Genomic DNA, 71,806 nt, shown 5'->3' on the forward strand with positions numbered 1-71,806 from the left:
AAAATATTCAGCTTATATTACGTTCTTTAATACATATATAGGATTTGATCCAAAAGCGAAATAGAAAAAAATAAAGTTGCATGTAACGTTTTTCTAACAGAACCTCGTGTGATTTCTCAGAAGGCAAACATGGAACATTTTGTCAGCGCTTTTCATGGAATAAAAAAAAAGTCTCTAAGTTCAATTAAGTTCAAATAACCACGAAAAGCAGCGGCCAGTCAGTACTTTCCACTTCTCTCAAGCAAGGCCCGTTCTGCCAATTAAATAACCCCAAAATATACAGACCTGTGCTATATATATATCATTTTCATAATAAAATACATACATCGAGATACTGCCAAAATGCTTTAAACAGGCAATAAGACGCATGTTTTAAAAAGACATCTAGATCTCAGTACACAAACATCAATAAAACACACATGGAAGCCATGTTTGCGCAGCGCTCAGTTAGCAGGAACAGCAACTTGTCTTTCCTTCCGCCTTCCGTGTTTGCCATTGCGCCTGCGCGATGAATCTCCACCCCTTTACCGTGCTGCTGCTGCTGCTGCTGCTGCTGCTGTGGGTGTTGCATTAGAAAGTTGAATGGCTGCAGACATTTGACAGGTATTGTTTTATTTGTGTACTGTATGTTGTTACTACTAGGAAATGGAGACATAATGCAAATGCCAGTTCCTGTGTGAACAGCGGTTTACTTTACTCGAAGTTGCACGTGTGATCTCAGGGCGGCTGGTTATTTCTTCGCCTGCACGCAACGCAGTGGCATTGCTTTCACTAAAGCCTGAATAGTTGATCCATCATTCATTTTATTTTATTTTTGAGTATGTCTTTGTTTTAATTTTCAGCTGCAATGCCAAACATGTGCTAATAAATGAAAGTGTTGTTGAGGTTTTTGCACAAATAGTGGCGTTTTTGCAAGTGATACTTATCGAAAGTACAATCAACAGCCTTGTTTACATCATGTTATAAAATTACAGTTATATAAGATGAATCATTATTTGCCCTTCTGATAATCTCCGTGTAATGTTAGCCAAGCGTTAATAATTGAACAATCTTTTTAGTTATTCTGTTTTTGTATAAGTATATTGTATAAGTGCCTAAAGTTTGATGCTAATTTAAATAAAGGAAACTTAGTGCACCAATACGTAATTGTTATATGGCTTATGAGCAACCTTTTTTCTAGGAGGATCACTGCAGAGGTTAGCATGTTATTATGTTACAGTGTGCTAGTGAGCTGAAAATATTTGACTGTGTAAAAGAGTATGTGTAATAAAGTCTCTCCATTTCTGAATGTTTTACAGTAGCAGACCACCAAATTATGTCATAACTGGTAACAGTAAAGCAGCTCTTTCAATAACCAGAGGCCTCTTATTTGCCTAGAGCTCAAAAGTTCACTCGCCTGTCTTTTCTGCAAACACTGTGCTCAGCTCTTGCTTAGTGTTAGTAGACTTGTAGGCCTAAAACATTAACTGTACTGCAATTCAAGAAAAGGCTGTGTACACAAACTAAAACATATGTTTTTTGTGAGCTGAATATTTATTCTGCACTTAAGTGGTGTAATTCAAATAAGCTTTTAGTCTATTTCAGCATACCGCTTCTTAAATCTTTATTTTGCATTGAAATGTATCTTTTGTAAATCTCCCATCCTAAGTGGCTTCCTTTGAAAACCTATTGTATAGAAATGTATATGGTTTCTAAATAACACAGTTCTAAGTGCTTTAATTGTGTACCTTGGGATGCACATTTGAGATATGTTGTACAAGGCAGTATTTAAACTGGGGACAGAGTCCTTCACAATGTTACCTAATGTGTATCTGCTAACTGTGTGTCATGTGGCCAAATCATGACTCCTGTGTCTGCTGTGACATTTATAGTTGGCAGAAGTCTTCTGAAGCAATACAACATCCAGAAGCTTGATTTCTGATCTATAAACTACATTTTTTTGTTTTGTTTAAGTTGGTGAGGGTCACTTGAGGGTATAGGGGTATATAGGCTATTCAGTTGATTTTGGAAAGTATTCTTATGTTGTATTTGAAACGATAATTATATGTGATTTAATATATGCCTCATAAATAGTGTTAGTTAAAATGTACTTGTAAGTTATGTATTGTCAGAGTTAACTGATCACTGATTCAGACTGAAGAAACATTATATTAACACTATAACCTTTTCAGTGTCCTGACCTCCAGAGTCAATAGAACATGTCTGAGATAAGCTGGAGATGCTAATCAGGAAGGCATTGCTGAGACCAGCTTCTCTAGAGCGCTAGAAAGTGCAAGGCGGGACATGTGGCAAAGCGTTCTATCAAAAGCCTTGCACCAGTCCTTCAGGTCATATGTGTGCCTACAGTTCATTAAATGTGAACATCTGACTTTTGTATTTGAGCTGTGTTATCCAATTAAACCTTGTAATGTAGTGTATAACGCATAAAATTGAATTATAAAGACCTTCATCATCCTAAGAGATTGGGTGAAAGGGGCAGAACTTTAAACTTCCACACTGCCACCTTGAGTATAGGGAGGAGCAGCTGCCCATGCATGGTAAACCAAATTAACATTTAGAGATATCGCCAAATTATTTCAAGATATCTTAAATTCAATTAATTTGAAATTTAAATGTTTTGAAGAGGTCTTCAAATGCACTTTAAAATAAGATCTCCCATTCATTTTAAGATCTTTTTTTTTAATCTCAAAATAACTTCCAGTGTGTTGTCTGAGATTATCTTTTCTTGTTCACTCATTCATTTCTTTCTGAATAACAACCTGTAAACAGGAAGTAATAACCTCTGCAAATATACAGGAAGTTTTTCAGATATCTTAAAATAGGCAGGGAGTTATTTTGAGATCTCTTGAAATTATTTCAAATGAAATATGTCAAATTAATGATTGAGATTTCTAAATTAGAGAGGAGCCAGACAGAATATGGGAGAGTTTAAGGGTTTATTTACAAGGGGCACATACAGGGTCACGAACTAAGGTGATTTCCTCATGGGAAGTCTTTGAACTGCTAAAGCTCCCATTACTAGTTCATTAACAAAACAAGTACAACAAACTAAAGAAGCGCACTATTGGGAAAGCAAAGACACAGTATGGTTCGGAGTGACAGGGTTGTGTGTCGGCAGGTTCATGTGGGGAGAACGAAAGACCGGGGGCAGTGGGATCGGCAGGGTTACTGGAAGGAGAGAGGTTAAATAAGGGTGCTGTGGGTGGTGCTCACGGTCAGGCTCATTGCTGGCAGCTGTGTCATCAGCTGAATAGACCAATCACAATCGCACATCCCTCAGGCACCTGTGCTGGGATAGAGTGAGCAGCCTATCAGTGTGCAACTTCTTAAACAAACAATGGTAGGGGAAACTAGAACGAGAAAAATCCAAATCATTCAGTCCCAGCCTTCATAGCTATAACATTTACCACTTGTAATCTGATTATTTTTTTGTGCGTTTCCATTAGTCTTCACAGGGACAAACAACACACCTCCCTCCGAGTTTGTCTTTCCTCAGATCTGCTGGGAAGTTTAAGTAACGTCAACATGGTACTGAACCCGGTGATCTCAAAATTAGGAGGAAAGCTGGTGGTCCTCGCAAGTGCCTCCCCAAGACGCCGGGAGATTCTGACCAATGTGGTGAGGAGTTCGTCGATACTTCCCCGCGTCTAATTGTTATCCTGTCCGTGTTTTCCTTTATACTTGAGAACCAGCGTTGTTTTTGAATTTTTGTTTCATTGCAGGGCTTGAGATTTGAGGTTGTTCCTTCCTGGTTCAAAGAGACCCTGGAGAAGTCATTATTCAAAGCTCCCTATGAATATGCAGTGGAAACGGCAAAGCAGAAAGCCCTGGAAGTGGCCAGGCGGATGCCATTTGTAAGTGAAACCACTTTTTTGGGGGTGGGGAATGCTTGGCCTGACACCCAATTTTCCACATGACCTGTTATATTGAGATATTAAACTGTGGATAATTTGTTTCTGTCCATCAATCTGTGGTCCAGTACAAATATGTTTTAAGTGTCATAGAGGCCGACAATTCTTTTCCATTTGTTTTCACACATATTACCTTAAGATTATGTGTTATTTCTGAGCATAAATTACACTTAAAACCTAATTTTAAAAAAAGTTCCAGATGCATTTCATTCCTTTCTTTATTTGCATCATTTAACAGAGACTCACACATGATTATTTATAAACACATCATTTTGGTCCGTATGGTAGTTTCCGTTTAAGGTCAGCTAAGATAATAGTGGACTTTAGTGATTAATTTATGACTCACTTTTTCCTTGATGTGTAATTACATTTTTCATGATTTGATTCAGAAACACCTTAAAACACCTGATATTGTGATTGGTGCAGATACTGTTGTGGTAAGTTTTTTCTTCTTCTTCTGAAAACTTGCTAATTGTGAGGTGTAACAGGATATCACTAGTGTCTGCTCTCTGCTTACTGATGATATCTTTCCATTCCCTTTCTATCTTTAAAGATTGTTTTCTGCTCTCTTTGGTGTTCATTTTACACTTTCTCAGTATGCACTGACTTTTCCATCTAAGCCTCTGTTTTGCTGTTACAGACAGTTGATGGTTACATCCTGGAGAAGCCAGTTGACAAGGAAGATGCATACAGGATGCTTTCCAGGTTGGAATAGCTTGAGCATCTCATGTAACTATGAAAATGATGCTGTAATTTCATCCAACTTAGGGTGATACAACAATTTAATTTGTTTTTTTACTATAAGTATATGTAGATATAGAGTGCTGATAGAAAGACTACACCCCCTTGACCTTTCTTTCACATTTTGCTATGTCATGTGCCTCAGAGTTTCATGCATTTTAAATATTTAATTATTTTTTTCCACACATCCACACACCATAATCCATACTGATAGGGGATAAAGGTGTTATTGTGAAACAATTATAGAATTATATATATAAAAAACAAACAAACAAAAAACAAACAAATATCATAATTAGATAAGTCTACAGCCCCATTAGTTAATACTTGGTGGAAGCACCTTTGGCAGCTATTACAGCTGTGAGTCTGTTGAGAAAGGTCTCTACTAACTTTGCACAACTAGATTTGGCAATATGTGACCATTCTATACAAAAATGTTAAAGCTTTGTCTATTTCCTTAGGCAGTGTTGATGGATAGCAATCTTCAAGTCATGCCACAAATTTTCCAGTGGATTTAGGTCTGGGCTCTGACTGGGCCGCTCAAGGACATTTACCACTCGTGTAGCTTTGGCTGTGTGTTTTGGGTCATTTTCACCATTCAGCATGACCTGACATCTCTGTTTCAGCTTTCTTGCAGAGGGCAGCAGGTTTTTCTCAAAGACTTTTCTGTTCTTTATTCATTTTCCCTTCTATCCTGGCAAGTGTCCCAGTCCCTGATGTGTACATAAATGGGGATACAAAACCACAACCTATTTTAATGCATTTCAAATCCAGTCTATAAGGCTGTGAAAATTGTGAAGGAGGTGTACTCTCTATTGGCACTCTGTATAAAATACAATATATAAAAATATATGTATGTTTATACACACCATTACCTTGTTGTTACATATCAGATGTCTTAGTTTAATTTACATCTTATTTATACACAAAGGTGTACTGTATTACAATTGTAGCCTCTACTTTTCCCACTATAAAGCCTATTTAATTGAAAATCAGGAACTTAACATAGTGACCGTGTTTAACAGATTAACTTGAAAACCAATAAGACAGGAAATAATTGAGTTTTTTGATATTTTGTTAATCATCTGATTAATTTCTTTACCATATCTAGGCTGAGTGGCAAGGAGCATAGCGTATTCACAGGGGTAGCAATCGTTCATTGCAATAGTGAATTGGGTAAGTGCAGAATAGCTTTGCAGTTCATATGCAAAATAATATTTTGTTGTTACAAGATGTATAAGGGTTAGCCATCAAGTACATCAGCCTTGTGTTAATTCGTTTCCTGTGAGAGTGCTGAGCTTAGGTCTCTGTAAACTAACAAAGCTATTTTATAGATGTACTTTATCCATGAGGTATAAAAACACCATTTTAAAGACCAGCAACACCTTAAACTGCCCACACACACCTCTTCCATGGCAGTAAGGAAGTGAGCCACATCAAATATATAGTGAAAAACACAAAAAGCACAAACTGTATTGCTCTCCTTGTTTAGTTTAGAAACCTGGTCTCAGTATGTTTGAGAGCAGCTCAATGTGATAGTCCCTGTGTACTGTTTCTTCAGGTAAAGAAGTGGAGTATGATGTTGTTGATTTTTATGAGGAAACTAAGGTGAAGTTTGCAGACCTCTCAGAAGACATGCTTTGGGAATACATCCACAGTGGTGAGCCAATGTAAGTACAGTAATCCGTTTGCTTTGTCCCCCTTGCTGTTTAAAAATGTTTAGCAATGCATGCCATCCTTCGAAGAAAAATGTTTTGTAGAAGCTTGTCCATTTGTGTTTCTTTTTATCCAAATAATAACTATTACAAATGAAACAGCCCAGGTTAGTGGAACCAAATCACAATACAATTTTAAAAGCAATAGGAACCCAGATGACAAAAACAGATTTGGAATGCACTCAATACACGCCAAACTTGTTGAACCTAGGATTTGGAGCACATTTTAGACTTTGTACAAGTCAGCTGCATTTTTTTGTTTACCTTGACAAATTGCCTAATAGATCAAGGAATTATCATTCAAATTGTTAAAAAGAAATAAAAATGGCAAGAATTGTTTGCTTTCTAAAACAAACAAAAACAAAAATCAAGGAATGTATTTTACACCATTTTATTTTATCTATACCAAATAATCTTTTATCAGTCATTACAATATTTCCTTTCGTGTGTGCTTTTGGTTCTGTGCAGAGATTTGTTTAATTACCCGTTCTTCATTTTCAACTTAATACTCTTTGCAGCTAGCACAGAATGTTTTTATTTCACTTCTACTACTATAAATAACTACTTTGATACATGACTTAAAAAATAAAATAAAATGACAGGATCACATTATGTGCAGTTGTGCTGGCTTTAGTATCTAAGAAATGTGGCTTCATTATTTTTCCCCTCCATATTCTTCATTGTGAAACGTGAATAAATACAGTACATGTACAAAAACATATTTCAATATTTAGTTTTCTTTTTACTCCCTGTCTTTAAGGGATAAAGCAGGAGGCTATGGAATCCAGGCTCTGGGAGGAATGCTGGTGGAGTATGTTCACGGAGACTTTTTGAATGTGGTGGGCTTTCCACTGAATCATTTCTGCAAGAAGCTAGGAGAAATGTACAACCCCCCTTCCAAAAACGAAGTGAAACATATTCGATATGATTCCATCCCATATGTGGAGACATTTGACAGCCCCATTTACATGGAGAATGGATGGCCAAGGTGGGCGGAAAATAGAGCAGAGGCCAAGGACAGTAGAGATGGTGAAGGTCACTCGCACCATTGGGTATCACCTGGGGCAGGGGCAGCAGAACTTCAACCCCGGGCCTCTGTGATCTCCAAGTTCCCTAAAAGGATTGCAGATCTAATGGATGGATTTAAAGCTTCTAAGGTATTCATTCTTTCTACATGCAGAGAGCCCTGCTTATTAAAGAAAGAAGCGACCTTGACATAGGGATAATACAGATATGTGGACCATCTCTACTGATTAGGTCTTAGGTCTATTTATTCCTAAAGAACAGATGCCTTTTTTTAGATCACCAACACAGTACCTACAAATCTGTCTGATTTATTTTATCTGGTCAAGACTTGTATTGTCTTCCAAGTCAGATGGGCTATAAACAGCTCTGGGGGTGTTGTTAGACTAGACTCATACTAGTTATACTGTTGAGTTGAAAAAGGATGCAACAATATCCGTTGTGAAAATGCTCACCTTCCACGCAACTTGTAATCAGCCATTCCTTTTCAGCAGTGTTTGTGACCTGTGTTTGTTTTACAGACTTTATTCACAGCCTCCAAACTCAAAGTTTTTGACTTGCTAGTGTCTCCGGGAGGTCTGACGGTGGCCGAAATGGCTGTCCAAATCCCAGCCTCCGTGATTGGAACGGAGCGCCTGCTGGACAGTGTTGTCTCGCTCGGCTTGCTGGAGAAGTCTCACCTGGGTGAATCCATAGGTGTGGCTCTTAATGCTTCTTTTTCTGGCACTGGGATGGGGTTGTAAAACACAGTTCCTGGGCATGATTTGGAATGGTTAATGGCTATACTTGTGTGTCTGTCTGGAGAATACAGTAGAGTAGAGTCTTAAATGCTCTAGGGTTCATTGTATTTTTGAGGTTGACAATCATATGTACCATTTATCGGAACTGGGCTGCAAGACCTTTGATGCACAGGTAGGGATATCCTTGCTCTTGTCAATAATCTATATTGCGTGTTTTGTCTTTTCAGTCTATAAGAATACAGAAGAGGCAAACCAGTACCTTGTGTCCTCCAGTAATTGCTCCCTCCATGGTTACATCATTTACTGCAATGACCGAATCTGGCCGCTGTTTACGCACCTGGAAGATGCCGTTCAGGAAGGAACTAACCAATTTGAGAGGGCCTTCGGGAAGAAGTCCAGTGAACTGTCTCGGGTAACTGTCCACCTCATCACAAGTATGGGGAAGTTGTTCTTCTTGGATCCAGTTAACACAACAGTTTGAAACTTTAAAATTATTCTGATATCAGTCAATGCATATAAAATTGGATTATGTTTTATGTTTTATTTGGGGTCTTGCATTTTCTTAATATCTCTCTGTTTTTGTTTTGTATTATCACATTATTATTTATGCGTTTTATTTAGATCCCAGTTTGTAACCCTCTTAAGCTTCATAAAATGATTAGTACATCAGTGACTTTCAAAGGAGAGTCACTGCTGACACGAGATCCGTGTTCTGCCTATTTTCCATCATTTTGCTGTGGCTCTTTTCCAGGACTCCTGCCTCAGCGATAAGGAGATGAAGCTGCAGTTCATGAATGCCATGCACAGCATCGCCACAGTGACGGGAGCAGACATCGCGGCTGCCTTTGATCTCTCTCCGTTCAAAACGGCCTGTGATCTGGGAGGTAGAGAGGAGCCCTTTTTACTTTACATCCAGTGTAGGAAACGTATGACAGTCTACATGGTTACAAATCCACCTAAATCCCTGTTCACTGACTATTAATATTAATATTCTCGTTAATATTGTATTTTTAACATCTGTTCAGAAATGTAAATGTAGTGCAGGTTATTCCTTGTTCTCTCCAGATTGACAATGCACTACAAACCTTGACACAATTATCAAAATGGTAGGATAAAGAGGAAAAAACAAAAAATAAACTAATAGTAAATTCCTTTTGTCTTTTCTTACAGGCTGCACAGGAGCCATGGCGTGCCAGTTTACAAAATTATATCCTAGCTTATCTGTCACCATCTTTGACTTGCCTGCCGTCGTAGAAATGAGAAGCCACTTCTGTACCCAGAGTGAAGACTTGAGTCGAGTTACATTTGCAGCTGGTGTGTACCCTCGTAGCGAAATGCTGAACAATCTCAAACTCAGTTATATTTCCTTCTGTCTTTAGCTGGTTTTGCTAGATGCTTAAATGAGGTTCTGATACAGGTGCTATGGTAGAAGAATAATCTGGCCTACTTGCCATTTGTTCTTCTCCTTTTACTTCACCGTTGTTTTAAATTCTTTGGTGTCCAAACAGGTGACTTTTTTAAAGATGATCTCCCCAAAGCAGACCTGTACATCCTTGCAAGAATTCTTCATGACTTGACAGATGATAAAATAAACATCCTGTTAAGCAGGCTGTCACAGATGTGCTCTCCAGGTAAGGAAAGCAAAGTGAATATTTGAATTGGTTTCAGGAGAGTAACTTATTAATGTATTCCTTGTATTTTGACTTCTAATATCGTATTGGTTGATTGGACTCTGAACAAAGCAAATATTTGTAAATCGTGACCTTTGTGCAACTTGTTTGAAATCCTGAGTGTGAAACACATCCATATTCATAGTCTTGTAGTGATTTTCTGCTAACCAAAGATCATTTCAAAATGTAAAGAAGAAAAAACATCAAAGCTACACATTAGATATATTGAAAATGTTATATTTCTTTTCATCTTCCCATCATTTATGTTGTCATCTTCTAGGTCTTTTTTCATATCTTGGTATGATAACTCCCTTTGTCCATCTTCGATCTGTTCTGTTCTTCTTGCCATTGTCCGACCCAATTTAACATTTTAGCTCTTTCAATGATGTCAGATATTGTTGTTTGTGCTCCAATTAATTAATTTTTCTATATGATCTTGTTATTTCAAACTTACATCTTTCCATGCTTCTTTGTGTTGTCTGTAGTTTCTGTAGCATTTTTGCACATGTGCCCAGGTTTCACATCTATAAATGAGCACTGGTAGCGTGCATTGATCAAATACTTTTCTCTTCAGGCATATATAAAATGCATGCGCTTGATGTTTTCTCCATCTATATATGCGGTCACATGTATTGATTTCAAACCTCTAGGATGTGGGCTGCTGGTAGCTGAAATTTTCCTGGATGAAGAGCAGAGAACCCCAAGCAGAGCTCTGCTACAGGCGCTCAGCATGTCTGATGGAAGACAGAGGAGCGCCTCACAATACAGCCAGATACTGAAGAAATATGGCTTCAATGAGATCTGTGTTAAACACACAGGAAACTTCCTAGATGCAATCCTTTGTGTGAAGCAGTGAAAGGTTATGAACACTTTTAAAATGGAAGCTGAACCAGTAGTAATGTCTGGTTACAAGTGCTCTGCTTATGTGAGGATATTTTATTTACCAAATCTAGTATGATGATTTTGTTTTTACAATTTGTGTATTTATGATCCTCCCTGCTCTAACACTAAGCTGAATAAAATGTATGAATGTTTACACACTCCTGGAAATTGATATACAACATGTTTATCAAGCTTGTAAGATCTGGGGATTTAAAAATATCAATCTATATCAGTACATGGCCTGGTGGCCTAGTTTTTTTCTAAATGCTTCCACCATGTTCAGTTTTTAAAGGTACAATGCATGAACACACAAACCCTACATTAACAAAATGAATGGGAGAAGCTTCCTGCTGGTGTGAGTGGATTCTGCTGGAGGTCATGGGCTTTGTAGAGATTATTCTTATTTCATAGTTAAGTTAAAATTTCCAAAGTAAAGAGTAAATATTTTATATAAAGTAGTGTTCAAAAGTTTTGGGCAGGTGTAAAAAAAAAAAAAAAATGCTGTAAAGCACAAATGCTTTCAAAAATAGATGTTAATATATTTTATCAATTAACTAAATGCAAAGTGAGTGAACAGAAGAAAAATCTAAATCTACATCAAATCCATATTTGGTGTGACCACCCTTTGCCTTCAAAACAGCATCAATTCTAGGTTTTTGAAGGAACTTGGCAGGTAGGGTGGCCCAAACATCTTCGAGAACTAACCACGGTTCTTCTGTGGATTTAGGCAGCCTCAGTTGCTTCTCTCTCTTCATGGAATCCCAGACAGACTATGTTGAGATCAGGGCTCTGTGGGGGCCATACCATCACTTCCAGTACTCCTTGTTCTTCTTTACACTGAAGATAGTTCTTAATGACGTTCGCTGTATGTTTGGGGTCGTTGTCATGCTGCAGAATAAATTTGGGGCCAATCAGATGCCTCCCTGATGGTATTGCATGATGGATATGTATCTGCCTTTACTTCTCAGCATTGAGGAGCTCATTAATGCTGACCAAATCCCCAACTCCATTTGCAGAAATGCAGCCCCAAACTTGCAAGGAACCTCCACCATGCTTCACTGTCGCCTGCAGACACTCATTCGTGTACTGCTTTTTTGACTCATCAGTCCAGAGCACCTGCTTCCATTTTTCTGCACCCCAGTTCCTGTGTTTTCATGCATAGTTGAGTCGCTTGGCTTGTTGCCACATCAGAGGTATGGCTTTTTGGCCACAAGTCTTCCATGAAGGCCACTTCTGACCAGACTTCTCTGGACAGTAGATGGGTGTACCAGGGTCCCACTGTTTTCTGCCAATTCTGAGCTGATGGCACTGCTGGACATCTTCCAATTGTGAAGGGAAGTCAGCATGATGTGTCTTTCATCTGCTGCAGTAAGTTTCCTTGGCCGACCACTGCGTCTACGGTCCTCAACATTGCCAGTTTCTTTGTGCTTCTTTAAAAGAGCTTGGACAGCACATCTGGAAACCCCTGTCTGTGTTGAAATTTCTGCATGGGAGAGACATTGCTGATGCAGTATAACTACCTTGTGTCTTGTTGCTGTGCTCAGTCTTGCCATGGTGTCTGACTTTTGACAGTAAACTGTCTTCAGCAACCTCACCTTGTTAGCTGAGTTTGGCTGTTCCTCACCCAGTTTTATTCCTCCTACACAGCTGTTTCTGTTTCAGTTAATGATTGTGTTTCAACCTACATATTGAATTGATGATCATTAGCACCTGTCTGGTATAATTGTTTAATCAAACACCTGACTGTATGCCTACAAAATCCCTGACTTTGTGCAAGTGTACCTAGAAGAATTGATGCTGTTTTGAAGGCAAAGGGTGGTCACACCAAATATTGATTTGATTTAGATTTAGATTTTTCTTCTGTTCACTCACTTTGCAAATTAGTTAATACATAATATAATCTATTAACATGTCTATTTTTGAAAGCCTTCTTACTTTACAGCACTTTTTCACACCTGCCTAAAACTTTTGTACAGTAGGCTAGGCCTACTGTATATGTATTTTATATTTTAAAATGTTCAATCTGCAAAGCAGATGCAGATATCCATTCACAAAAAAATGTAAGTTGTTTTGTTTGTCCTGTCCACTAATGTGCTAATTTGCAAAAACACCTACACAAATTCCTGGACTTGCCAAAACCTGACAGTTTTGATAGCGGACATAGTTTTGAATGAGGGAAAAGCATGACTAACTTTTAAGTAGGACCCCTATATATTAATGTAAAGCCTTGCATATAGATTGTGATGACTTCACCTTAGGACAATATACTGTTGATTAGCATTTGCTACTTGAAAGAGAACAATGCAGTGACATGTTTTAATGTACATAAGAAGTTGAATCGAGGCCTTGATTAAATACCAGAGAGGTTTTGTAAAGAAATATTCTGTAGCAAGAAGCTGACGAGTGAAATTAATAGGACCTTAGAAAAACGCACTACAAATTGTGGGTTTTGTCATGTAATGGCGACCTTATTTAGGAAAATGTGGTGGAGAGAAGATCAAATAGATAAAACATGAATAATTACACTCCTAAAATGAACAGGGGTGGCGAAGCATGTGGTATTAGCGCCCTCATGAGAAACATGACTGTACAGCAGCTGCTCCTAGTGGTCCAGACAAGTGCATCTCCTGCCGCGTTTTTCAAGAGTATAGGAGTGATTTCGAGATGCCTCGAAGCTTCTCACTGTGGCAGATATTCGCTTTATTGCTTGGAAATTGAACATCATTATGTTATTTATACACATGTCCTCTTCAATCTGAGAATTCAAATCCCTAAGAATTGTAATTAATTAAATTTCCGTCGACGCATTCGCACGGCACTTAAATAATGTGGTCCGTTTAAATGAGTCGGGCGATTCAAGCTTAACCTCTACGTATAAATCAGGGGTCGCGTTCTTGTTGCGCGCATTTCAGCAGTTCTGCGCAGATCTGCAGAATTCCAGCGACCCCATTGGTGGAGCCGCGCAGACCCGCGGAAATCTGCGCCACTCGAGCCAGACCACAAATCTGCGCTCTGTCCGTTATCTCCCTCGCAACCCTCGCGAGGATTCGGACGTGAGACGCAAGGTCGGCCATTTTGTCCCGGGCTCCCGCAACAGCGACTCCAATAACACCGGAGGTAAAATCCCAGCGCTTCCCTACAGCCTCTCATTCCCCCCACACACCTGCTCGTCCTCACTTATCACTCGCCTCAAATCACTGCTGCTGCTATGGCGGACCAAGCCATCTCTTTCGCTAAGGACTTCCTGGCCGGTGGAGTTGCTGCTGCCATATCTAAAACCGCAGTGGCACCCATAGAGAGAGTGAAACTGCTGCTGCAGGTAAAAATCATTGTGGGAATCAATGAGGAGTGGCGGGGACCGGGAGACAGCGCATTTCTGCATTGCTCTGCTTATGTATTACAGTATTAGACTGATATATCAGTACCGTTATTATGTTTCAGAAGGGCTTAAACGTAATATATAGGGTTTTCTATCACCCTTCAGGGTTCTCCTTGGGCAGCCATATTGGAGTCCGCTGTACCGGCTACTGCAGCATTTTTAAAATAGTTGAATGACGTTTTATTCATTGAATGACGTTAGAAAATGCTTCACACGGCATCAGTAGATGTCATTGCACTGGTTATAATAGTCTTGTTTGTTTGTGTCTTTTAATGACCGTGTTGCTGGAATCAGTTCCTATCACAGCATCCCCTCACCTGCTGTAACGGTCTTGTCAGTGGTGATGGAGACTGCCTCAGCCTTTCATGTGAGGCGTAACGTTTTTAAATGGTTTTTAAATGGTTTCTACAGTTTCGGGAAGGTCAGAGCCCAGGACTCTCATTTCAGACGTCATGTGCATTCATAGTAGTATGTTGGCGTTCATTTTTCCAATGGGATCGCTGGGATTTTGCAGATCTTTGCAGAACTGCGCATATGACCTATGCACTGCACGGTTGTCTTTGCACTTACACACTTAATCAAATGTCACAACTAGTGGATACTAAATGGTGAATTGTAACTTAGTGTGTTATCTAGGTGTGGAACATCAGCTACGTGTGTTATTAATGTGGTGCATGTTACTGCGCACACACAATCGTCCTCTGAAATAAATATATCATTGAATTTATTATTTTTCCCCTTATTGATTTGCAGTTATTCGAAGGGTGATTATGCATAGGCACCGTTTTCCGAAAGGAAGGTTAGTCCTATGCCATTTATTATGCAATTACTTCCTTGGCATTAAGAAACATTATTCGTGACGAGGTGACATGGAGCATGCGCGATGTGCAGTACCATGGGGTCGATAGATTGCAGAATATTTTTGGCTTGAGTACGGATTCATGGGTGACACCAGAAGGAGCATGTTTAAAGTCTGCAGTTTAAACCACTGGTGCTAATTATGCAAGCCATTTTCTGTCAAGAGGCTATGAAATCTTTAACGGAGATGAAGTTACATTTATTTTGCAATGGTTTTAAAAGTTACACATTGGGATTCAAAGCACTTGCAATTTACATATAATGTATAGTATTTTATGTTATTTCACATAATTCATTTATATGTTCATAGTTTATTTTTAAATTGAAATACATTGATACCAGTAAATGTCCAATTTGCCAGACGATATACTGTATATATGTTTTTCTCTTCTATTCTTCTCAGGTCCAACATGCAAGTAAACAGATTGCAGCAGATAAACAGTACAAAGGCATCATCGACTGTGTGGTGCGCATCCCAAAGGAGCAGGGCTTCCTCTCGTACTGGCGCGGCAACTTGGCTAATGTAATCAGGTACTTCCCCACGCAGGCGCTCAACTTCGCCTTCAAGGACAAGTACAAGCAGGTGTTTCTGGGTGGCATAGACAAGCACACGCAGTTCTGGCGATACTTCGCAGGTAACTTGGCGTCTGGAGGGGCTGCCGGGGCCACCTCCCTCTGCTTTGTGTACCCTCTGGATTTTGCCCGAACCCGTCTAGCTGCCGACGTGGGCAAAGCCGGGGCCACAAGAGAATTCAAAGGGCTGGCTGACTGTCTGGTGAAAATCTCTAAGATAGATGGCATCAAGGGCTTGTACCAGGGCTTCAACGTGTCTGTGCAAGGGATCATCATCTACAGAGCGGCCTACTTTGGTATCTATGACACAGCTAAAGGTAAGCATCTGAAATGGCCTTTACCTAGGAACAGACAACCGTGCTACCTTTAAAGCCCCAAGCAGTCCTTAATTAGTCTGAAAAGGCACTTTACGTTTCAAGTTTTTTAAAGTACTGTGTCTTACCCGTATTATTCTGTTTTTGGCTTCTGTGTCCTGTGATCAGGATTCCTGTGTGCATCACAGGTAACACATCAGCTGTCAGCCGCCATTACCTACTTCTCTACGCCATTTACTTTAAGCTATGGAAATACAACACCCCCCATATTCTTATTCTTACTGAGCTAAAGGATTAACCTCACCGTGTGTACTGAAGCCTGTGATTAGCCCTTATGCCAGGCATTGGTGTCTGACGATCACACAAAACCTGAGTGTAGAATTTTACAACTAAAGCAGTGGAGTTATTTTAAATGATGGGCTTTGAAAGTAAAAGCAGTGGACTGGTTTATAAGGAAAACTAAGTTTTGTTTTTGTGTCTCTCTCTCTCCAGGTATGCTCCCAGACCCCAAGAACACCCACATCATTGTGAGCTGGATGATTGCGCAGAGTGTGACTGCAGTAGCTGGTGTGGTGTCTTACCCATTCGATACAGTGCGCCGTCGTATGATGATGCAGTCGGGACGTAAACAAGGTAAAGTACTATGTTCTCCCCTATATTGCTGTCGCCTATATCTATTGCTATTTTGCTTTTTATACTCTATATTTAAATGCCCAATTGTGAGTGTGATTCTTGTTCTGGCAAGAAATAGAGGAAGATGTAAAACTTTATTTGAAAAACTTATTTTCACAGCGGATATCATGTACAGCGGAACAATTGACTGCTGGAAGAAGATCGCAAAAGACGAAGGTGGGAAAGCATTCTTCAAAGGGGCCCTGTCCAATGTCTTCCGAGGCATGGGGGGTGCTTTTGTGCTTGTCCTGTATGACGAATTCAAGAAATATGTCTAACCTAATTCAACACTAGTTTAGAAACTGGGAACAAACACATTGACCATGTAGATTAGCAGTACTACTAAGGACCATTAAGCTAATTGAAAACTCTTTATTTCCAATATTTATGGAGTCCAGGTAATACCTCGCACTTGAAACCTAGTTGCCAACAGTTTCCTCAATTAATTAATTGATTGAAGTATTTCCCATGTTAAGCACTATGTACTGTTCTTTTTTTTTTGCACTGCTGTTTGTTTAGAATATAACTTTGTTTTAAATTGGGGCATTCTCCTCCAATAAAATATACAAATGTTATAAACTGTTTTGTTTAGTCCTTGTGTATCAGGACATTTGTATTCTGCATGATTTGCATGTAAATACTTCCTCACTGTATATTCGAAGGTACTTATAAATTGTACTTCATGAACTAATTAGGTATTTCAGCATTGCCTGGAAACATGCTTAATGTTAATAAATGAGGTGGCGTTTTTGGCAGTTAAGTACAGTGAACCAAAAGCATAAGGAACCAAAAATGTTATTTATTCCCTTACAGTAGTTTTCGATTTTCAAACATTTATTGCAGGTTGTAAATATATATTTTACAAGATCGTATATAGTGAAAGGACACGATTACTATGAAAAAAAACATTGCATAATGATGTATCTAAGGGTGATATTGGGTCGATCATTTCTGATGTTTTCCCATAAAATAAAGATGAGTGGATTCAGGTATTGTTAATAAGTAAAACTAGTCTGGTAAAGTGTTGTAGTGTGCGTATGTTTCCTCAAGGGGGTGCTATGAATACACAATTTGTAGCTCATAAAGCATTGCCTCACTGTTGGTGGACACTGGTTGAAGTGTGCTTGTGGTGTGTTTGAAATAATCACATCAAACTAATGTTGTAGACATACCTAATGAAGAGAAATGCTCAGGATCAGATAATGACTGGGAAATGTGCTTCTGTAGTCTGATAATCTTTTCCATAATCATTTATCCCCAAAACGGCAACATCATTGGAAATGTCTTCAACCGGTTGAGTAAGAATTACAGGATCATCTAGAAGGTTTTGGCATTTCTTGTAACTCTCCACTTTTTCCTAAAGGGGAAAAAAAACATTTCACTTTGGTATGTTAATTCCAGTTTTGAGACATATATGCCAGCTAGCACTTGAATGTAGTGAATATGTATATTTTTCTGTTGCCACTGGAATTAAAATACTTGGGGCCAATTGGAGAGCCCTGGTAATGTAAGTTTTACAGTGGTTGTATCTTCCTTTCCCTTTGTTATAGCATGTAGTTCTATATTATGACTTTTTTGGAATATTTGTTAATGTTTATTAATAACATTAAGATTGTAGTTTGTAGGTTTTCTGTGGCAACCAGATTCAGTTTAGAATACACAAAAATATAATAAAACTAAAATAGACATTTATATTGAATAGTGTACAATATAGTTCATTATTATGTTTTGCCTATTTGTCACGTTGAACTATACATACTGTTTACTATACTGTTGCAATGATAACAGTGAGACAATTATGTGAATTATATCTGAAGGCCTATATTTAAATTTGAAAAAGCAGCAGCTGATTTTCCAACTCTCCTGTGCACCTCTTTCACAAAGACAATATCTGGTTAGTCCAAATGGGCTTGGTTTCATGAGTTCTAAGACCAGTAGTTATGGCAATCGTAATCAATCATTTTTGAAAGAAACCCTGAAATTTGAAAATTATAGGTTTGTGATGAGAGCTCCCTGAGAACTAGAGTGTGTTTTGACTTTCATTCTAATTGAACGATATTGATCGATATTGAATAAAGGCGTTGGATAGACTAGAACCTCACAGATCGATGCTCTCCAGGACAAGGGTTGGGGCCCTGCTGGGTACATATGGTTGTTTAGTGGATGTCAAATATTTGATTGGGTGCATAACTTAAAAAATGTCCAATTAAACAATTATATTAATTACTGTCAGTTGTTGGACCATTTAAGATTATTAGACATCCAGTATAGTAAAACACTTTTACAGCAGATATTTCCAACCCTAGTCCTAGTTCAAACAGATCCTTCAGGTATGGTGGGTGGAGGGTGGTGAAGTTGGTGAAATTAATTATTTATTGGATACTTTACCTCGTAAACTTTGTCAAAAGTTAGAAACCAATCCACAACCTTTTCTTGTGGATGTGGGACTGCAGGGAGTATTTTATCAATCACTTTGTACCTGAAAATGGATACATAAACTATGTCACAAATGCCTAATCCCAAATTGTGTATAGTAAAGTTTCTGTACAGTAATGTTATTTTTTTAATTAGGGGAGTAGTCATTAAATATTCCCAAATTCATGCAGCACATACAAAACATTTCTTTGATACGACAAATGTTTATCGGAAATAATATTAGCTTACCTCTTGCAGCAAATCAGCAAAATCAGAGTGACAAGAAAAGGTAATATCAGCAAGCTGTGAAGAAGAACTTCAGAGTTATTTGTCATAACAGAACCTGTGGGTTGAAAAAGTTTTATACATAATTAGAAAAAAAAGATATTTAGCTAGTTTTATGCAACATGCTGTTTGAAGTTTTATGACTTCCCACACTTTTCTACAATTACAACATGACATGTAATATAACATGTATAGCCTAGAGCTCTGGAAAAAATTAAGAGACCACTTTAAGTTCACAAATCAATGTTAAGTGGTCTCTTAATTTTTTCAGAGCTTTTTTCCATGTTCCATATCACTTTTTCATCATCAGCCGTTGTTGGTCCACTATTGCTTAACATCTGTATATGAAGAAAATGCTTCCTACCTACACATATTTTCTTTGTCCATCTACTCCATATATCACCAAAGCCACAGTATGGTTGTCCTTTTACTCTCGCTGTCAGTGCATATCGTTTAGATACATCAATAGATGAATTGTAGGTATTTACTGTTCTATTTACAATGATCTGGGGAGAAATTTTTTTTTTAAACAAATAAGTCAAGCATGACAGCAGACAATGTCAGCCTTATCAAGACATTAATTCTTTACCTTCCATTGGGAATCCAAGTTCTCTATACATAATTGGTATTGAAAGCAATATCCTGCTATTGGGTCCTTTGTAAGTGGTGGCTTCCAAGACAGCATAAGAAGATTCTTTTCAAGTAACAATTTGAAATCTGAGGGTGGATTTAATTTTTCTGAAAAACAAATGTTATTGAAAACCTGGAATTCAGAAATCTTATGTTCAAAGCATATCTGCATGTTTAGCATCATTAATCAATGTCCGATTCCCAGTTCCCTAGACCTTGATGATCTATCGTGCATTTATCAAGAATCACTTTGCGTTAAAATGACACTTTACACTGCAATCAGGTGATAGCAGAGCAATTAACTAGTCACTGAGTGTGTTGCTTGCATAATTCCCATTAGTTGAGCTGTTTCTGTGCTTTCAAAAACCCTGAGTGTAGGAATATTGAAATAATTTCCCCTTACCAATAAGAAGTGGATCAAATGTTGTCAGAGATGACTTGTTGGACACACTGATAGAAACTGTAAATGTAAAGTCTCTGTCAATTGTAATGTGTGGGAAATGGCACACATTTCTTCCACTTAGCTTGTCCTTAATGTTGACTGGACATTGTTGCTCCTGCTCATTTTGCCTGATAAAACAAACAAACAAACTATATATATATGTACTTGAAAAATAAATAATAATAATGAGTTAAGCTCAATAGGGCACTAACTAAAAGTACCATTTCTACTCACCTGAAAATCAAAGTTTCGTTTGTCTCCAAGGACAGTGGACACCAGGTGCAATTCAAAGTTGACACATTGTAAAGGATGCATTCAATATGAGACGTACCAGAACAATCTGAAAACAATCAGTGTGTGTCACCAATGCAAATTCATCTTTTACTTGGCAAACAATACATATTTTACACAGTGGCATGCGAATTAATCGGATAACATGAATTCTTTTAATTGGTATTGTCTTATCTTAAGACCACACTACAGTTACAAACCACAGCCATGTCGCAACTGCATCATGTTTCATTACTCCACTTGCTTTTCAAATTGTTACTGTGAATTGTCTCATGAGTTGTCTCATGCTGAGACCAAGTAAGATACCTTCAATATTAGTTCCACTAATACAGTCTACATTTTGACTATAGAATTCTGATCTAGATATTAGTTGTGTGTTTTATTAAGTTAGGAATGCTTTTTGGCAGTGTATAGATACAGTCCTGTAAAAAAGAGCTCCATTAATTTATCTTTTGTCTTTACAAACTTCATACCCATTGCATAAACTCAGCATGGGCTTTCAGGGTGTGTCAGAGTCCTGATAATTAATTAAGTAATTTTCTTGCAATCGTATCTCTGGTATCGAGACCAATTAATATGCCTGTGCTATTGACAAAAAGTCAAGAAATACTATACGGGTTGTGAACAAACCCACTTATGATCCCAAAATATTGTATATATATATATATATATACACCGATCAGCCATAACAGTACGACCACCTGCCTAATATTGTATAGGTCCCCCTTTTGCCGCCAAAACAGCCCTGACCCGTCGAGGCATGGACTCCAGGGCCCAGTTTTTCAAAACTTTTGATCTGGATCAGAATGATTTGTTTGTCAGAAAATAATGAAATAGAATCATTCTTATCCAGATACCAAAAGATCAAGACTATAGAATCCTGATTTGAATAGGCTTCTGTTTAGCATGTTATGCCAAAAAGACATGCTGGGCACTGTTGAATCTTTCCTCTGCATCAGTGCTTGCTGTGGCAGAAGGTGTCATTAGCCATGGTAAGAGTGGGTACACACTGTCACCTAGTATGATGTCCTCTGGGGGGTTTTATTGAAAGATTTGGGAGATATTACTCTCCCTCAGAAATCGTGCATTATGGACAGACCCTGGCCATTTCACTACACAGTTGGTGATGATGACGTCTGCATCTCCCACAAGTTGCACATTGATGCTGTGCCCTTTCTGTTCACAAACTCCCATTCCCTCCCATGGGGTGCCTGGATGTGGACATGGGTGCAATCTATCACCCCAATAGTATTTGGCATTTTTCCCAAATCAAAAAACTTGCGCTTGATCCTCTTGATGTGTTCTGAATTAGTTGGAAAAGAAACAAACTGGCTGACAAGGCTGGCCAATGCAGAGGAAACTGTGTACCAAAGAACTGATTGTGGATTTACGGAGGCGCAAGCTGTCTGACTTGGTAAAATGCTCCACATGCATAAAAGCGCAAAGCCATATGGACCTGTTCCTCCACATTCAAGGCATAACTTCTTTGAGTGTTGTGTTCCAGATGAGGTCAAAGTATATTGGTAATGAACTCAATGTCCTCAATCATGCATGAAGTTCATCATTTGTATGCTCTTCAAGTAGTTTGGGGCATTCAGTGTGAACTCTTGTGGTATATCTTCTCCTGTGGTGTTGTAGATGGTGAACAATGGATGTCATTGTTGTGGAATGGTCCCTTGTTTCTACAGTTGCTTTAAAGACTGCCTAATTAACCTCTCCTGGCAATGTTAATGCCACAGGAACTGGTCAGCTGCAAATGGTAGAGCAATTGAAACTATGGTGGAAGAATTTAAAGCAGAAGGCCACCAAAGACCCACAAACGAGGAGAATTCACAGATCTCATTCTTGTCATCATTGGTGGACCAAGATCTCAGGCTCTGCATGGCATTTAATCTGTCTCATAAGGAGGTAAGTCAGGGCTTTGTGGGACTGAGAATGATGTTAGGGATTCTGATCCCCTTAATGAGTCAGAAGACCACCTCCTGACCTTCATCATCCTAACTCCTATGGAGACAAGAGTCTGGAGACCCACCAGCTAGTGACAACAACCTCAACAATCATAGGATCCTCATTATCCAGAGGTAGAACCACCCCCCCAAAAGAAGAAAACATGTTGAGATAAACAACAACAATAATGATGCTTATGGGGAACTTGTGAAGTGGGAAACTGAAAAAGCTGAAAAACAGATTTGTCTAACTGAAGAGCAAATCAAGCTGTCCTTGCTCCAACAGAAAGAAGCAAAATTGCACATTCGTCTTCTTCAAAAACAACTGCAAGATGCTGGGGTTAATTTTTCCGATTAAGAATTTTAGACAATTGTTTTTTTGCAGGTATTATTCTCCGTTGATTAAATTGTACATTTTTGTTTATATTATTGAGGCATTTGTTAATTATTGGAACGTCTTATTTCTTGTGTCAGTTTAATCAAATGTAAACATTAAGTACTGTTATTGATTTATAGTCAAATTGTTTATCTTTTCCAAGATTACTACCCACTGTAGTAACATCACAATACGTGTCTGAATACACCCTGAATCCACCCTTCCAGTGCGATCAAGATTATCCTGATTTTCAGCATCAAAACTATCCTAATCTCAACCTTGAGTTTTGAAAAACCAAAAACAACCTTTAAACTTGATTAAAGGTAGGATTGGATTACCAGATCTAAATCCCAATCTCAAAGATCAGAATCTCCTTTTTCAGTTTTGAAATACCCAATTCTCCAATTTAATCCAATCTGACTCCTATCAGAAAAGTTTTGAAAAACTGGGCCAAGGTGTTTTTGCAAATATGACAATTGAACACTTCCTCAAGAGTTGCCGTAAAGAGGCATTGAGAGATTGAGTCTCCTTGATGTGCTCCTTTGCAAATCTTTTGCAGGTTTTGATGGAGTCGGATTGTTGATGTAGCATTGTTGTAGATATATTTAATAAGAATTGTATAGGTTTCCTTAATGTTAGAGCTCTGATGAGTTTATATTGAATCTACTGTAAGCAATCAGAAGTTATGTCTGCTTGCACAACAAATCAACACAGATGGAGATCCTACACAAGAAATCAAAAGAAGAATTAATATCGGATGCAGTCCATTTGCAAGAGAGGACACTAGCCTGAAGAGAAAAGTATTTGATCAATGCATACTACCAATAATTGCCTATGACTGAAACTGGTCACTAAATGCAAAAATGATATGCAAACTGTAAAACATACAATGTAGTGTGGAAAGATGTATATTTGCAATAAGAAGAAAAGATAGAAAAACAAATTAATGGATAAGAGAACAAGACATATTGCAAGACAAACACACTGAAACGTTCTATGTGAGATAGTAGGGAAAAGTGAAAATTGTGAATGCGTATCATTGAGGCTCCCTTTATATATATATGAAAATGTTAAAATGGCAATGGGCCATTGCACATTGCAAGAACAGATCAAAGATGAACAAAAGAAGCTATCGAATGGATCACAAGACATGAAAAAATAAATAGAATATGACTATATAAGAGATTGAAAGATGCCCTGGATAAGGTTGTCTGCCAATAAATAAATAAATAAATATAAAAATGATAATAATAAAACAAGAAGCTTTGCTGAAGTGACCTCGAAACAAGACACTGTACTTTACTGTACTAGTAAAACGCCTTGTGGAGGATTTCATCCAGCAGTGGATCGATAAAGGCTGATGATGATTGTATTGTATTCTCACTGTGCAAAGAATAACAATGATCCACAAGCCTTGCTGAATATATGTACAACTTCAGTACTTACCATTTCCCCATTGTGGTGAGTCTTTTTCTGATTTCACATAACCTGCAAGCACTATACAAATAATACCAATTACAATGCTTGGCTCCATCTCAATGCTGAAAATAAAGAGCTATGCATTTCACAGTGATTGAGTACAAATTTACTGTTGGTTATACAGGAATGTATTAACACGCCCCTTCATTTGTCTCACACTTTGACACCCACACAAGTAGGTTGCATAACATTAAGTAATAGCCTACTGTTTGTTTATATAGAGTTATGGATTTAGTAGTCCGGTTCACAAGAAATCAATACATGTAATGATGAAATAAATGTTTATTGAAATATTAATTAATGAAGCTTTGAATTAGAGGGGAAAAGCCATTTTTGTTGTTCAACTAGGTCTAAATAATCTCTGGGGCTCCATACTCTCTTGATATTTTACATGATGATGTGTAATTGGCATACTGGCTTATTAGGTGAGGTATGGAAGGTCACCTTGTAAATATCATGATTTCTGCTGCATTTTGTACACAATTACTGGTACTTTAATTTGTGTGTTACTCTACTTCTTTTTGTTTTCTTTCAGGGTAGAGTTTCTGATGTAATATTTTTCAACAGGGAACTACAGGCTTTACAGAAGTGAAACCTTATCTTTATTTTCACTGTGTTTACAGATTAGCAAATATATATGTATGGGTAGTACTCAATAAAACAAGATGCAAAAATGCATTTAAAATATGTAGTATTTTCCAAATCCTCGTAAGGAAGGGGAACAATAACCTCAAGTATACAAACATTTACTATCCATTTCCAAGGATGTCCATTTCAAGATTATGCAATCCTTCCATAATGGCACCATGCAGGGCAATACCTAGCCTTGGCCACAGTTACTAAATGTTCTCTGTATGCATCAGGTTAGTTTAAAGTTAAAGGCTAGCACATGTTACTTTATTGTGCTCATATTTGTGTTTTTTTCCTAGTGGTAAAATTATTTGGGAATTGCTTTGTGGTTTTTCTTTTTAAGCTAAAGGTCCATGAGTTTCTTCAGTAATTTTTGCAGAGAAAGTGCTGATACAGGCACATTTCATAAATACATACAGACAGACACAGATATGGAAAAAGAAAAGTGTGACTACAAATATTGCATCCCAGGCATAAAAAGAGAGAGTGTGTCTTTTGTGAATGGAAGTTTAGGAGTACAATATGAATAGTCTTAAGCTTGCTTTAAGGGTATGATTTCTCCTACTGAAGTTGTCAGTAAGGCCTGCGGTTGAGCACTGAACCAGGATTCGTAGAGTCGCAGCTTGCATGTGAAGCTGCACAAGGAATCTTCAATCAATCTATCCATCCCTCCCACAGCACTGCATAGTGAGATTGATTCTAGTGACATTCTACTGCTTGTTCCAAAACTATGAGATAGTTCTAGTCTCCTGCTTCGTCTCCCAGTGTACGGAAGAATCCCAAACACCTCTCTGTCCCAAACCCCTGGAGGGATTGACCTGTAGAGCAAAATGAGAGACCCGTCCAACAGAGAGTCAATGGTCCAACGATAAATACCAGTCCTTCAAATTCCATATGACATGAAAAGTGTATTTCCAGTATCCCTACCCTTGAGAGAGAACTGTTAAACATTTTCTTGTGTGAGTAATGAGAGAAGTCATATTTATCTCGGCAATTTTCTTGTCAGTCAACCACTGTGCCAGTAATTTGCAAAGGCTCCTACATTTATTTATTTACTTTTTATTTGTTTGTTTGTGTCCTAAAAATACGCACTTAATTTTAATTAAATGCTTCCAGTAATTCCAGTAATGAGATTCAGAAATACAGAGTGCCCCGCTAATGATACTTGTGTTGTTGGGTAAAATCCCAGATTTCGATACATTGTTTATCATTGGAACCATCTCTAAAGAATGTGTAATGAAAACCATACAAGTCAATCAACTTAACAAGGATCAAAGGCCAATGTAATTTACCAAAATGGCTTTAATGTAGCATAATCTTGTGTAATATGATATACCTTGTCTGACATGCAGTGTACTGTACTTGTCAGATAAATAGACAGCACATTTTGTTCAAATAGAGCTCTGACAAGCTGCTTCAGATTCCATCTGCAAGTAATTATAATGGTGGCGTTAAGAACTTTGATATTGAAATGATTGATAAAAGCATTTACATTGACAATATATCAGAAAACCTGCAAACACTTCCATATGTTTCAAGCCTGGGAACTTCAGGAAAAGATTCAAGTACATTTATAAGCAACATGGAGTGTATTTGCCAAGGGGAAGATAAACCTTATCACTCTGGTTTTCTCTGAGATGTATGCAGCCAGTGTGGGTCAACAATGCTTTTTCATGATATATCTTCCACAGTGCATCAATAGCATATCTGTTCATGACTTCACTGTCTCCATTGATCTTAGACAGGGACTAGCACATTACATTAAATTTACACGCATGTTGCCCTTTGAGTGTTCAAGGAACACTGCACACCAGGCCCCTTGACATTAGCCTTTAAGCTAGTGAAAGGCACTCTAATTCTAATGTGTAACAGCTCATATCTGACCATCAAACTTTGTACTAGCAAAAAATAAAGTGATGGCAGCAATGGATAACACTGTGATGTATGATTTGACACATTTGCATTTCAGCAAGGCGATCCTTATCTGAGAGCCAGCTGCAGCAGAAGAAGCTCTGTCCAAAAGGCATGCTGCTCAGCACAGGGCTAGGCATATAGTTGCAGTGGATTTGAAAAAGTTTGACTTTGCTGATGACGTGTTATTCAGGTAATCCATTATATCAACTCACTATATTGCTAAATGCTGCTTTCAGTTTACTGTGTGTGACTGCAAACTACAATTATTTTCCACACATGTAGAATACAAGTTAATTTTGTGCAAAAACTGCACTGCAGAGCCATCTAGTAGTCTTGGTACTGTATTGCAGAGATACTTCAGTTCACTGCACCTCCTTTGTTTACTTTAATCTCTACAATCTCTTCATAAAATGTAAAGGGTAGTTATGTTGTAGAAATGTTAGATGAGATTAAATATACCATTGCTTTTAATGTATGTAGCATGACCACTCTGACATGCTATGCGAATGTATGGTAACATACCAAATTGTCCTGTGGAAAATAATAAATTTAATTAACTTTTCCAAGTAAAATGTTTTCGTAAGAAAATAAATACATTTACTTGGACTCTTAGCATCAGAAAATATGTGCCAATGTGCAGAAGTAGAGCAAAATCGTTAAATTCTGTGAAATTCTCACATAGCACAGAAAATGTTTATACTTTGATAACATATTAACAAGGCTGTTTGGAGGCCACACAGGGGTGTGCGGGACTCTCGCTAAACCTGAACGGACTAAATACCATAGCAGTAATAGTTTCTGTGCTCATTGTAAGATTGTGCTTTCATTCAAAGCAAATTACATTTAAGGCTGCAACTGTATTGTGAGTAATGGTACATGATCAATTTACAGAACACTATATAATCTACAAAATGCAATAATTGCAATAACTGCAAAGTAAAGGGTTAATGTAACATAATAAGTTACACTGTTAAGCAAAAGAAAATGACCAGCCCAAGCATTGCAAGTCAGTTCCCTTTTCAGTGCAATTGTGTGTAGTATGCCATGTTATGTGTGTTGTGGGCTTCACCAATGTGCCATATTTGTTTCCTTGACTATGTAAGATTCTTTAATAAATCAGTAGAGTATGAATTCATATCAGGTCCCTTTAAGATAGAAATGCGGGGAGAATAGAAAACAAATCCAACAAACCACTGGAGGTCAGTGGTGAGCAGGATATGAACTGAAGCAGTGCTGATGGGCATTATTTCATCTGAGACTGTTATATTATGTAGTAAAAGTAGTACTGTTAACAGAAAACTCAATTCCTGATAGGGTACAAAGGGCTCAAAAGATTGTATACAACACTGGGTGTGAAAGGTGAAGAGCCATTATTAATGTTTAATATAAGCTGTATCATATTTTATATTGATATTAGAAATAATGACGTGTGCAGACTTGGCAAATTGGATTTATTAGTAAAAGCCAACGAAGCAGTTGTTAAGGATACACCCTTTCTTAATTCCTCTCACCGCTCCTGTTTTTCTATGATAAGAGCAATGGCCAACGCATGTATCGCCCATAGGTTTGTCCGAATGTATCGCCCATGGGTTTGTCCGTTTGTGGATTTCCTTTTTCTCCTCTCAAAGCTAAAGATGTTACCTCATTGTTAAGAAAACCACAAGATCATACAGTTTGTATGCTGTAACAGGACCAGACATCTGCTTCCATGATGGCCTCCTCCCTTGGGAAGGGCAGCCTACGACCCTTGCGGAGCTTACATCTTTTGAAGCTTTTTTATTGGACGAACGGTCACAACATTCTATGTCATTTTTACATAAAAAGCTACACTTGTGTTTGTAAAAGTTAAGTCTCACTCAGGGAACGGGCCTGATGTGACACTTCCAAGCTAGCTTGAATAAAGTTCTATTTGTGTTATCTCAATGACTTTTCCAGTTATTTTAAAGAAGGGTTCAACAAAAGGTTTCCTGAACTGTGTGCATTTACTGCTCACAAAGGAATCCAATACATTAAAGGTCCTTTAATTCCAAATACTGCATGGTCACTTTGTTCAGATAACAATTCAGTTTATATGACACTTGTCATGTACAGTCAATATAATAATTTAATTTCCAAAATAGAGGAAATAATAAAGCCAAGAAATAAACCAATGAAACCAAACATTGACCATTTATTGGCAATAATATATGCAGGAATATATAGGTGAAGATGCCTAATAGTGTGGTAATTACAATACAATGTATGATTTTGAAAGGTTGCAGGTGAAAGATAATCTAATGACTGCTGCCACACAAGAGCAAATTGCATAGGAAAAACAGCAGGCCTTGCAGACATCAGAACTGCTTTTGAAATGTGCCTGGAGCTGCAGGGGAATACTTTTTAATGTTGTGATTGTTTGTTGTTGTTTTTGTGATACCTAAAATTGTTCAGCAGATATGAGGTTAATTGGACCTATTTCATGTTTATCGTTATGTAATACAATGACAACAGAGTGAATGCTGCCTACCAGAAATATAGTGTTTTGAAACACAACAAATACACAGCTAGACATAAGGCTGTCTGGGAGAACAAGTTTTAAGACAAAGTACCAACGACAAAAAAAGGAAACCATATTACATACATGTTTTATACTCGGGCAATCTAATATTTAGGAGAAATAGAAATGGTCTTTAATCTCTTGCAGACAGTTTTGTTGTTGTTTTTCCACCAGTTTATTCATACCTACAGAAGCAATCTTTCCTTTCACCCATTTACACTCGAAAGAAAGAACAGGATTATAAAAAGCTGCAATATAATTACCAGGTGTTGAAGAAATGGCACGTTGACTTGTTGGAATGTTTGACTTTCCAAGGGGTTTGTATAAAATATGTTTTGCATCTATCAATTTAACCTTTGGATGACAGCTACCAAAATCAGCTTTGAATAATCATTTTGCAGCCCAATGCTTAATTCCCTCCTGCCATAAACATGTCCTTTGTTTGCATGTATTTCTGTGTGTTTGTGTGTGTATTCACTGGAAAGAGGAAACGGCCCATCACAATTTACTGGAAATGCTGACAATGTTAGTAGGCATTTAAATAGAACATAATACTTCAGAAGAAGGAAAAAAGAAACAAGACTTGAGGGTCAAGATACTAATGTCATGATTCATTTATACTGAATTACATTTACTTCCATATTTTGTGAAGCCAAAAATGTAGGCTGGGATTTGCAATTGTTCAAAAACATAGATGAATAATAAAAATTAGGCTCCAAAAGTATAATTTATAGCACAATATGTATTGAACTACACTGCTCAAAAAAATTAAGGGAATACATAATCATCACACCAAGTCAATTAAACATCAGTGTACTTGTCACTACTGGTAGCATGAGGCCATTCAGGTTGCACAGGTAGTCCAGCTCCTCCAGGATGGCACATCCATACGTACCGTCGCACGAAGGTTTGCTGTGTCTCCCAGTACAGTCTCAAGAGCATGGAGGAGATACCAAGAGACGCGCCGTTACACGTGGAGAGCTGGACAGGGCCGTAGAAGGGCATTAACCTAGCAGTAGGACTGGTATCTGCTCCTTTGTGCAAGGAGGAACAGGACGAGCACTGCCAGAGCCCTACAAAATGACCTCCAGCGGGCTACTGGTGTGCATGTTTCTGACCAAAATGTCAGAAACAGACTCCATTAGGGTGGCATGAGGGCCCGATGTGCTAGCCAACAGTACCCTGACTGCTGTTAGGTACCGGGATGAAATCCTCAGACCCATCGTCAGACCTTACGCTGGTGCAGTGGGCCCTGGGTTCCTCCTGGTGCAGAACAATGCCCGGCCTCATGTGGCCAGAGTGTGTAGGCAGTTCCTGGATGATGAAGGCATTGATTCCATTGACTGGCCGTCACATTCCCCAGACCTGAATCCCATTGAGAACCTTTGGGACGTTATGTATCGGTGCATCCGACACCGCCAAGTAGCGCCATAGACTGTCCAGGAGCTCACTGATGCCCTGATCCAGGTCTGGGAGGAGATCCCCCAGGACACCATCTGCCGTCTCATCAGGTGCATGCCCAGACATTGTCGGGAGTGCATACAGGCACGTAGGGGCCATACATACTACTGAGTCACAGTATGAGTTGCCATGATGAAATTCACGCAAGTTGGAACAGCCTGTGATTTAAATTGTTTACTTTGATTTTCGGTGTGAGTTTGAATCCGACCCTCAATCGGCTGGTGATTTTGGTTTCCATTGACCGTTGTTACATCATTTTGTTCTCAACGAATTACACAATGTACAGTAAAGATTTTGATCTTGAACATATTTTGTTCATCAAGATCTGATGTGTGATTTAAGTGTTCCCTTAATTTTTTTGAGCAGTGTAGTATTTCTTTCTTCTGATTTTGAGCCCACAAATGTATGTTTGTATGCATGCTTGGTCTCCCATTTAAATCTTATGTAATTACCTTAATTGGAGGCAGGTAAATAAAGTTCTCTATGAAATTATATGGACTGAATTGAGAAAATACTTTGTTGAAGTTATGACTTTAGTACTCACAGTACTGTATTTGCAGTTTTAATTGCTAAAAAGAAAGGGCAGTGGAGTAAGAAAATAAAGCAGTAAATGCTAACCAGATATTGCTTTTTCTCTTGAGATGGTTTACAGCTTTTATTGCAAACCAATAGTTTATTCTAATTCATTGAGGAATGTCACTTGAGGAAGATTGCTTTTGGCTGAACTTATTTACCCATCAGATTAAATATATAGTTTTTCTTTGTGCCAGAAGACCAGTGTGTGTTCATAGTTCATGGAAGGAGGGATGATATGATGTTTGTTGTCCAACAGGTTCAGGAGAAAAGCCAAGGGCAGAATGTTGGCCTCTAATCAGTCTTTGTAGATCTCACAAAAGTCTTTGACGCTGAAAGACTTGAAAAGACTGTGGAAAATGCTTTCAACGGCTGAACACCCAGATAAATACATCTGCATGGGATAGCAGATCTATGCAGAGATGCAAGTCCAAATGTCTGATGATGGTGAGTAGGGTGGAACAAGGAAATGTCCTGGCAAGCCAGTGCCTTTGGGTTTCTTAACATGGGTGTCTGAATCGATCTTAGTCTCATTACAAGCCTCACAGATACTGTGATAATGTGCAGCCCAACAATTACCATCAGGGGGCATCCCCTCAAAGTTGATGATGAAGACACTGATAGGATTACTATGGCTAGCTCTGCTCTTGAGAAACTGAGAAAAACACCAAAAACACCAAGGGATCAGCAGTCTTATATTGTTTGTCAGGCAGAGCTTGTTTATAGTGCTGGTGGGGAAAGGCATTTTATTTTAGAGACAGGAAAAATACAGGCTTGATTCAATATAGGTTAATCTCTTTCTTGGGGGCACTTTATTCCTGGAAGGTCATTTTAAAGCAGCCGGGAAAAGGACACAGCAACTTCCTGTATGCGTATCCTGTCTGTACAGTGTTTGGGCCAATGTTAACTTTTCTGCAAGTTGGGAAAGTTATATATCTCTATAACATATCAAGGAATGTTGTGACTCATCTGTTGTTGCCTGTTGAATTTGGCACGTTTAATCAAATATAACTAATGTTATAAGAAAGGGTACATTTATCTGAAACACAACATCGCATGTACTGCATTTGTGATAATCTCAGGCTTCATTTCAATGCTTTCGGAGAAAAGATGTCTGCATTTTGCTCATATGGATAGATACCAACACACACTATTATGGACACTATGCTTGTTTTGGGGGAAAATATAAGACAATCGTGTTTTTTTGTTTGTTTGTTTGTTTTTTAACACGTTTGTGTTGTTACATTCTTTACAGTGTTCTTTTATTATATATCTTTTGTTTGTATATATATATATATATATATATTTTAAAGGTGTACAAATAAAACTCAAAAATATAATAAATGGAGTTCAAATAGGTATAATTTAAAAGAAAAATAACAAGATATTACATTTAAATATTATATAAAGTAGGCTATGTGGGCTGAAGTAATGTTATGATGTGACCATTACATAAATGGGCATTGGGATTTGAATGTAGCATTTTCATAACATTAACCAATTGTTTTCTTTCAACATGTGTAACCTTGTGTATGATGTGTGTCTATGCATCATCTACATTTGATACAATAGAGAAATAATGTAAGTAAAGTTAAGTAGAAGGGTACATTCTAGATATGCTCAACACCCTTTTTGTAACCTAACATGTACAACCATTACCATCGACAGCAGTAACGCAAATGAAAGTAAGGCACATTACAGTAAGGCTGATGCCCGCTGCTCCGCTCCACAGCCGACACGACGGGACTTCCCACATGGAAATGAGTTCGAAGATACTTGCCTTGAACTGTTTTGGATATTATGATGATTAACAAAATACATTCAAAAACGAAAAGCAATATATCTGACCGATTTTAACACCGTATAGCTCGCAGATATCCCACAGAAAATGACGGCGCATCCACGTGTGGCAAGGATCAGTGGGCTTTTTCTGCACATGCGCAGACGCGCAGCGACCGTGAAGAGCGAGGGACCTGGTCTGCGCCGGTGACGCACTTTTGCGGTGCTTTCCAGTGCGTGTAGTTCTGAAGCTGCGCGGCTCTGACGGAGACACGGGGGAAAAGGTCAGGTTTGGGAACCATGTGTCGGCCAGGCTGCTTCAGACATGAAATGTGCCGAGACAGACGCGACCCACACATGGTGGAATTGAAAAGAACACTCTGGCAAAGTAAGTTATTGTTTTATTATTATTGTTTTGTTATATAAGATTTTACTATCTCAACTATCTGGGAAAGTATTCATTGGAGAATTAACTGAACCCTATTACACATGTTTTCCAGCGCTGTATATCGGGATAATGTTAAAAATAATATTTCCAGTGATGATCATGATCATATAACAGAATAAATAGTACATAGATAGTATTAACTGAACTATATTTGTTCTATGTATCTATCTATCTATATCTCTGTCTTTATCTGTATTACTATCTGTATCTCTGAACATCTCATTGGTTAGAAACTTCATCTAAGGTCTTTGATGAACAGTTAGTGTACAATATGCAGGACCCACCACAATGCATTGAAACAGACAATACAACTCAAGATAAGACACTAACCTCAGGAATGAAGCAAGCTTTCAATACAACTCCTTCATCACTTTAAATCTGTAACAGACATTACAATGAAATATTAAAATATGTATGTGTATCTGTCTTTATCTAAGCATGAATGATTCTTAAAACATCTAGAAATTACTCGAGATAGATTTCTCATACAAAGGTCTCAAACCAATCAATCTACTGTACATGCATGGCTTTGACTGAAATCATAGTGTGATATCACACAGTAGCGATAGAACAATCCTTAATTAAGAATACTAAATGATTGCAGTTGGGGGAAATTTCGGTTTGGGGAAAACTGTGTAAAATATATTACTGATGTTTACAGCAATGTTGTCATGTGTTAAATGTACCTTTCCTTTCAGCAGAGCTAAGAAATGTTTTATTTTTACATTACATATAATTACAATAAAAGCTGAGCTGAAGTAGTAATGTCCCCCCTTTAAGTTTTGTACCAAGGTTTCACTGGTTAGAAAATTCATTTATTTATTTGTTTGTTTGTTTATTCATGCATTCATTTTAAAGTCTCGTGAAAATCAATTTTATACTTAAAATGTCTGAATCATTTTGATGGTAATGCCCATTTATATATTTAACTTTTGTTCCAATACGGCTGGCACTACAGCAATTATAAATTTGAATGTAGAAAACGTATTGTCTACCATCTAATATATGTCTGGTGCCTTGTTACACATTTATGTGCTGAGAATGGAATTCAATATTTTATTTAAAATGTTTTTAAAAGGGTAAAGAAGACTTTTATAGAAACATATCTCAGGCAACAAATATCTGAGGCTTCTGTTGGTGATGAATTAGGCCTATGCATTATGCTTATACCACTATGTAGTGTGCAAAATAATATGATAAGCTATATTTTATTAATGTGAAGTAACATCTCCTTGTCATGGAATTTAAGACTCTGAATGGTACTGTTTCCCTCTGGAGGACTTAAGGTGTTTAGTGGTACACACTGAGTATATGTGATTGTGGGGATATATAGTTTAAACAGGCACATTAAGTGTTTGTCTGTACATTATTATGGCTGCTATGACCCCATAGTCCAAGAACACTTTGAAACATTGAAACAGGTCTTTTAAGATACTATATGTAAGTTGTAAGTTAAGCATTACAACATTGCCAAATTAATATAAGAACATAAGAACATAAGTTTCAGATAAACTAAAAAGTTTGAACCTCGAATTGAAAACATCAAACCTTGACTCACATGTGGTTTTGGTTTCTGACCGAAGCGTCTTTCATCTACATATAAAAGCACCTGCCATGAAGAACTTGATTATAGTTTACTATAGTCAGTTCGATAAAACAGTTCAATAAAATATTGAATGTATTGATATAAAAACAAAACAACCAGTAACTGACATATGAAGGGACTTTTATATATTAGAAAGAGATAAGAGACTTTATAAAAATATGATAGTAATGGTTGTATATATAAATACAGAGAGTGAGAGCAACTGTTAAATCCCTTTGTTGTGGCCATGTGAATACCTATATTGTTGTATTGTTATTTTCTATTGTTCCTTCAAGTCCACCAGCTATTACAGATACACTTTTGCAGAGTACTATGATATTCCACATGATTACATGATTGCCATTTCCCCCAGAAAAAAGTCTAAGAAAGTCTTCTTGCTCACTTCGGATTGTTAAAATAAGTTATTTAATCTTAAAATAGACTGTCTGTAAAGGCCACTCACACCTGATGATGAAAACATGATCTTCCTTTACAAAATAAGCATGCAGGAAAAAGAGTCATCATGAAACGATAATAAAAAATAAAAAATAAAACAATAGGAGGGGTTGATTTGTGTAGTTTTATGACCAAGACTCTGTTTATGTAACAAAACAAAAAATAAATACATAGGCTAAATAATGGGAGGGCATGGAGCTTAAAAACTTATAAGGTGCTTTACTGGCATTTGGCTCAATTTTGTTATAATAATCTCTGAAGGGAAATTCCAATGCTATAAAGTTTAGAAAGTGAAAGTAATGTTTTGAGTAAAGTGGTTTAGATTTAATTGGATTTTCTGGTTCACTGGGTGCAAACACATTACTTGGAGTACATTTCTGACTCTCAAGTTCTTCGACAACATGAAACAAACTGATCAGGTTTGCAGCCACATATTAAGATGTACAGATGCAGTTTGCTAGTACTTTGTCCCTATTCATCAAGATGAGACTCAGCTCTTCATGAAAGAAGAAGAGCTCCATGTCAAGATATATTCATTTATAACAATTAGAGTCGGCCAAGCATGTCTTTTTAAGATTTCACATGTCCTGTGCACTCATTTTGGTATCTTTCTCTTGAAAAACCTTGAAAGCCTGCTGTTCTGTGGATGTTGTTGATATCCTGTCTTCACCTAAAGATTATTTAAGGATGTTAAACATAAATCATGTCTCATTCATTAGTTAAACCTGTGATTCACTTATCTTTGAACTAGGCAGCAAATAAAGCCTGTTAGATTTGGTCTTTTCAGGTCCAGGGCTGTAAACTCCTTTTCCGTGGCCGTACGTGACATCTCTAATTTGTCTTCTTTCTTCTAGAGAGAACTGAACTAGTCTGAACTATCTGAACCCAGGTCTAGGCAAGATTGTTGCTCCATTTTAACTTGTGCTTCCCAGTTCCAGATCTAGTTGTACTTCTAGGAATGGCAAACATTTCTGCCACTTTTAATACCTCTGAATAACTTTCAGAAAACATTTGGTTTGATTGCTTTTCGAAATGAAATAGAACATTGATTTTGCTTTTCACAGAATTTTCATAGTAACAATAAACTCTGTGGTTGCCAGCAGTTTTGTGGCCCCGCCCTAGCTTTGCTAGTTATGTTGGGGGCTGCTGTTGCTATGTCCAGCGGAAGGCACTTGAGTTGGCTCTTGTGCCCCGCTGTGTATATTGTTAGTTTATTATCGACATCAGTGAACACCTGTGCTTATATGGTGCTGTCTTGGTATCAGGGGCCCTGTTCCTAATTCTTCTGGTATCCTGCTTCTCACCATTCTTAATTTTTTCCCAGTACACCGTGACTGTGGTCTTCGCATCTGGGCAGCCCAGGGGCCCCTGTGTATTCTATCTAGAGTTGGTACGGCTCTTAGTAGGCACACCTCTGGGCAGGCTCTCCTACCAGTTCACTGCCTCCTCCCTTGCGACAGTTTGGTTGTACTATAACCTCTCCCCCTTGGGCAATGTTTCTGACTTGAAACAAAACAATAGTTTGCGAATGCAGCCATGGTTATCTGAGAAAGGAAGCACTGCCCAATGGTTGCAAGGTCACGTGGGATTTCAAGCTCCTGGCAAAAAGAGGAAGTCTCTGTGCAGACGTCACCTTTTATACAAACAGGAGGAAGTGGAAGGGTCCTGTTTGAGTGATGAGCACAGCGGCAAATGGCAGCTTTGATAGACCAGTGTCTTCAATACGTTCCAGGAAATGCGCGCTGAATCCATCCCACTTAGGTAGTGCTTCTAACTCGAAAGATAACCATGTTACACTTATAACAGGCAATAAGTAGTGTGAATCAGTGATAATGCAGTCAGTTACAATTGTCTGTAAATCTAAACCATGCACAATTTCAATAATATCATAAATTAGTAGGTAATATAGTGTATTCTCTTCTTTATTTTGACAATGCTTTCGCTAAATACAATATATTATTTTTAAAAATTGTACTTGATGTAAGAACCACAACATGTACTTTTAACATGTGCATAATATAATGTCTATTCCAAAAAGACAATGTTGTGCTAATTTCAGTATGTGTAGTTTATTTTCTTCTTAATTTCTAGGCATAATCCCAAAGAAATAGAAAATAAATATATTTCTGTCAGTACGTTTTATTGTTCAAATCCAATCCAATACCTGTAAAACTCAAATTGGTAGAGCATTTTTACCGAGGATCAAGGTAAGCCTTTTTCTTTTCTTTTCCATTACTATTTTATTCACTATATGTTTTTTAAATTTGTCTTCACAGAGTCAAGCATGCATTACTCAGTTACCCTGATGTTTTTTTTTCAAGTAGTATGGAACAGTGCTGACTGTTCAGAATTCAATAGTGGTAAGTATAATTACCAGATGACAGAGGAGTGATTGAGATTATTCTTGTGTGTTAAAATTAAGTCAACTTTACACAGTGTAGAACAAAAGGAAGCCTAACAGTTATTCTTGTCCTTTTGTGTATTTACAGCAAATCTTCTGCCGCCCACCAACTTCAAAATTTCTGAACACTGTGGCTTTGTTAACTTTTCATGGGATAAATGTGAAGGGAAAAATGTAGAATATATGTTACGGTATAGATACCTTAATGATAAACAATTTAACGTAAGTATCTCTTGTTAAGTATTGGAGTGAGCAACAGAATGAAACATGATTGGTTTCTGTTTTAATGTCTTATGTGTTGCGTCTTCAGGTTTTGGGGTGTTGACTCCCTGCTTCTTATGCTTTATTAACCATGTTTTGGTCATTCCCATTACGGAGAAGATATATATGTTACATTTATGGTAGAAATATGTCATCCTTATTATTTTCATATGCCAAAATATATGGGATGTATTTTAAATATATTTTAGTGTGTAACCCATATATTTATGTTACAGGTTGAAAATATATGGTGAAGTTAATTTCTTAAATATATTCTCAACATATTAAAGAATTGTATGGATTGCAGAATAAATCATATTAAAAATATAAATACAATTTTTTATCTAGAAAAAGGGGGCAACTTTGACATTTTAAAAATATAAGCATCATACATTTATACTATATATATACACTCACCTAAAGGATTATTAGGAACACCTGTTCAATTTCTCATTAATGCAATTATCTAACCAACCAATCACATGGCAGTTGCTTCAATGCATTTAGGGGTGTGGTCCTGGTCAAGACAATCTCCTGAACTCCAAACTGAATGTCTGAATGGGAAAGAAAGGTGATTTAAGCAATTTTGAGCGTGGCATGGTTGTTGGTGCCAGACGGGCCGGTCTGAGTATTTCACAATCTGCTCAGTTACTGGGAATTTCACGCACAACCATTTCTAGGGTTTACAAAGAATGGTGTGAAAAGGGAAAAACATCCAGTATGCGGCAGTCCTGTGGGCGAAAATGCCTTGTTGATGCTAGAGGTCAGAGGAGAATGGGCCGACTGATTCAAGCTGATAGAAGAGCAACTTTGACTGAAATAACCACTCGTTACAACCGAGGTATGCAGCAAAGCATTTGTGAAGCCACAACACGTACAACCTTGAGGCGGATGGGCTACAACAGCAGAAGACCCCACCGGGTACCACTCATCTCCACTACAAATAGGAAAAAGAGGCTACAATTTGCACAAGCTCACCAAAATTGGACAGTTGAAGACTGGAAAAATGTTGCCTGGTCTGATGAGTCTCGATTTCTGTTGAGACATTCAGATGGTAGAGTCAGAATTTGGCGTAAACAGAATGAGAACATGGATCCATCATGCCTTGTTACCACTGTGCAGGCTGGTGGTGGTGGTGTAATGGTGTGGGGGATGTTTTCTTGGCACACTTTAGGCCCCTTAGTGCCAATTGGGCATCGTTTAAATGCCACGGCCTACCTGAGCATTGTTTCTGACCATGTCCATCCCTTTATGACCACCATGTACCCATCCTCTGATGGCTACTTCCAGCAGGATAATGCACCATGTCACAAAGGTCGAATCATTTCAAATTGGTTTCTTGAACATGACAATGAGTTCACTGTACTAAACTGGCCCCCACAGTCACCAGATCTCAACCCAATATAGCATCTTTGGGATGTGGTGGAACGGGAGCTTCGTGCCCTGGATGTGCATCCCACAAATCTCCATCAACTGCAAGATGCTATCCTATCAATATGGGCAAACATTTCTAAAGAATGCTTTCAGCACCTTGTTGAATCAATGCCACGTAGAATTAAGGCAGTTCTGAAGGCGAAAGGGGGTCAAACACAGTATTAGTATGGTGTTCCTAATAATCCTTTAGGTGAGTGTATATATATATATATATATATATATATATATATATATATATATATATATATATATATATATATATAACCCATATGGAAAATATACTTTTAATCACACATTAGGCAAGTCTTTAAAGCAATATGGAAGTAATGCAGTATGCAGTGTTAACTGCAACTCTGTTGAGGTGGAGTGTAAATCAACAAAATACAACATAACTAAAACTTTGCTAAGGGAGAGAAGCAGGGTTTCCCTCAGTGAGAATGATGGGATATTCTGCTTGTCTGTGCCTGGTGAATGAGGTCTTACTGCCTTTAATCCTGTCACTGGTGTGTGATGTAGCTGACAGGTGCTTTCCCATCAGTCACTACTGTCTTTGGGTATCATGATTTCCTGTGTGATACCGGTGTGTAAATTTAGACAGATGTTTACTATATTTATTCATTTAAAAAAGGAAAGTACGTTTTCTTTTAAATACTGTATTTTCTGTGTGTTTTTGTGCAAATCTATTTGTATACATTACCAAGCTGAAAATTTAATATTTTCTTCATTAGAAAAAGACAACAAAAAATACATCTGCCAGGAGATACTTAGACGTGCAAAAGGGAATTCTGGGACAGGTTCAATGTGTGTTCAAAATTGATGGAAAGAACAAAACTGAAAGTAACTGGACAGAAATCAGAAATTTTATGCTGTCCAAAGGTAGGACTTCTCTTTGATATTTCATATTTTTAATTTGTTGGTATCAATTTGCGTTTTGTTTTTTTAAAAACAATAAAGTGAAGTTTCATTTTCCATTTTTAATTTGTTTGGAGGAATGTTTTCCCTTAGCATTGTATTTTAATGCTTTCAAAGTTCTTATAGAAATGATTTGGTAACTCTTAAAAGGGAATCAACTTAACATGGTGCAACATGAGTACATATATATATATATATATATATATATATATATATATATATATATGTATATATGACTACAATTCAAGAATAAATACAAAAAATTCACAAAAGAAAACTTTTTTTGTCTAGACCGTGGATATCTTTCGGATAACATTTCATGCATTGTTTACAACTATAATCAATCAAAATGCACTTGGAAGAAACCTGAGAATATGCCAGAACATGCTCAGTATTCAATGACAGCAGTGTAAGTATGTTTTTGATTCTGCCCTTGTTGTCATGTCAGTCAAATATAGCATAGAAAATACTTTGTAGAGTAAACCAGAGGACACAAGACAGCTGTATAAACTATAATAGAAAACACTAAGATTCCCATTAAAAACATACAAAGCATATGCTAATGTAAACATAGGAGTACAGTCACAATGAGAAACCTGAGAAACGTGATTACAAAATAACAAAAGTAACATTTTAAAGTCAAGATTAGATCTCTTTCCTGTCCACCCAAATAATAACAGTACAGTAATAGTAATTCCTCTGTTCCACAGTCAATATATAACCTCCACCAAGGTCAAGAGTGCATTCGAGTGTTTAACCAAGGAAGAAGATAATGTAATTGAATGCTTTGGCAAAGTAAAGCGTGGTGAAGCTACAGTACGGCTACAAATCAGTGTGCCAAGCACAGACTTTTGCTACACCTTTTCCTATACATTTTCTGTGTCAAAATTTGGTAAGAAAAAGTGAATATTCTTGTATAAGATATTTTTTATTATATGAAGCAACTCTGAAAAAAAACTGATGTGATTAGAAAAGGAAATGTTGATTAATATTATTTTTTGTTCGCTTATATATTGATGTGTAAATGTAATTGTTACACCAGTCAGAATAGTCTGTTTCAGGATATGGTACTTAATTTATGTGATATTTCCAGTTGAATACACTTATGTAGAGCACATGTAGTTCTGGATGTTTTAATTACAGAAGTAATTTTGAAAGGATGTGTGTTGTCAGGGGACTGCAGACATTTTAATATAACTGTGTCACTATAATGTTTCTCTTACTAAATTGAAAGGACCATTCACTGTTTTTGGAGACCAGTGCGATCACCTTGCAATGCAGCTGTATTTTTTATATACTTTTTAATGATCTGACTAGTCTTTGGAGTTGACTTGCAAAAGTCGAGTATTTGGTGATTCACTTCCTTCTCATGGGTTAGTGGTTAGTCAGACACTAACAGGTGCACTGTGTCATATGACAAGGTCTTGTCAAAGAAATGTGTCCAATGGATTTAGCCACTGCCATTCCTGCCATTCTTTCTCTGCTTACCTGTACACCCATTTGTTCTTCCAGAAAAACTTGGGCCGCCACAAAATATCAAAGCCTCTGTCAATTCAAGAAATTTAGAAATCACATGGGATCCTGCGCCTTGTTTGAGCACGGAGAATGAGAATTGCTTTGAGTATGACATAATATACTGGGACAAAGATAACATATTTGAGGTAATGTATGTGTTTTCACACATACATTTTTCTATCTTGCTCAAGTGTTTTGTCATTTTTTTATAATAGGTACAGACAAATAATCCCCCCCCCCATTATCACTCAATAAATCCTTATTTAATTAGTTCTTCATCAGGCATTTATAGGAATATATCAGACATAGAGTATAGCTCTTTATATATTGATGATTGAAGGGTTATAACTGTAACTCTTTAACTATCTGCAGTTTTATAGCAGGGAGAGTTCAGTTTAGATTTTAAATTGATTTTATTTTGCATAACAAAGTATTGCAGCAAATGTAATCAGTCTTGCAGTATACAGCTATAGGTAAAGTGTTTATTTTATATTTGTGTGTGTGTGTGTGTGTGTGTGTGTGTGTTGTGTGTGTTTTTGGCTATTTCAACCATACTGTATGGTTGAATGTAGACTGTAATTGTGTACATTAAACAGATCAAACAAAAATTAATGCAATCTCTGTGTTTTAGGTTAACAAATTGAAAAAAAACCATTACAGTGTGACATATATAGATCTGACTAAAACCTATTGTATCAAAATAAGAACACACAAGTCTGATAATTGTGAGGTTGGCAAGGCAAGTGATTGGAGTGAAACTGTAGGTAAGTTTAATTTGAAATATTATACATATGTATTTAAATATATAAATATATACAAAGTGATCGAAAAGTCCCCGTGCACCTGCAATAATTTAACAGTGTAAATGTTGGAAATTATCTCCATGGACTTGCAGACATGCATTAGAATATTTACAATAGTAGAAAACAGTAAATACATGTGTATTGTTGATTTTATATATATATATATATATATATATATATATATATATATATATATATATATCAATTGTGATGGCTAAGAATATAATAGGGATTACACAGGTGTTATTAATTTGTGATCTGCATTGTTTCAAATAATTTCCTTTAAGCACTGATTCTGAGATTTCATAGACTCATACAGATAAATCAATGTAATGGTTTTGTCTCAGCTTAATCTTCAGCGTCTTCTTCATTATGACGGTTATTTATATGCAAGATAATATATTCAAATGTCAAGAGAAGCTATACAGCTATGCATATTTTGTGATTAATTTGCTGACAAAGATTTTGCTGCTATGTTTATCTTCAGCTACTGCTATGACCTTCACATTAGATTGCCAATCCTGTTAAATATTTATTGCAATGATCAAATAAATCCTATTTTTAAAATTGGACTATATTCCTCATTCCATGCTGACCTGTGCTCAGGTTGTTTTGTTTTGTCATAAGTTATAGGTCAAATGTCAAAGGTTAATCAATATATTTATATTAATGTTTCCCTTTTTTTAGTAATTAGGTTATGAAACACTTTTCTTTTAATCAATTTTATTCACACTTTGATGCCTTGAGAGAGTGTAATCAATGTATTTGTTTATATTTAAAATCACCATGTTCAAAGATGTTTGCAAACTTCAAAATGTAATTGAGATAAAAAACATGTTCAAGGAATGGGAAGTCCTTATAAAAGACTACAAACTACAAAATCACTTGTATTATGTGAGTGAATTAAAAATATGTAAGTATGGTCTAGTCTAAACCTAGTCGTCTGACCTTTGAACAAATTCATATAAAAACATGCATGTATTTCTCCCTGTTTTTCAGAGGTGAAAGCGACTGTAAACAAATTCAACATTGTGGTCATTGCAATTATGTCTGTGGTCATACCATCATTGATTCTGGCTATTCTGCTATTTTTTAGATGTCAAAGGTAAGTAGAATTAATTGCAAGGAAAACACAAAATCTATTGTCTGTCTATATCTTCCTTCCCCTTCTGTCTAGGCCTTGGCAATTGCAAATGTTTAGTTTTTTTATTTTATTTAGATTTTTACTCATGCATATGTAGAACCCCCCCACCAGACTAAAATCAGCCAAATGTAGAGGGCTTGATTTGAGTGTATTAGAGGATGATTGATATTTATAACATTTGTTTGGAAGTCTTGTGTGAGAATTGAACAGTTCTGTTTTGGGGAACTTCTCATTTCTACTGGGCTCAACAGTGACTTGCCTCTGTGCGTGTGAATTTATATGTATAAATACATATATATGCATATCAATGTAAGCAATAAGACATGACAGGATGTTGGTTTTGCTAGAATAATCGCACGCCAAAGGAGTTAGTGAAGCCTACAACCCTCTAACACAACCACACTCTGGAGATATAATATGTGGTGTTGTTATATATATGTGTGTGTGTGTGTGTGTAAAGCTACATACTGTTGTGTATATACATTAAACAAAATGTGTATATATGGATATGGAAATATGAAAATACGGTCAGTCATTTTAATTAGCATGTTTATACAGATATAAATGTAGTGTTACTAATCGATGCTCTGTGTTTGTTTCAGGGTGTTAGACAGAATACTTCCCCCTATCCCTGGGCCTACTTTAAGAATTAAGCATTTAATAGAGAAAGACTTCATTTTCCAGGTAAATACATTTGTCCTCTGTCCTTTGCTCTTATTTTTCAATGACCACATAGTTTTAGAAACATAATGTTTACTAGACACTAGATAACAAATATATTTTGAATATAATATAATAACTGGTTCTTTTCTCTAGAGTCTTTTTTGATCTTAAATTGCAGTTCAAACATGTCGCTCAATCTCCAATCTTATGTTCAGTCTTTTACACAATTATACTTTTGGTTGTTTTACAAAAAAAGTACCTAATGCAATACCTAAGTCTACCTAATGCAAATCCATCACTGTGTATTTAATTTGGGATTGGTGGATGGGTGGAGAGAGTTTATTTGTTCTGGGACTAACTGGAAATAACAGTAAGTCAATAATAATATTTTAATATGATTGTTATTGTATTTTCCAGGTTGAAGCACCAAAATGTGTTGAAGAAGTAATCGAAGTTCAAGGTCGCATCTGAATTCAATGCACTGAAGATGGTAAAGGAGCAACTGAATGTATATCTCTGCACTTCCTCTTTTTCACATGATGAGCTGTTTTCCATTCCTATAAAACACCCTTTTCTCAGTTCTCCCTTTTGAGGCTTCTACTTAGATTGCATTTGGCCAATCTCAAACTGCAGAAAGCAAAAAAAGAGACATTTTCGAAGCTTAACAACTTTGGGAAAGATTGGGGAGGGGGTTTGGCTGAAAACGAGGAATTTTATCTGTTTGTACTGACTTGAACCCCCATCTAAGGATCTATAACAAAGGAAATGGAGCTGCAGAATCAGTTTTCAGCAACCTATTTGAAGATATCATTAATCAAATAAGTCTGATTCAGTGAACATGTATTATACCATATGAAGCACCGAAGAATGTGAAAACTTTCGACTACAACTGCATCTATGGCTTTAATCAACATTGCAGTTTCAATTTTATTTTATTTTTCTGTGGAGGAAGATAGAGAGAGAGAATAAAATATCTTGAGGAATTCACAATGCCGAAATCATGCTAGGAAATGTTGTGTGGATTTGGTCGAGTTGCAAAGGCATGTGTTACGTCAGCAAGTGCTTGTGACTTTAGACACTGTAAAAGGGAATTTGTACTGAGTGTTAGGAAATGTGATGCAGACCAACTCTATATTCTATATTGGGTTGTGGGAGATATCTGCAAGGACAGGAAGTTTCATGACAACTACTCATAGAAAAATACACTCCAGTTGAATTGTGCAATTGCAATAGCTTTAAGCGGACAAGAAAAATGTGTTTAACAATGCTTCCTTAACAATGAAGGTAGTGTTTTGGTGTGTTTGAGGGAATAATAGAGTTTGTATGTAGGCAGGGAAGCTCCTATGTATATTGAAATGATGGTTTTACAAAGCAGGGTGCTGAATTTTCAATGACGGTCCTAGTGATTGAAACTATTTTAGTGAAAAGCAATAGGCACCTGCAAATCATGTTTTTGCAGTATTTGTACTACCTGTATTTGTTATTGTCTAATGAACTGCTGTATTATGTTATTCACTGAATTGTGTTGATGTTTACATATGAAACCGAGTCCCATTTTTAAAACTGTACTAAATACAAAGTACACAAATCAATGAGCAAAATCCTCCAGTGATTCATAACAGCTCCTGAGTATCTATCACACTTTAGGTTTCATCACTTATTTAAGACCATGAGAAACAAACAAGAGGGGACTTAAGGGGTTTAAGGAACAGTTAAATGTTACAAATCAAGCAGGGTTTAAATTAGTATAGTGACACTGTAACTTTCGAGAGCCAGTATTTTGCCAATTGGCAGATTCTTCAGGATGTGAAACTTTGCTGTGGACATTACCCTTTGTGTTGGTTTCACATTGACACGAAGGGACTTTTCGTTCTAGGAAAATAAGTGCAACTAAATGATAGGATACTGTAGAACAGTTAAATGATAAAGACAGGGAAAGGATAATGGGAGTTTTGATTTGACCTACTGTATTCATGAGAGTTTATTACAAAGCTTCAATACTTTTTTCAGTCATTCTAGACTGGATTGGGTGTTGACAGGTACTTTTATTAGCCTATGAAATTTCAAGATAAAATAGTTTAAATACATTAGTTGACTTAGTTTATTACATGTACATTTTTTGTTTGTTTTAATTATTTTTAAATACAGTACAACCTAAGTGTTATTTACATATCTATCAATTTGTTTATTTGTTCTTTTATTACTTGTTTCTGATTGAATACAATTATAGTTTTCAAATAAATATAGTTTTCAAATAATTTCTGAAGCTGTTCATTCATTTATTTTTTGGATTGATGTAAACTGAACTTCTGATATCAATAGCAGCATATTCAGAAATGTCATAATGATCACAGTGGTATCCTCCCATTCTGAATAAAACATATTAATTGCACATACATGTGTGTTTGTGTGTGTGTGTACATATATACAGTAGATGGCATAAGTATTCACACCCCAAAGACATTTGGACATTTTGTAGGGTTACAATCTGGAACTAAAAATGATTTTTTTGGGATTTTCTGTCACTCACTGATCTACACTGATCTAAGTATTACATAGTCTTTTTTTAATTAACTACCAATAAAAACAAAAAAAAAATCTTGATTGCATAATACTTCACTCCCTTTACTATGATACACTTAAAAAAGATGCAGCCAATTGCCTTCAGTCACATAATTAGTTGACAAGAGTCCAACTGTGTGAAATTAAAGTGTCACATGATCTCTGATTAAATACACCTGTTTCTGGAAGGCCCCAGTGTGTGTCAGAGAGCATATCCAAACATCCACACCATGAAGACCAGGAGAATTCAAAACAAGTCAGAGACAAAGTTCTGGAAAAGCACAAGTTTGGGCTGGAAAAAATATCCAACATTTTGAACATTTCACAGAGTACAGTTACATTTATTATTACAAAAATTGAAAGAATATGACACAATTATGACTCTGCCTAGAGCAGGTCATCCACTGAAACTGAGCAACATGGCATGGAGGTTGGTGATCAGGGAAGCCACCAAGAGGCCAGTGGTAACTCTGAAGGAGCTACAGTGTTCCAGCAGCCAGTATGGGAGAAACTGTCCATATGCCAACTATTAACCGGGTGCTCCACAAAGCTGGGATATATGGAAGAGTAGCAAGAAGGAAGGCATTTCTGAAAAAGACCATTTTACATCTTTCTTGGTCTGCTGGAAGAAAAGTGAAACTATATGGCCTAAATCTAATGTGTTATGTCTGGTACAAACCCAACACAGCACATCACCCAGTTAACACCATTCCCATGGTAAAGCACGGTGGTGGCAGCATCATGTTATGGGGAAGCTTTTCATCGGCAGGGACTGGGAAACTTGTCAGGATTGAGGGCAGGATGGATGGAGACAAATATTGGAAAACCTTCTTCAGTCTGCAAGAGACCTGGGACTGGTCTTTCAGCAATGATCCTAAACACAAAGCCAAGGCTACACTAGAGTGTTTATAAACAAGCTGAGGTTCCTAGAATGACCCAGTCAAAGCCCAGACCTCAAACCAATTGAGAAACTGTGGCAAGACCTGAAAGTTGCTGTTAACTCACAGTGCCCATCAAACTTGAGAGCTTGAGCAATTTTGACAAGAAGAATGGGCAAACATTACAGGAACCAGATGTACAAAGCTGGTCGACACTTCCCCAAAAAGACTTGCAGTTGTAATTGTTCCCAAAGGTGGTTCTACCAAGTATTGATTCATACTTACACAACTTCCATGTTTCACTTATTAATGTTTAATTTACTTTTGTTTCACAATTAAAAAATAGTTTGCACCTTCAAGGTGTTGTTCATGTGGTGTAAATCAAAGGGAGAGAATCCCAATTAAATCAATTTTCATTCTAGAGTGTAACATAACAAAATGTGAAAAAGTCCTTGGGGGGTGAATACATCAGTGCATTCCACTGTATGTGTGTGTATATTTCCTGAAAGTGATTAAAGAGTTAAAATCTGCTTTTTGGAGGTTCAATTAAGTAGTCTTGAAAGTAACAATGATTTTGCATGTAAGCTAAAACAGTGTCAACACATTTTATATGTGGAAAACAGAGCAAAAAAATGTTTATATGATTTTTTTTTCTTGCTTGATCACAATAATCCCTGAACTGTCATATTTCGTCAAGTAGAAATGTTATTAGATCAGTAAGAACACAGTAATGTTTTCTTGTGTCATAAAGCAATGCGAAAAAATAAGGTTCTCACCTTGTTGCCTTCCAATTACATTAAACCTTGTGATTTTTGATTTATTGGATAACAGTGCAATTATATCCATTTCACAGAGAAAAAGCAGTATGTCTAAGTGTTTCGTGTAGCATAACGAATTATATATTAGTCATCTGATCACACCTGCACTTAATCATTGAGACACAACTCTCTGCAGTACACTTGATCACTCACCCGAAGAGTGTTTCATCCTGTGCTTCACAGTTTCAGATACACAGTGTTGTTACTTCAATAAATTGATACTTGTATTTATGAAACAATATCCAGCGACCACCCGATTGTAGTATTCCACTGAAATAAGAAGAAATAAATATATACACCCCTATAGAAGAATAAATAAACTTTCACAGAACATTCAGCCAAATTTGTCCCAGACATACAAACTGCAAAGGAACAAAAGCTGTTGTTGTTTTCTTTTCTGATTCCAGTACCCCAAATCATTCCTACAATTCATATTTTAGCGATTGTTTTAAAAAATATACCGGAGAAGGGTTTTTTATTGTTGTCATTTTCTTACATCTTTTAAGCTATACATGAATACTCATAACTTCTCCATGAGATAAACTCAAAATGAGAAATAAGGTTGTAAAGAAAATGACCTCTTTGAGAGAACAGTAGTTACCCAAGAAATAACCTCAACTGAATTCCTAGAAATGTTCCCACATAATCAGAATTTGACACAACAGTTTTCATGTATCACTTCTTGCTTTTATGGTAAAGAGTTACATGACCATTAAATATTGAAAGGAACTGGAAAGACCTTATTCGGATATGTAGCAAGACCTTTGACAAGAAATCATCAGGTCTTGTGTATGTGTGAAGAGGCGAGAACACCCATCAGTTTGTTTCTATTGCGGCAATATACATGGTAACACTCTGACTTGACCAGGCTTATACCACCAATTTAAAATTTCAAAATATAGAGATAGATGGATTAATCTAAAATCTATAAAAACGTGGGCAGCTGAAACGAATGTCACAATAATACTAATAGTTCCACTTCATAACAGAATATTGTTGAAAGAAAGAGGGAAAGAAAGAATCTACACATAAATGGCCACCAAACTTCCAAGAGTTGAGAATAATTGGAAGGCCCCTTCTTCCTCCAGTTATTCTTAATAACCCATGTGTGTGGTGGTGGTGGGGTGTTTATTAATTTATTATTATTTCCACATATGCTATCCAGGAAAAAAACACTGAAAGTCATCAATACTGAGAACAGTTCAACTTCCAGTATCATTTTCGCTGGACTTCCCCACAACGCCAGATGTACACTTATTACCACATTCAAATACCACATTCTAGGACTTAAGAATGATTGACTTAAGCAGAGTGTTTATTTCACTAAGATGTTTATGCAATCAAGTTTACTGGCAATCATGAAAGCTGATTTAGTGACAATTTAAGAACAATATAAAAATAGATCAGTTATTGATGGTCAATTGTCATGTATTGTTATTCCACCAATTTCATTTGTTCAAAACACTAAAAGCACAGAAACACATGACTAAATACAAGAGAGAGTGAGAGAAATACAATGTATTCCATTTGCAGAGTATGTCAGAAAAAAGAAAAGCATTCAGTAATCTTAGATCTCAGAACATAATGTATTTTCTTATTTTTTACCAGAACACAGTTCCTTAAATTCAGTCACACTTTAACCAGACATACATACATGTGTCAAAAAACACCTTTCACACCCATGAATACATTCAAGAGTTTCCCGACATTGGCACTCCTGAAAAGTTCTTATTCCTGTCATTTGATTTGAGTAAACCATATTCATAATGCTTTTCAGTAAATTATGAAGGGGAAGTCAACAGGATGAGTGCTGCTGGATCCCGTTACTTCCCCGGAAATTTGGACTGGAGCCATTTTGAGTTTGGGTTGCTGTAAACAACTGCTAAGCTCAGTGTTAATAATGTAAGTACGCCCATAACCAAACCACTGCTGGTGACAGCTTTTAAATTAAACTTTATGTGCAATTTCCTTAGTTGACAAGCTGCCATAATAAAGAATCCTTTTTTTATTTTTTGCAGAACTCTTGATGTGGCACAATGTATTTAAAACACTGAGCTTTTCAGCATAGGCTATAGTCTCAGAAAAGATTGCAAACTGAATACTCCTGTCATGCATGAACAATTCAACATGTCTGTACAGCATGCATTGCTGTATGATCACTTAAAATTGTTTGCTTGTGATCTAGTTCCGTATAACATCGCCACAAACGTTTATTTATATCCAGTTCACTGTGAAGATCATTTCAAATTCAAGATGCCCAGTTTCATATGTACTTCTTGTTTTAAGCCAAGGTTGTATATTACTGAATAACCTGAAAGAGGAGCAACTTTGAAACATTTTTGGGGAGCTCCATCTGTGGATCTAAAGGCTACTTCTAGCTGCTTTTTAACCTTTCTTTGGTTCTTCAAGATGTTTTCATTACAAAATTGTATTACTGAAAAACAATATGTGGCATATCCAGCACACAAGTCAACGTTTAAAAGGTAAGCATTTGCTGTAAAAGGATAGCGCATTAATTACAACGTAAGTGTGAAAACAGACACCACGTATAGATTAGTGACAAGTCACTAGTGTAGCCAGTGTGTAACACACAAACGATATACATTAACACACTTGGGAGTTTAAAGTGTGATGTCGCTGTTGTCTTCTACCATCATCTGACTTGTAAGTGCACGGCAGCTGTACCAATTTCATGCTCACGGTTTTGTAGTCATTTGCATGATTCTGTATAGGCCTACAAATCCTGTTTTGGAAGACTAGCTCAGTAACATAAAATGCATGTATGGCAAGATTGATGTAGACTGTCTGTGTGTTACCTGCTGTGGTTCTGCACCGATCTGTGTTGCTCCACCAATGGGATCGTTGGGATTCTGTAGATCTGCGCAGAACTGCGGAAATCTGCGCAACAAGATTTAGAACTGCGTGGTGGATCTATAGTGCGAAGCGGCCCTCCGACCTGCACCCGCTTCAGTTCAAGACTTTGACCCTCACCTACCGCTGTCTTGACCACACTGCACCAAGCTACCTTCAGACACTCGTCTCTCCATACATCCCCACCAGACCACTGCGCTCCTCCAGTGCCAGAAGGCTAACTCTGCCTCCTCTCCACTCTCCTTCCTCCAGAGCCGCTCCTTCTCATCCCTGGCCCCTAAATGGTGGAACGACCTGCCCACCGAAGTCAAAACAGCAGAGTCCTTGACCTCATTCCGGCGCTTAGTCAAGACACATCTCTTCAGACAGCACTTGTAATATTAGTCCTCTATCCCTGCTAGATAGCACTTCAGCTTATTATGCTCCTCGCGTTCTTGATTGTTTTCCTCCTTGCTCCCTTTCCCGTAGCCCTCATCTGTAACCCTACATCTTGACAGCACTTAGCTTTCACCATCCAGGATGTAGGAAGTCTCTTACTGTACTTGTATAAATTGTAAATTGGAATTTGTAAAATGTATTATTTTGAATTGCTATGTTTTAGCTAAGTTGAATTTGTAATGATTGATGCCTTGTACTTCTCTGTATTTTTGCACTTTGTTTGCACTTATGTAAGTCACCCTGGATAAGGGCGTCTGCCAAGAAATAAAAATAATAATAATAATAATAATAATAATGTGTGTATGGTGTGTGCTTGCTTTCAATGTGTACATCCTTTGTGGCATGCATCCCGGTGTTTCGAATACCCTGCAAACTTCAGTTTAGTTTAGTAGTCTGTCTGTTTATTGTTTAATGTTTCCATTTGTTGACAAAACATCTATTTGTGTAACTAAACAGTCCTATGGCTTTGCAGCTGAGACAGCCTTTTCACTTAATCAGATAACACAGTGTTATTCTAGTTAAATTAAAACCAACACAAAGTGGTTGGAAAAGAAACCAGCTGTGACAAACTGAAGATGGTGTGAATATGAGCAAACATGTTGATGATGCGCCTTCACTTCTGATATGATCGTCTGCGGAAGAAAAGCAAAGAATTATGACAATGTATCAGGACCACATTGCTGAGTATTTGGTTATCTCTTGTACTATGTATGCATTTCTTTAGTTGGTGGTGGAAACAATACAGTTCTCAAGCATTGGGGTACAGTGTTCAAATGAACATAGAGCCTTATTAATGTCACCATTTGGTAACCCCAGAGAATGATAAATATGTGAGTTTTTCCTCACCCTGTGTCAGTAAATGATTAATTCGATCTGTTATTTAGTCATGTTGGAGCAATCATGTATTAAACAAGCCAAGGACAGACTGAGTGTCTGTTGGGAATGGAGCAGGGGATGTCTGAAAGGAAACTGAAATAATGAAGTTCAGTTAGCCAAAATCTTAAAAGAAAAATAAATAAATAACTCGGCTGAAATGAAACAAAGGAAACTTCAGGGAGGGGTTACACCAAAAAGCCTTTGGTGTTATGCAATAGTAAAATTATTGCAATTGAAGCTGACTGCACACTACCTATTTGACCTGCAGTTTTTGTCCAGCTTTGCAGAGAGGTGTGTAAAGCATAGCAAGAGGGAATGAACCCTGATAATCATTGGATATGTTCCATGTAATGTCAGTAAAATTATTCTGAAAATAATGCCGCTGTTTATGGTCAGGCAATGTATCACTGCAGACTTTCCTTGTTGTTTTGTACAGCTTTGATTATAAGGAGTTTTTGAATGTTCATATTTTGACGCTGGGTGTGTCCAAGTTCACCTTCTTGATACCAATTCAGAGACTTAAAATGTTGTCCAAATTAAAGCTTTTAAAATCGAGGGAAGGCAAAAAAACCAACAAAGCAGCAGCAACACCAACAAATTGTCAGGCAGAATAACATTAACAATACAATTAAGACCATTGTGTGGCAGTGGACAGGCATGTGTAAAGTAAATTAAAGGCAATAATTAGTTTGAATTAATTTATTTTGATTTCAGAGATCTCTGTGCTATTGTCCTGCATTACGCACATTTCTCTCATTATTTTGTCCTGTTGAAAGCTGAAACAAATAGAACAGCAACAGATACACCATTAATCATACATTCAATAGTGTGTATCACTTTTATTCATGCAATTTTAGTAAGCTAACTGTGTGTCAGTTTTAACCCAATCAAATTGAACCCAATAGTTTTTATTCTGGCAGACATTTTGTTTTTGTTAAAATGAAGTTGTGAAAAAGATCAACAATTAAAGAAAATAGCATAGGAGGAAATATTGCCCTTGCAAATAACATAATTATTCAAAACCAAAATATAATGATGGTGTCTGTTTGGGTGAGCTTGGCATTCTTGAATTGAAGTGTTCAAACTTTTACCACATTGTAACATTTCACACAAACAAACACAGGGTTTCAGATATAAAAAGGTGTTAGTTTACCTTTCAGTCTCAAAATATCAACCCTCATCTTTCACCTCATAGTTTATTCTTTCAACTGTAGCAATCGTTTTTCAACATCTGAAGGAGCTAAAGAACATCTTATAAATTATAACCATCTTCTGCTGGTCCCATGGCAATGATGTTGAATTTATTGTTGCTTTCTTTGATCCTGAGATGCTTTGATTCAGTTCTCTTTCGCCCTTTTGCTAAACAGATCATTGGAATTTAAGGCTTTGTTCCTGACAGGTTTTATCTTACCTTAGCTTCAAAACAAACACAGATATTATCTTGATGCAGGACAGTGCCCTGTCTAGATGTCAAATGTATTTTCTTTGTATTACTGCTGCAGCAAGATTGTGTAAATCATGTGTTTTTCCACCGCTGTATATTGCTCAGGGTTGGCTGGGTTCAGTAGTAGTTAGAAAAACATATTTATCCATGGGTATATAGTGAACAGATGACAAAGAAGGAGTCTATGATAAAGTTTGGGGTACCCCATCGATGGCATGCAGTTGGCCAGCAATGAAGGGTGTAATCCTCTATATGATAGTATATTCTGTAGACAAACTTTAGACGAGTCCTCCTGATTGGCTGTCCCCGCAGTGCTTTGTTAGAGCTGAATATACTACTTTGGTATTCTAATTAAATCAGGCCCTGAGTGTTCCTTGTCCACCTATCTATTGAGGGAGTAAATTTCTCCCTGATAATCCCAAAGGAGACCTTATAATGGAAATTATATTAAATCGAAAAGTAGTAATCCTCCCTTTAACCTCAATTTGGAAAATATGTCTATGAATGATACAAAGCTAACTGCCATCAACTCTGTGAACATAATCTGCACAAATGCACAAATTACTGACTGATTAAATGAAGGCGTTGGAATGAAGAAACAAAACAAACAAACAAACAAACACAATGCACAAGGAGGCTTTGGTCTGGTCCGCTACTGCCACCTTGTGTTACAGTAATTGCATAGATTACATGAGCATAAGTAGGAGATGATATCGGCCTAGTTTTTCAGTTCCTTATCATTCTACCTGACGAAACGTATACATATCTTCAAAATACATCAAATTCCTGTCTGATTTTTATGTAGCAGACGTTCAGCAATAAAGATCTTTCAAGCTGTAGCTGTGAAACGGATGTGGAAACTGTGTTAATGTTTTTTTCTTGCTTTCAAATTGTTCTTGATTTTGATTGGTAAGTACAGAGATGGTGGCATCACAATTGTCTTCTCCTTAGATTTTATTTGGACAGTGTCTAAACTGTCATGTTTCAGACAAAAAAGAAAGTCTTGTATATATGTGTATCAGAGAGAAAAACAAGGCAGTATTACATACTTAAAGAAAGCACACTTCATGATAATAAATTCAGGCATATAAGTTTTGCAGTCCTTGACTTTGAATATTGGCCAGGACGCCACCTTATTGTCTGATTTCTTCAAACCTCGGAGGCTAAGCAAGGCTGGACCTGGGTTGTACAGTTAGGTCCATACATATTTGTACAGTGACACAGTGGCTGTGTTAATCACCACAATGGATTTGAAAGGAAACAAGATTTGCTTTAAGTGTAGACTTTCATCTTTAATTTGAGGGTAGTTACATCCACATTGGGTGAACGGTGTAGGAATTACACCCATTTTTATATGTGTTCCCCCCAATTTTAGGGGCTCAAAAGTATTTGGACAGTTGGCTGCTCAGCTGTCTCAGCTGTTCCATGGCCAGGTGTGTGTTATTCCCTCATTAGTTCAATTACAGGTAAGCAGATACAAGGTCTAGATTTGATTCCAAGTGTGGCATTTGCATTTGGAATCTGTTGCTGTTAACCCTCAATATGAAGCCAAAGAGCTGCCACTGTGAGTGAAGCAAGCCATCATTAGGCTGAGAAATCAAAGCAAACCAATCATTAGGTGTGGCCAAATCAGCTATGTGGTACATTCTTAAAAAGAAAGAACGCACTGGTGAGCTCAGGAACACCAGAAGGCCCAGAAGACCATGGAAAACAACTTTGGTGGATGAGAGAAGAATTATTTCCGGTCTCTTTCCAGGGCTGTTTATGTTTAATGAACTCTGACCTGATTATCTATGAGAGGGGAAAGCATGTGTAAAGAATCCTTCCAGAATCAAGAATGTAAATAAGTGAATTAACAATCTAGAAGTAAAAGCCTATTAAGTGTCTTAACTGGCATAATTACAATTATGCCACCGTCTTATGCATATTCAGAAATTTCTTTACCTTTAATTTTGTCTCATCCACTCAGGTTCTTCACTGTCAAGAAAACAATTAACGACTTTCTGACAAATTTCTGATTACTCGTCATCCAGCAGAAGTACAAATACAAGTATCTCTCTCTCTCTCACATATATATATATATATATATATACACTCACCTAAAGGATTATTAGGAACACCATACTAATACTGTGTTTGACCCCCTTTCGCCTTCAGAACTGCCTTAATTCTACGTGGCATTGATTCAACAAGGTGCTGAAAGCATTCTTTAGAAATGTTGGCCCATATTGATAGGATAGCATCTTGCAGTTGATGGAGATTTGTGGGATGCACATCCAGGGCACGAAGCTCCCGTTCCACCACATCCCAAAGATGCTCTATTGGGTTGAGATCTGGTGACTGTGGGGGCCAGTTTAGTACAGTGAACTCATTGAACTCAATTTGAAATGATTCGACCTTTGTGACATGGTGCATTATCCTGCTGGAAGTAGCCATCAGAGAATGGGTACATGGTGGTCATAAAGGGATGGACATGGTCAGAAACAATGCTCAGGTAGGCCGTGGCATTTAAACGATGCCCAATTGGCACTAAGGGGCCTAAAGTGTGCCAAGAAAACATCCCCCACACCATTACACCACCACCACCAGCCTGCACAGTGGTAACAAGGCATGATGGATCCATGTTCTCATTCTGTTTACGCCAAAGTCTGACTCTACCATCTGAATGTCTCAACAGAAATCGAGACTCATCAGACCAGGCAACATTTTTCCAGTCTTCAACTGTCCAATTTTGGTGAGCTTGTGCAAATTGTAGCCTCTTTTTCCTATTTGTAGTGGAGATGAGTGGTACCCGGTGGGGTCTTCTGCTGTTGTAGCCCATCCGCCTCAAGGTTGTACGTGTTGTGGCTTCACAAATGCTTTGCTGCATACCTCGGTTGTAACGAGTGGTTATTTCAGTCAAAGTTGCTCTTCTATCAGCTTGAATCAGTCGGCCCATTCTCCTCTGACCTCTAGCATCAACAAGGCATTTTCGCCCACAGGACTGCCGCATACTGGATGTTTTTCCCTTTTCACACCATTCTTTGTAAACCCTAGAAATGATTGTGCGTGAAAATCCCAGTAACTGAGCAGATTGTGAAATACTCAGACCGGCCCGTCTGGCACCAACAACCATGCCACGCTCAAAATTGCTTAAATCACCTTTCTTTCCCATTCAGACATTCAGTTTGGAGTTCAGGAGATTGTCTTGACCAGGACCACACCCCTAAATGCATTGAAGCAACTGCCATGTGATTGGTTGGTTAGATAATTGCATTAATGAGAAATTGAACAGGTGTTCCTAATAATCCTTTAGGTGAGTGTATATATATATATATATATATATATATACACACTGATCAGCCAGAACATTATGACCACCTGTCTAATATTATGTAGGTCCCTCTTTTGCCACCAAAACAGCCCTGACCCGTCGAGGCATGGACTCCACTAGACCTCTGAAGGTGTGCTGTGGTATCTGGTACCAAGACGTTAGCAGCAGATCCTTTAAGTCCTGTAAGTTGCGAGGTGGGGCCTCCATGGATCGGACTTGTTTGTCCAGCACATCCCACAGATGCTCGATTGGATTGAGATCTGGGGAATTTGGAGGCCAAGTCAACACCTTGAACTCGTGATTCATCAGACCAGATCACCTTCTTCCATTGCTCTGTGGTCCAGCTCTGATGCTCATGTGCCCATTGTAGGCGCTTTCGGCAGTGGACAGGGGTCAGCATGGGCACCCTGACTGGTCTGCGGCTACGCAGCCCCATACGCAACAAACTGCGATGCACTGTGTGTTCTGACACCTTTCTATCAGAACCAGCATTCACTTTTTCAGCAATTTGTACTACAGTAGCTCGTCTGTTGGATCGGACCACACGGGCCAGCCTTCGCTCCCCACGTGCATCAATGAGCCTTGGCCACCCATTACCCTGTCGCCGGTTCACCGCTTTTCCTTCCTTGGACCACTTTTGATAGGTACTGACCACTGCAGACCGGGAACACCCCACAAGAGCTGCAGTTTTGGAGATGCTCTGACCCAGTCGTCTAGCCATCACAATTTGGCCCTTGTCAAAGTCGCTCAGATCCTTACACTTGCCCATTTTTCCTGCCTCTAACACATCAACTTTGAGGACAAAATGTTCACTTGCTGCCTAATATATCCCACCCACTGACAGGTGCCATGATAACGAGATTATCAGTGTTATTCACTTCAACTGTCAGTGGTCATAATGTAATGGCTGATCGGTGTATATACATGTATATAACACACCAGTGCTGCTATTGATATCCCACTAAGCTGAACATTGATAATCTTTTGTCGACTTTCAAGTAACTGATTGCTATCATCCAATTTAAGACATTTCAGTGTCGACTGACAGCAATATTAATAAAATGGTTAAAGGACCAGTATAATGAATTCAGCAAAACAAAGAAAGAAAAGAAAACCTGTGAGAGAGACTGTATCTTTGATTGAAGTTGACAGGAAGCGAACTGCTGTTGCAACAAGGTTGTAAGAAGAAACATTACGAATTCAGTGTTGCTGTGTAATTTTTATTTTTTAATTTTTTGTTACAGATAGATATATTTCTGCTCTCCAGAAGGTGTCATAACAGCCAAATTCTAAGCAGAGCAAAATAACAAAATAAATACATATAAACGGATACTGACAGATGTAATGTTGAAAATGAACCCGAAATCCATCTGAATGTGGATTTTAAATATTAAAAATGGGTGGAGAGGACATATTTGAAGAGTTAAGTCAATTATGTCAATTTTAACTTGTCTAAATATATATATTGCAAATATGTATATTTTTGCAAAACGTAATTCCCATTTAGGAGTTGTGTAGGTTTCCATCTAGTGGTGATGTGTAGTCAGTGCATCTTAAATATGTTTCTAATTCTGAGAAAACAAAGTTTACTTGAACTAAGAAAACACTACTTGTGTATTGTACTTGACTTGTACGTGAAATTAATTTAAATGTTTAACCCCCTAATATTCACCTTTGTTTGCATTGTGTGTTATGTGTGCGTTTGTGTGCATGCATTTCTTATAAATGTAGTGTTCTATGTTTATATATAAGAATATGATTTTGACCATGAATGCAACACCTATTACGTCACATAATAAAGTACAAAATACAATTGTTTTAAAAATATGCTTAAACACTGACAATGCAATAATTATTTTCAATTCCACAAATCTCCTTCACTAATTCAATATTTCCTTCGTAGACTAGTGAGAACATAACAATGTTATTGTTGATTTTTAATACAAAACGTGTATTTTCCCCACACATTTTACTCCATAGTGTTGTTTGACAGTTAATTAAGGATAGTGATTGGTTTTAATTAATTATAGGAATATTATATTTATTATGTTTAGTACATTGTGTAGTTTTCTTCACTTGTATACTGGTTTAAATTACTTGTTTTGGAGGTTTTACACTGAAGGGAGTGACAACTATAAGACATTTTCTCATACAAGACTCTTCTCATGTTTAAAAACAAAAGAGTGGAAACTTGCACCTCCTGCTTTGATCTATGTTCTGGTTTGCTGATTCTAGGTATTGTTATCAACTCCTCATTTTCATTGGTTGTGTGTATGTATGTGATTTTCTGAGAAACACATGATTCTGACAGAAAGTAGTGTCTGCTGCACATTATCTCTTTATATCGTAGGACTGGTCTTCTGGGAAATCAAGATCTTCAACATAAAAAAACAGAGACACACAAATGTGCTTTTAAATGAGTTTTATATGCACTGTGGTATGTTAATGCTGCAACATCAAATATTTAATGATTATTAAGTGTTTTTTGCTGATTTTAATAGAGATCCATTTCTACAGTTGCAACATAATGTAAACAGAATACAAGAATTTCTCATAATCAAATGGTTTTGTAAAGAAAAATATACAATACTGAGGACCAAAATGCACAGCAAAAGGAAATTAAGCTACAAGTTCTTGAAAATGTGTAACGATGGCTTTTCAAACAAATGTGGATTATTCTTAGCAAGCCTAAAATACTGTGATAGCATTCTCAATAACACAACCTTTGCAATCCTCAATAAACTGTGATGAAAATAGACTCGTAGAAAACCTAAAATAGATATTCTTTCCCTAAAACTATGATCCATAATCTGAGGAATTAAGTTTTTTAATTTTTTTTATTAAAAAATTAAATGCTAATCTTAATATATTTGAAACAGTGTAAAATTATGCTTGTACAGATTTAGTGATGTTTATATTTTTTCTTCAGAGATGCATGGAATCATTCCCAGATATTTTGATCCAGCTTCGATATTTGCAAACTTCTGACTTGTTGAATCACAAGTAGATTTTGCAAATGTATTGAAGTGAAGCATTCCTCCAAAGGTTTTACACATTCTAATTTAATGCAGTGTATTTTATGTTTGCAAACCTTTCTTAATCTTAATCATTTGTGATGTATTATTATGATGATGATTACAGTAGTAGTAGTAGTATTAGTACTTTTCCTTTAAGTTTTGTATGCATTTGTAGCACTGTGAACCTTCAATTATTTAGATTATTCTGAATAACTTTTTAAATGGAACAATAAATTAGGTCATGTACTGCTGACATATTCATATCTGATCATCAATTCTGATATTGTATGTTTATAGCTGCCTTGGTGTGCAGTCGTGCTTTCCTTTCTGCAATGTAGGCAGCATCTTCCACCATATTTCTTGTAAGATAATGCTCAATGCTCGTTTTGTCCATTAACTTTCTATGACCTCCATTTTTTAGACACTTGATGCAGTCAGTTAGTTGGAGCATAAAGCTCATATGAGTGGACCTGGACAAGGGTGTCTGCTAAGAAATAAATAATACTAATATTCAAAAAGTGTTAATTTGTTAGTTAGTTTAACCTGTTGTCTTCCAGTGCAACTGAATCACGCTAGGTGTTCAACAGCTGCCTGTGTAGGACTCCAGGTGATCGCAATGAAAATTGCTTGAGCATAGACTGCTTTAGGTGGAAATCTACTATGCTGACTGTTTTAACAGGCCTAGAAGCAAGATTGTTTTGTGTGATCTGTTAACAACTTGTTAACTCTCTAAATAGTCATATTTTATACACCTGAAAATAGCTCGCTGATGGTGGGTTTGTCTTGCATTGGTGAAACTAGTCTTCCCTTTCCCCGGAGTGACTATCTCCTTTGTGAATTTGTAGAAGTCTGGCTTGGCTGAGATTTTAATTTAGAATTTTTTGGTTGTTGTTTTAGCTTCTGATTAGTAAGTGTCCTACCTATGCATAGGTATTTGACCTCTTGAATCGTATCCAATAGCTATAAAGATGGCTGTTAATAATTTACACACTTACTGAAAAGAAAATCTATCTATCTATCTATCTATCTATCTATCTATCTATCTATCTATCTATCTATCTATATACACTCACCTAAAGGATTATTAGGAACACCATACTAATACTGTGTTTGACCCCCTTTCGCCTTCAGAACTGCCTTAATTCTACGTGGCATTGATTCAACAAGGTGCTGAAAGCATTCTTTAGAAATGTTGGCCCATATTGATAGGATAGCATCTTGCAGTTGATGGAGATTTGTGGGATGCACATCCAGGGCACGAAGCTCCCGTTCCACCACATCCCAAAGACGCTCTATTGGGTTGAGATCTGGTGACTGTGGGGGCCAGTTTAGTACAGTGAACTCATTGTCATGTTCAAGAAACCAATTTGAAATGATTCGACCTTTGTGACATGGTGCATTATCCTGCTGGAAGTAGCCATCAGAGGATGGGTACATGGTGGTCATAAAGGGATGGACATGGTCAGAAACAATGCTCAGGTAGGCCGTGGCATTTAAACGATGCCCAATTGGCACTAAGGGGCCTAAAGTGTGCCAAGAAAACATCCCCCACACCATTACACCACCACCACCAGCCTGCACAGTGGTAACAAGGCATGATGGATCCATGTTCTCATTCTGTTTACGCCAAATTCTGACTCTACCATCTGAATGTCTCAACAGAAATCGAGACTCATCAGACCAGGCAACATTTTTCCAGTCTTCAACTGTCCAATTTTGGTCAGCTTGTGCAAATTATAGCCTCTTTTTCCTATTTGTAGTGGAGATGAGTGGTACCCGGTGGGGTCTTCTGCTGTTGTAGCCCATCCGCCTCAAGGTTGTACGTGTTGTGGCTTCACAAATGCTTTGCTGCATACCTCGGTTGTAACGAGTGGTTATTTCAGTCAAAGTTGCTCTTCTATCAGCTTGAATCAGTCGGCCCATTCTCCTCTGACCTCTAGCATCAACAAGGCATTTTCGCCCACAGGACTGCCGCATACTGGATGTTTTTCCCTTTTCACACCATTCTTTGTAAACCCTAGAAATGATTGTGCGTGAAAATCCCAGTAACTGAGCAGATTGTGAAATACTCAGACCGGCCCGTCTGGCACCAACAACCATGCCACGCTCAAAATTGCTTAAATCACCTTTCTTTCCCATTCAGACATTCAGTTTGGAGTTCAGGAGATTGTCTTGACCAGGACCACACCCCTAAATGCATTGAAGCAACTGCCATGTGATTGGTTGGTTAGATAATTGCATTAATGAGAAATTGAACAGGTGTTCCTAATAATCCTTTAGGTGAGTGTATATATATATATATATATATATATATACACACTGATCAGCCAGAACATTATGACCACCTGTCTAATATTATGTAGGTCCCTCTTTTGCCACCAAAACAGCCCTGACCCGTCGAGGCATGGACTCCACTAGACCTCTGAAGGTGTGCTGTGGTATCTGGTACCAAGGCGTTAGCAGCAGATCCTTTAAGTCCTGTAAGTTGCGAGGTGGGGCCTCCATGGATCGGACTTGTTTGTCCAGCACATCCCAATGCTCGATTGGATTGAGATCTGGGGAATTTGGAGGCCAAGTCAACACCTTGAACTCGTGATTCATCAGACCAGATCACCTTCTTCCATTGCTCTGTGGTCCAGCTCTGATGCTCATGTGCCCATTGTAGGCGCTTTCGGCAGTGGACAGGGGTCAGCATGGGCACCCTGACTGGTCTGCGGCTACGCAGCCCCATACGCAACAAACTGCGATGCACTGTGTGTTCTGACACCTTTCTATCAGAACCAGCATTCACTTTTTCAGCAATTTGAGCTACAGTAGCTCGTCTGTTGGATCGGACCACACGGGCCAGCCTTCGCTCTCCACGTGCATCAATGAGCCTTGGCCACCCATGACCCTGTCGCCGGTTCACCGCTTTTCCTTCCTTGGACCACTTTTGATAGGTACTGACCACTGCAGACCGGGCACACCCCACAAGAGCTGCAGTTTTGGAGATGCTCTGACCCAGTCGTCTAGCCATCACAATTTGGCCACAATTTGTGAAATACTCAGACCGGCCCGTCTGGCACCAACAACCATGCCATGCTCAAAATTGCTTAAATCACCTTTCTTTCCCATTCAGACATTCAGTTTGGAGTTCAGGAGATTGTCTTGACCAGGACCACACCCCTAAATGCATTGAAGCAACTGCCATGTGATTGGTTGGTCAGATAATTGCATTAATGAGAAATTGAACAGGTGTCCCTAATAATCCTTTAGGTGAGTGTATATATATATATATATATATATATATATCAGGTCCATATATATATCATGTTGTACTTCAAACCAGTTTTCGGTCTTTCAAGTTCTAAATGACTGACTTCTGGCTGTCAGTTCAACCACTTTGCTTGTATTACTTGATCCCAGTGTCACTTCTTCTTAAATGCCTGAGGGAGCTAGCAGGTATTACCAGAAAGTTGCTCTTTGGTGTTTCAAGTCCATTTCCATTGGGCATAAATAAGAAGTCTTGAGTAAGCATAAAGCACCCTGTCTAATTTTAGGATTTTAATTTGGAAGGTGGGTCAAAATATTAATTTAATCTGGTTTATTTTTCTGCATAACATAATTTGGTCCCTTTTTATTAACTACTAAATGCATGTCCGGGGTCAAATTAGACCGTTTGGAGTATGAAATTTATAAATTTATCAAAATGTAGCTTTCTGCAGATTGCTTTTGTAATTCTGACCTCATGTAGGGCAAGAATCACAGTGCAACAGATATTCCTTCTGTTGAATTCTGACCAGAGTGGAATCTATCTGCATCAGATGAGCAAATTCAAAGCGTTCTGCTTGCCACAAGAGAAAAGTAAGCTGAATCCTAATAGTTATTTATTTCTATGCTAGTCCTTTGAGTCTCATATTTGTAATGTTTCTCATTTTTAATTAATGAGATATTGCCCAGATCAGATTGTATCTGCCAATGCCCTACACATTTATATTTACCAGCACGGACAAACATGACTCTCTTTATGCTGGTATATCTTTAAATGACAGATTTCAGATTGTTCAGGCTTAAATTCTTAAAAAACTGGGAATGCGAAAAACACGTAACTAATTTATCTTGCCTTCTTGTCTTCATTACATAACCATCAAGTTTAGTGTTTGGTTTGTGTTATTGGTTTTGGTTAGAGGGATACTTTAGTATTTTAGACTGATTGCTTACTCATCCGTAGTCATAAGAATCCATGGGGACCTTTTTTTAATTCTGTGCGACCAGTTAAAATACATTTTAATTTATCGTTTCTGCTGGAAGCAAATGGTCGCAAATCGCTGACTATCAAAAGCCGGCTAATAGATCTTTTAAATACTCAAAGCTGGGTGGATAGCACATTTGTACATTAAGTATTCTGTACAGTACAAAATCAAAAGTAATTTGATTAATATGTTTAAACATTTTTCTTTTGGAACGGTCTCGCTGGACTATGCAGTTCATCAGCTGTGATGAGGTTGGCACAAGGATACGCTCACTGTGCATGAATGAAAACATAGAGAGTGCAGGCAGAACCGAAACTAGTCAAGAAGTAAATCAAGTCAAGAACCGTAAATCAAGAAATATGTGGAAACTAATTTCTTACAATTACCAGTCAATTAACGAATGTATTGAACTATTTATTTACTATTTATAGTGTTGTAAGACTACAAATGACAAACGCACAAGCTTTTGAGTATTTAAACGATTTATTAGCCGGTTTTTGAGAGTCAGCATTTTGCAACCATTGACTTCCAGCAAATGTGCTATGTTTACGAAATGATAAATTGTTAGGTTATTATCATAACCTTGGTTCCCTGACAAAGAAAGACAGCCATTACCAAATGGGAAGAGCCTTCTGACCTGCCAATCAGTGAAAATATGTACCAATAGGGGCCCTGCTGGCAGGAGGAAGACCCGCCCCCGGTGGCTGTGAAAAGTCTCCTCCTGACTGCAGCTGCCTGCCATTTCGTCATCAAGAAGGTCGTCTGGCCAAGCGACCCCTGAAGGGTAATGGCTGTCTTTCTTTTTCAGGGTTATCATAATAACCTAACTTTCCATTTCAAATCAAAAGACAGGCATTACCGAATGGGAAGAGTGTACCAGAGCTGTCACGAGTCCTGACACCTGATAACCCCAATCCCATTATGGCAAGTGCAGCAGAGCCTCATGGCGCCTGAGGGCAAGCTGCTTGTAGTACCTGAGTGCCCAGAGCAGGCGCAGCCTGTCCACCACAATGAGACTGTAGAACCTTGTGAAGGTCTGTTGACCAGCATTACACAAGTTTTCAAGTGAGGCGCCATGAAAGAGATCCAACAATGTGGCCTGTCTCTTTGATGAATGCACTGAGATGTGTTCAGGCATCACGTCTGCCACCCAGTGTGCCAGTTGTTGTTTAGAAACCGCCCTCCCGCTGTTGTTAGAACCATAGGCCATGTGCAGTGCTGTCCATGTCCTGTCCGGACAGGGCAAAGTGTGTGTAGTCTGCGGTCCACATCCGACGCATGTGGTGGGGTGTGAAAAGACTCCAGGGCAATCAGTTTATTTGTGTGAAATGCCGATATGACCTTAGGTTGGAAGGCCGGGTTCATCCCTAGAGTGACTCTGTCGTTACTTCCTGAGAAGATCAGACAGGCTTTATCCACAGACAAGGCATGAATTTCACTAACTGTCCTTGCTGATGTTATCTCTACAAGGAAGGTCACCTTGAGCTAGAGGAAGCGGAGCTCTGTTGTGGAAATGGGCTTGAAGAGGGCTCCACTAAGCTCTTGTAGAACTAATGTCAAGTCCCAGGCCTGAATTGTATCCTTTACTGGTGGTCTCAATTGTCTCACCCTTCAGAAATTGGGTCACCAGGAAGTGAGCTCCTGGGGAGACATTGTCAATCTTATTGTGGCATGCTGATATAGCAGCGAGATACACCTTCAACGTGGATGCAGATTTCCCTTCCTCTAGCAGCTGTTGCAGGAAGCACAGGATGGTAGTCATGGGGCACGACACCGGATCCATGTGTCTGGCTAGGCATCAGTTTTCGAAAGCTGACCACTTATAAGTATATGGGCTCTGGTAGAGGGGGCCGTGGCCGACTGTAGCATCTCCACAACATTATCTGGCACTCCCATTGACATTAGGCGGCGCCTTTCAGGGGCCAGACCAACAACTGCAGGGTTGGGGTCATAGGAGTCCTTACGCTTGACTCAGTAAGTCCTTGCATAACAGGAGCTGCCAGGGTTCCACACTGAGCATCTGTGCTACTGTCGCGAACCACAACTGTCTCAGCCACTCTCAGGGGGTGATCAGGAGGACTTGGGCTCCTTCCTGATGAATCCTCTCTAGTGTCAGTGGAAGAAGTGGCAGTGGGGGGAAGGCGTACAGCAGTTCCCGAGGCCATGGGTGACTAAAGGCCTCCACGCCCAGGGGACACTGTCCTGTCTCCAGTGAGAACCACAGAGGGCAGTGGGTTGTTGCTTCTGTGGCGAAGAGGTTGACCTGAGCTCGTCACAGCTTCTCCCAGGTCTGTTCCACCATTTGAGGATTCAATCTCCATTCTGAGCTGTCCGGACCTCCCCGGGAGAGAATGTCCACCACCGCGTTAGACACACCTGGCAGGTGTATTGCCCTTATCGATCGGAGATTGTCCTGCACTCACAGGAGAAGTCTGCATGCCACACGATGTAGACTGAAGTTGATATAAGAAACTACTGTTGTGATGTCTGTCCAAACTAAGATATGTCTGTCTGACAGGACATGGCGAAAGTGGTGCAGCACCAGCAGGACTGCTTGCAGCTCCTGTGCGTTGATGTGGGCGAATGACCAGAGACAGAGTGGTCTTCGCGGACTTCACGGGGCCTCTCCCTCATGAGGCGGTTCCTGCATTTGGAGCCCAGGGAACATCCACTGCCTCAGAATGCCCTGCACATCAGCACCTTAAACTCCACACTGGGTCCTGCAAATGGCTTTGACATGGAGCTTGCTTCCTCTGATGTGGGCTAGAGGGTGAAGAAGAGGTAGTGGGGCTTCTTCTCGGTGGTGAGGGCTGAGAGCTAGTGGGAGTCCCTCCAGCGAGGGCGGGGTCGATGTTCGGAGTTGTCGACGTCGAGATGATGGTCAACATCTGGATGGAAAGGAGTGTCGATGCTGAGAACCGATCAACCAATCCATATCTCAATGGGGGAAGGAGGTATGATCCGAAGATCGAGTCTCGGTTGAGACACTTAGTTCCTGTTCCCAGCAACACACTGAAAGGTACAAAAGAGGTAATCTGTTGCATAGTAGATCTCTATAGAGGGGCTTTTCATAAAGCCAGCTCCGAGCGAGACTGCCACTGTACACTTACAGTGAGGGAAAAAAGTATTTGATCCCCTGCTGATTTTGTACATTTGCCCACTGACAAAGAAATGATCAGTCTATAATTTTAATGGTAGGTGTATTTTAACAGTGAGAGACAGAATAACAACAAAAAAATCCAGAAAAACGCATTTCAAAAAAGTTATAAATTGATTTGCATGTTAATGAGGGAAATAAGTATTTGATCCCCTATCAATCAGCAAGATTTCTGGCTCCCAGGTGTCTTTTATACAGGTAACGAGCTGAGATTAGGGGCAGTCTCTTAAAGGGAGTGCTCCTAATCTCAGCTCGTTACCTGTATAAAAGACACCTGTCCACAGAAGCAATCAATCAATCAGATTCCAAACTCTCCACCATGGCCAAGACCAAAAAGCTGTCCAAGGATGTCAGGGACAAGATTGTAGACCTACACAAGGCTGGAATGGGCTACAAGACCATCGCCAAGCAGCTTGGTGAGAAGGTGACAACAGTTGGTGCGATTATTCGCAAATGGAAGAAACACAAAATAACTGTCAGTCTCCCTTGGTCTGGGGCTCCATGCAAGATCTCACCTCGTGGAGTTTCAATGATCATGAGAACGGTGAGGAATCAGCCCAGAACTACACGGGAGGATCTTGTTAATGATCTCAAGGCAGCTGGGACCATAGTCACCAAGAAAACAATTGGTAACACACTATGCCGTGAAGGACAGAAATCCTGCAGCGCCCGCAAGGTCCCCCTGCTCAAGAAAGCACATGTACAGGCCCGTCTGAAGTTTGCCAATGAACATCTAAATGATTCAGAGGAGAACTGGGTGAAAGTGTTATGGTCAGATGAGACCAAAATCGAGCTCTTTGGCATCAACTCAACTCGCCCTGTTTGGAGGAGGAGGAATGACCCCAAGAACACCATCCCCACCGTCAAACATGGAGGTGGAAACATTATGCTTTGGGGGTGTTTTTCTGCTAAGGGGACAGGACAACTGCACCGCATCAAAGGGACGATGGACGGGGCCATGTACCGTCAAATCTTGGGTGAGAACCTCCTTCCCTCAGCCAGGGCATTGAAAATGGGTCGTGGATGGGTATTCCAGCATGACAATGACCCAAAACACACAGCCAAGGCAACAAAGGAGTGGCTCAAGAAGAAGCACATTAAGGTCCTGGAGTGGCCTAGCCAGTCTCCAGACCTTAATCCCATAGAAAATCTGTGGAGGGAGCTGAAGGTTCGAGTTGCCAAACGTCAGCCTCTAAACCTTAATGACTTGGAGAGGATCTGCAAAGAGGAGTGGGACAAAATCCCTCCTGAGATGTGTGCAAACCTGGTGGCCAACTACAAGAAACGTCTGACCTCTGTGATTGCCAACAAGGGTTTTGCCACCAAGTACTAAGTCGAAGGGGTCAAATACTTATTTCCCTCATTAACATGCAAATCAATTTATAACTTTTTTGAAATGCGTTTTTCTGGATTTTTTTGTTGTTATTCTGTCTCTCACTGTTAAAATACACCTACCATTAACATTATAGACTGATCATTTCTTTGTCAGTGGGCAAATGTACAAAATCAGCAGGGGATCAAATACTTTTTTCCCTCACTGTACCTCCGTCCAAGAAGCACATTTTTTTAAAACAACCACTATTATAGAATACTCAGAAGAGCACAATAGATACTCTGTCAAGGAATAAGGAAATTATACCACACTCCGAAGAGCTGGGGAGCACACTTCTCCGCTTAGAAGACGCACAACAAAACTGAAAGTGAATCCGCTAAGCTGTATCACTGGCAAGGTGAAAGAAGACATGGCAGGCAGCTGCGGTCAGGAGGAGACTCTTCACAGTCGCCGGGGATGGGTCTTCCTCCAGCCAGCAGGGCCCCTATTGGAAAGCTTGCCCATTTTGGTACATGTTTTGGTACATGGTACATGTTTTTACTGATTGGTCAGAAGGCTCTCCCCTTTTGGTAATGGCTGTCTTTCGATTTGAAAGGAAATCACATTTCTTCAAACTGGATGCACAGAAGTAAAAAAGGTCCCCATGCTAGGATTCATATTACTCTGGTTGAATCTGGCTAAAATGCCAAAATACCAAAGTATCCCTTTAATCACTCAAACAGTGATTATCATCTTAATCTTTAGATCTTCAGTCGATTAATCAGTCTATTGTATATTTTTAATACTACATTATGAACTGAAGAATTATTCAGAACAATTCTATTTTTCATCTAGGATTTCTGTAATTTGTATACCACAAAGCTTTCAAATGGTAGTTCTTAAAGGTACTTTATAAATTAAAGGGTTGATTTATTGACTGAAATAAGTAGTCCAGAAATGTCCAGAAAAGAGTATCAGTACTTTGTATATATTTGTGTGTGTGTGTGTGCAAGTGATGTATTATACTGTATATACAGTGCCTGGTGTGCTAAACAAAAGAGATATACACAAAAGCAATCAAACACCTAGAATTTAGTTGAGCCTAGCTTCACATATAACAGATCCCTAACTAAACACAGAACTAAAAGTTTGTTAATGCAACCCTTCTCTCTCCTCTCTCTGTCTCACTCTCTCACTCTCTCTCTCTCACTTTCAGTCCAACTCCCAGGCTCTCTTTCTGCCTCTCCACAACAGGAAATACCGGTCTCTTCACATTTTATGGGGGGAGGGGCAGTCATAGGGAAGCAGCAGGTCTCCCATCACTGAGGTACAGGGAGGGGAAGAGCATCAGAAGTGTCTCTTGTACCTAGAAAAAGTCCTAATAGAACTTGGATTCAGGTCAGGTGATTGACTTGATCATTGCAGAACACTCCACTTCTGCACCTTAAAAAGTCTTGGGTTGTTTTCGCAGTATGCTTCGGGTCATTGTCCATCTGCATTGTGAAGCGCCGTCCAATGAGTTTTTAAGCATTTGGCTGAATCTTAGCAGATAATATAGACCTAAATGCTTCAGAACTCATCCTGCTGCTTTTGTCAGCAGTCACATCATCAATAAATACAGGGGAACCAGTTCCCTTGGCAGCCATACATGCCCATGCCATAACATGCTTCACAGATGAGGTGGTATGCTTTGGATCATGAATAGTTCCTTCCCTTGTACATACTCTTCTCTTCCCATCATTCTGGTACAAGTTGATCTTTGTCTCATCTGTCCATAGGATGTTGTTCCAGAACTGTACAGGGTTCTTTAGATGTTTTTTGTCAAACTGTAATCTGGTCTTCCTGTTTCCTGTTTACATCTTGTGGTAAACCCTCTGTATTTACTCTGGTGAAGTCTTCTCTCGATTGTTGACTTTGACACAGATACGCCTACCTCCTGGAGGGTGTTCTTAATCTGGCCAGCTGTTGTGAAGGGGTTTTTCTTCACCAGGGAAAGAATTATTATGTCATCCACCACAGTTATTTTGGTGT

General features: G+C 38.2%; 4 protein-coding genes and 1 long non-coding RNA gene across 8 annotated transcripts; 4 read left to right on the plus strand and 1 right to left on the minus strand.

The window, feature by feature from the left end:
* Positions 1-497: 497 nt before the first annotated feature.
* asmtl (acetylserotonin O-methyltransferase-like) lies at positions 498-10,840 on the plus strand. Of its 3 annotated transcripts, none has more exons than XM_066706792.1 (14): positions 498-603; positions 3,447-3,618; positions 3,723-3,854; positions 4,301-4,348; positions 4,552-4,616; positions 5,764-5,828; positions 6,214-6,322; positions 7,128-7,524; positions 7,912-8,086; positions 8,358-8,542; positions 8,882-9,014; positions 9,301-9,444; positions 9,639-9,761; positions 10,451-10,840. In XM_066706792.1, the coding sequence occupies exons 2-14, from the start codon at positions 3,526-3,528 to the stop codon at positions 10,654-10,656; spliced, it is 1,875 nt and encodes a 624-aa protein (XP_066562889.1). In that variant the 5' UTR covers positions 498-603; positions 3,447-3,525; the 3' UTR covers positions 10,657-10,840. The 3 variants fall into 3 exon arrangements, with proteins under 3 accessions (XP_066562889.1, XP_066562891.1, XP_066562890.1); XM_066706794.1 differs by having other exon boundaries at positions 7,128-7,206; XM_066706793.1 differs by having other exon boundaries at positions 521-603; positions 3,497-3,618.
* Positions 10,841-13,743: 2,903 nt separating this feature from the next.
* slc25a6 (solute carrier family 25 member 6) lies at positions 13,744-17,057 on the plus strand. Its single transcript, XM_066706796.1, has 4 exons — positions 13,744-14,001; positions 15,323-15,809; positions 16,299-16,439; positions 16,599-17,057. The coding sequence occupies exons 1-4, from the start codon at positions 13,891-13,893 to the stop codon at positions 16,754-16,756; spliced, it is 897 nt and encodes a 298-aa protein (XP_066562893.1). The 5' UTR covers positions 13,744-13,890; the 3' UTR covers positions 16,757-17,057.
* A 289-nt stretch (positions 17,058-17,346) lies between these two features.
* LOC136751305 (granulocyte-macrophage colony-stimulating factor receptor subunit alpha) lies at positions 17,347-24,458 on the minus strand. Its single transcript, XM_066706795.1, has 8 exons — positions 24,310-24,458; positions 20,485-20,590; positions 20,212-20,378; positions 19,768-19,916; positions 19,543-19,684; positions 19,143-19,236; positions 18,867-18,957; positions 17,347-17,835 (listed from the first exon to the last, which is right to left on the minus strand). Exons 1-8 carry the CDS (start codon positions 24,395-24,397, stop codon positions 17,674-17,676), a joined length of 999 nt encoding a protein of 332 aa, XP_066562892.1. The 5' UTR covers positions 24,398-24,458; the 3' UTR covers positions 17,347-17,673.
* Positions 24,459-26,945: 2,487 nt separating this feature from the next.
* Positions 26,946-28,803, plus strand: LOC136751307 (uncharacterized). Its single transcript, XR_010816989.1, has 2 exons — positions 26,946-27,076; positions 28,515-28,803. It is a non-coding gene; the product is annotated as an uncharacterized LOC136751307 (long non-coding RNA).
* A 4,383-nt stretch (positions 28,804-33,186) lies between these two features.
* Positions 33,187-47,249, plus strand: LOC136751308 (interleukin-5 receptor subunit alpha). Of its 2 annotated transcripts, none has more exons than XM_066706799.1 (11): positions 33,187-33,623; positions 38,001-38,084; positions 38,214-38,347; positions 40,549-40,696; positions 41,024-41,141; positions 41,443-41,624; positions 42,245-42,393; positions 42,879-43,011; positions 44,050-44,155; positions 44,797-44,878; positions 45,275-47,249. In XM_066706799.1, exons 1-11 carry the CDS (start codon positions 33,536-33,538, stop codon positions 45,326-45,328), a joined length of 1,278 nt encoding a protein of 425 aa, XP_066562896.1. In that variant the 5' UTR covers positions 33,187-33,535; the 3' UTR covers positions 45,329-47,249. The 2 variants fall into 2 exon arrangements, with proteins under 2 accessions (XP_066562896.1, XP_066562897.1); XM_066706800.1 differs by lacking the exon at positions 33,187-33,623 and adding an exon at positions 36,881-37,485.
* Positions 47,250-71,806: the final 24,557 nt, after the last annotated feature.

This window comes from Amia ocellicauda, chromosome 6 (genome assembly GCF_036373705.1).
Source record: "Amia ocellicauda isolate fAmiCal2 chromosome 6, fAmiCal2.hap1, whole genome shotgun sequence".
Lineage (NCBI taxonomy): Eukaryota > Metazoa > Chordata > Actinopteri > Amiiformes > Amiidae > Amia > Amia ocellicauda.

Excerpts from the sequence above, each read along its gene's own strand:
- asmtl (XM_066706792.1), top strand. The coding sequence starts at position 3,526 with ATGGTACTGAACCCGGTGATCTCAAAATTAGGAGGAAAGCTGGTGGTC. Across the intron at positions 5,829-6,213 it reads TCATTGCAATAGTGAATTGG|GTAAAGAAGTGGAGTATGAT; the intron begins GTAAGTGCAGAA and ends CTGTTTCTTCAG. Across the intron at positions 9,445-9,638 it reads TCGAGTTACATTTGCAGCTG|GTGACTTTTTTAAAGATGAT; the intron begins GTGTGTACCCTC and ends GTGTCCAAACAG.
- slc25a6 (XM_066706796.1), top strand. The coding sequence starts at position 13,891 with ATGGCGGACCAAGCCATCTCTTTCGCTAAGGACTTCCTGGCCGGTGGA. Across the intron at positions 15,810-16,298 it reads TATCTATGACACAGCTAAAG|GTATGCTCCCAGACCCCAAG; the intron begins GTAAGCATCTGA and ends CTCTCTCTCCAG. Across the intron at positions 16,440-16,598 it reads GCAGTCGGGACGTAAACAAG|CGGATATCATGTACAGCGGA; the intron begins GTAAAGTACTAT and ends TTATTTTCACAG.
- LOC136751305 (XM_066706795.1), bottom strand. The coding sequence starts at position 24,397 with ATGGAGCCAAGCATTGTAATTGGTATTATTTGTATAGTGCTTGCAGGT. Across the intron at positions 20,379-20,484 it reads AACGAAACTTTGATTTTCAG|GCAAAATGAGCAGGAGCAAC; the intron begins GTGAGTAGAAAT and ends TTGTTTTATCAG. Across the intron at positions 19,237-19,542 it reads GACAAAGAAAATATGTGTAG|GTTCTGTTATGACAAATAAC; the intron begins GTAGGAAGCATT and ends TTCAACCCACAG.
- LOC136751308 (XM_066706799.1), top strand. The coding sequence starts at position 33,536 with ATGTGTCGGCCAGGCTGCTTCAGACATGAAATGTGCCGAGACAGACGC. Across the intron at positions 40,697-41,023 it reads AAATTTTATGCTGTCCAAAG|ACCGTGGATATCTTTCGGAT; the intron begins GTAGGACTTCTC and ends TTTTTTGTCTAG. Across the intron at positions 44,156-44,796 it reads CTATTTTTTAGATGTCAAAG|GGTGTTAGACAGAATACTTC; the intron begins GTAAGTAGAATT and ends TGTTTGTTTCAG.